Genomic DNA, 50,696 nt, shown 5'->3' on the forward strand with positions numbered 1-50,696 from the left:
CTATTAACTCAGTAGCCAATGCAGATTTTGTCACTAACCTCAGACAGTACAGAACTAAACTTTGCCAGCTGTCCTGAATCTGATCCCATGCCTATCCTCAGCTTCAGTGTCTGAGGAGCAGGCTTCTCATACAGGGGAGGCAATGCACTGATAATCCTCAATGTGATCAGATCTAGCTTAGTCCAGTGTAGACAGGGAAGAAAGTAAGTTCTTTGTCAGTAGAAGCTCTTTGAAAAATAAGGGTTCTATGTACTCCCACTGGATCTGAATTTGATTCTGATCAGCTCAGTGCACCAAAAAAAAAAGGCAAAAACATAAACCACACACACTTATGCAGGTGCATACAGCACTTTCTTTAATCAATCTTAGTAGGGCAGAGAATGTATCCAATGGCAGAATTCACTGTAGAATCACCACGAAACTCATCCAGACAAACCCTGTGGAACCTGATCCAACCTCAAAGGGGGTCCTGCTTTGGGCAGAAGACTGGACTAGATAAACCCCAGGGGTCCTTTCCAACCTAATTTTTCTTCATTCAAAGGAAAGGCTTTTCCTCTCCTGAATTAGAACACGGCACAGATTCCATACCAGGCCTGGATTTAGTGAGGATAAATGAGAGTTGTTTTTCTTTAAAACAGGGATTGGAAAATCTCTATATGCTTAAGCACATACAGAACTGCAGAACAGGGCATGCTTTGCTCTTTACTCTGGGCTGGAGAGTGTGAAATTCTCAACCATCTATCCATTTTAAGTCTACAGTGCTGAATTGATTAGCCAGTACCTCCAGAGGCTGCTTTCCTGTGTTAAGGCTCAAGCATCAGTTGTTAAGGAAAATACTAATTAGCTGACTACAAACTCATTTCCTGCCATGACTAAAATAAGTCTATAATAAGAGTTCATATGTTGCCACTAAGAGAACTTTTTATGCTGCAAAACAAACTAAAGGTTGCTTACAGTAGATACTGGCTGTGTTTCATCATTCTCATACTTGGAAAAAGAATATATCACCCAAATGGCAAATGTCTACGTAGATACACACTTCTTTCAGAAAGGGGGAGAAAAAAAGAATAGGAGTTGTCAAATAAGAAATTAACCTCTACAACAGTTGGTGTTTCCCCCTCAAAATGTATTTTTGCAACAGACAAAGGATGTTTTTAAGTCCCGCTCTTGAGTAGGAGGTACCAATTTAAAATCTTTCAGTGGTGCTGATATACATAATGTGACTAATATTTTACCACTTACGTGGCCGGGGGAGGAAGGACTTTTCACTGGCAAGACAAAGTAGTGATGTTTTTCATGACGAGCAGTGGGCTTTTAGTAATGTTTTATTGTGTTGACGTGTGAGTGTGTCTTAGCTACATTAGAATTTTATTTCCAATCTGAGAAAAAAAGCAAATGGGATATAGATTTAACTCAGCATTTCTAATAAGGAAAATATATTCTTTCACCAATAAATATGTTTTGGAAGCTAATTATTTGACTATTTGTAGAGCTGTTAATTGCTTAACTAATAAATAAATAAAGTAAATAAGCAATGGTTAAACTATATGCCCATGGCCTTTACTATACATTCCTATTTTGTTCAGAATTTCTTTTCCCTTCAAGTTTCAGGAAAGGCTGAACTTGCATTATTTAGTATACTGTAGCTTGCTAGCAGCACAGTAACCACACTGACCACTGAATTTTCAGGTCTAGCCAACACTTTAATGACTAATGGAGAAATTGTTGCAACCTTTCAGGTCAATACTGTAAATATTAGTAGCTGAAATTCTGAAACCAATTATGCATTGTACATTATGAATTTGTACCTCCATTGTACGCAGTATCTCACATGTAGATCTTACAAAGAAAACAACATCAGCTGCCATTATTTACCTTTACTATAAACAAACCTGCAGCTTATAAGGGGGAGAAACTAATTTCAAAGGATAATTGACAATATTGATTGTAATTCCTTTAAAATCTTTTCCTAATTCCTCTAAACTCTTTTGCTTACAAAAACTCAGACCACCACCACATGTTCATGTATACATGACAGAAATATAATTCAGATTCAGCAAAGTGATTTTCTATCCTCTCCTTGGATCATTCATTAGTGGACAAGCATAGATGTTAGAGTGGAACAAGGGTAAGCAAAATACTTATGCTGTGTCAAAAAGATTTCATTGCTGAGACCAAAGTGCTATACAACAAAGTGGGTATTCAGTGTGTATCTTTACTGCATCAAGCACTCTGGAACCCTCATTTAAGTTAAGTCCTTCATCTGCAGGTGACAACAGCAGCATGTCTTTGGAGGCTACACCCCAACTGGCACTCTGCAAAACACACTAGGTCATTCTTCTTGCATATTTCTTCTGCATTTTCAAGAAAAAAAAGTAAAGGCAGTAAATTCAACTACTGTTTGTCATAATTCATTTTAAGTAGTAGTCCATATGCATTTCAATAGGCTAGCACTGCTTAGTTTTAACATACAAAAGGTGCTCTTAGGGGTATCCACTTATGGAGTTTACTGAATGTTGGCTATATTTCACCTAAACCATTTCCCAATTTACTATCTTGTCATTATCACACAATCCTTATTTGCTATTTCCTCTCTTTTTTTCTGTCAATTTTGTGAAATTACTGTTACAAGAAATAGCAAAAATGCTGTTGTGTAGCAGTCAGGACCCTTCTTTTATATCACATCATTTTGAACCAGATTAGGATCCAGGAGCCATATTCTGCCTCCAATGTTCTCATCCCATCAGCAGAGGCTGATTTAAGGACAGCAGGGCATTATGGGGAGGAGGCTCTGCTCCACTCAGGTGTGCCTGAACTCTGATTAAGGTCAACAATAACAATATGGCAGAAGGCAGGGAGTCAATTCAGAGGGCAGCAGGATGGCCCTAGCTCCAATATGCTAGGTTCCAAGGGCTCTACATCCCAAAACCATAAAGGCTTTCTTAACAGGATGAAGAGAGTCTGGAAGAATAATGGAGCAGCTGGACACTGTGAGAAGAGCTAAAGAACAGAGAAGCTTTTTCCATAATTATCTTTGTTGTTCTCTATGACATTTTCTCTTTGAAAACAAATACTTCGCCCTTTTAAACTTAAAGCACATGGCTTCTTTGGCTGAATAGGGTGTTACGTATGAACCACGAGGCTGTTCTAAACCATGCTGTTTTCAACCAGTGCAGGTTATGATTTTTTGCTTTGGAGAGTTAGCAGATGTGATACAGTGATGACAGAATGAGGTTACTGCAGAAATGACTCATTGTTGAATAATCAAGTGTTTACTCCACCAAAACTGCATGTAACTGGACTGCCACAGTTTTTCTGCTTTATTGTAAGATGTAGCTTTTAAATGTCAGTGCACCAGGAAGAAAGGTAAACTCCTTGGGTGGCTCAGATCTCTATGCATGTGTTAAAAAACAGGCAGTGTTCTGGTTCTCAATGGAGAAAAAAAAGCTTCTAAACACATCAATGGAGACATAAATTAGTGAAATAGGGAAGGAAAATTTGCTGAAGAGCAGCACAAAATCATTTCTTGAAGTGGAATAGAGAAGTATTTCTGAAGGAGACCAGATGAAGAAAGAACAATTGATGTGAGGTTCTGATTTTATTGTTTCAAACATCAAAATTTAGTATCCCACCTGGAAATAATGCCACCATGTGAGAAATCTAGAGCCAATCATTTCCCCAGGTACAATTCATGTGTTTCCAAGCTGCATTCTTCAGCCTTTTTGGTTTTGCCTTTAAAGGTAATTTGAAGGTGCTTGCACCTTCTCTTGCATGAAGAAACACATGCTCAAATGCATCTCATCTAGCAAGAGGGGCCTAAATCAGGTGAGAGGAAGAACTGGCTGGAAGAACGTCTCACTCTTCTGACTACACATCAGGCCCAAAGGTTATGATCTGTTGTGGGTTGAAAGTTCAGATCAGGATACAAATCCTGCCAGAAGAGACTTTGGTCTCTTCGAGGCCTTTCTCCAACACTCAGTGTGCACATTGGGTGTAAGCCCAGTGCCTTATATGGCTACTGGTTTAGCCCTCTTCCCTGTTTAAAGGGCAGGAGGAACAGGGTTGATATCTAAATTCTGGATCACACTCAAACGCTCTCTAGTTTCTTTGCAAAGGTCTAGCACCAACATGTGTGATCGAGGAACTGTCATAAAAAAAGTAACAGATTATAGATACTTCTCTCTGGGTGTATAACCTCCCATAGAAAACATAAAAACCTCACTCTGTAATATTTGAGCTTCTGGAAGTTCCTGAAGTTTGAGTCTCCCATGATAGATGCACTTCTGAGAAGCAGATACCACCATTTAACAGGTATGCTCTAACACAGATGTCAACTTATAAACTTTCTCTTAAGAAGTAAAATCCACTGCATTCAGACAAGAATGGCTCAGCTGTTCTTAAGTTTAAAGTTTTGTGAAACCCTATTGAGAACAGTGATGGAAATAAGACATAGAAACAGAATTTCAAAAGGTTTTGCTACCCAGACAAAACATAGATTGTGGCTGTTCTAGTTAATTCCTTGCACAGTTCATGTCCTGTTCTTCTGTCATTTTAACTGTTTAAATCACTTATTGCAGATCATTGTTTTAAAAGAAAAAAGCCAAGTATTTTATTTGCCTGAAGTGTTCTGACTAATCTCATGCAGGTTCCAATAGAATTTAAGTGCCAGCTTTAAATAATCAATCTGACTACATTTCTAAACCACTTCTTGTCTTACAGATCCTAGGTTACATTCATAATCTTTATGAGATTCTCCCCTCCTCCTTCTAATAATATTGGATTATGTTGGACTATGTTGGATTAACTGTGCTATTACATAATGTTGTCAAGAGAAAAATCAGGTCAAGTGGCCTATTCGGGCTTCCACACTAACTCCTCCTACCAAGTTCTGTGTACCAATGTTTTTAGGCTTGAAGCCACATTTAGGATATTGCAAGGTGATCTAAATTAGAAAGAAGAAGGTCTAATGCCAGAGCAGGACCTTACTAGTCAGTGGATAGTGGATGCAAATAACACTTTTTCAACCTCAGAAGCACTCATTGGCAAGCCAAACAGCAGCTGTGGTACAAGCACAGACCAGCTCCTAACCATTCCATTTCAGCTATGCTGTTTCTGAATGACATCCTAGCGGTACAGCTGTAGCCTAGAAATCCCAGGAAGAGGCAGCACTTATAAGGATAGCATATGCAAGTCACAAACAATGTCTAACACTGGCTAAAGCTAGCAAGTCCCTGCTTCCAGTTGGAGAAGTCTTCAGTTCAGTACCCATGATGGCAGTCAGAAAGCAGTCAACCTCGCAGTCCCCTGAGGGTTTGCTGGGGAGTGGGTAAAAGGAAGTCCTTTGGTGCCTTTTTATCAGTCCAAGGTAAAAGCCTCTGCAGGAGATAGTGCTGAGGAATAGAGTTGAAATTCTACCCAGTGATTTAAATTCTAGTCAGTGCTCACAAAAAAAGAACAAGTTCGTATTTTCATGGGAAATTTACTATTACAAGTAGGCAGTAGTAACTGCATGGACATTTTAAATGGAGAGGCAGTGAGAGGAAAGCAATCAATCCTGGCTTCAACACAAATAAGATCTCCAACTGTGCTTATATAGATTGTGCTCTGTTCAAGTCTACATATATGTGATGGTGTTGCACAATCTATGACCCTGAACAGCCCTGTATTACCACGTTCTCCTTGCAGAAGAGCTAGGCCTCTGAAGGAGCAGTTCAATTTTGGGTCTGTGCATCAGGGAAGGACATAATTGTTCATTCTTCCTGGGCTGAACTGGAAATGGTATGTGGCTCATCTTACCTGATTGCAACCAACCAGCACAGCACAACTAGCAAACACTGAGCATTCACGAGTACACAATATACAAACAACTGAAGAGCTAGACACATTAATTTAGCATACTTCATTAGCACACAGAGGAACGTTTTACAACTCACTGAAGGCTAGGTTTCTTGACTAAACTCTTCCTTGCAAATTCTCACCAACATTTAGCAGTCATCGCCATTAGTTACTGTTTCGAGGGAGAATAATTACACATTCCACAACCAGCAGTTTTTCTTCTCCACTCTTCCCTAAAGCTACCACTTTGATTATTAACTTACTTGAGATAGGTTAGCAGGATGTAAGCTTTGCATCTTTATAGTTGTTTCATTTGGAAACTTTACATCTTTGTAGCTAGAGGATTCAAACTTTTTGATGTGCATCTGCAGCTGTAGCAGTTAAATAGTCAGTTCAGACTCCTAGGAGAAGCCACTGTCCTAAGGATCTGTGTCAACATATAACCTGACCAATTGTACCATCTCCAGTGAAAGCTATCTTCATCTCATGAGTCCTTTCAGCAGTCCCTCAGAAAACCCCTGTGAAGATCAAGCCATGCTCAACATGGGTATCAGTGGCAGGGTCTCACTCTTAGGAGTTAATTCTTTCCTGTCAACTAGCCAAAAGGAGCCTGAAGTTGCATGGCTAATTCCTTTGCTAGCAAAGATGCAATTAAAGATAGCATTCAGCTGTGGCACCTCATGGAGCCAAGCCTTTTGTGACAGCAGAGTTTTCTGTGTGGAATTCAAGATTTTAAAATTGTGTATGTACTCACTCAGCTGAAGGACTCCAGTGAACAGGGAGTCCAGTAGCACATTAGTAACTTTGAAAGTTAAGATTCGCTAAGCCTCTGGCCACTTACTACTTAATGATATGAAATTGCACATGTGAATATGAAGCAGTAAATATATAGGGAGAAAAGTGCTACTGGAACTTTTCAACTAATCCTTGCTTATTCTCTCAGTAAAATTCTACTTCAGCACAATTTGTATGCAAAGAACTGGTCTGGGTCTCTTGACTTCTTAATCTAAGACTATGTCAAGAGAGATTCTCCACAGTGGGAATATTTTCACTACTATTATCACCATTTATACTAAATAGACTCTTTCAAAGTTTCCTGGCTGAAAATTTCATAATTCATTTTTAGTTTGGTTAATTATGATTAAACTATTCAGTATTTAAAAAAGAAAAAAACAAGGAATTGAACATTTGAGAGAAAGCCTACAATAGCATACAAGAACCTTCTCTCAATATGTCATTTCTTTTAATTACATCAAATGTTACTTTAAACTGGGTACGAAAAACAGCTTAGCTGAGCACTTTATGAAGACAACACTCCAGTTTATGAACTACACACACAGACATACAAAATAAATTAGTTTTTTTAAAAGCCTGTTAACACCATCTTTGAACAGTGTTTCTCTGCCTTCCTTTTCACCAGGAAAGCTTTCCTAGGCACCCTTCCCTTTCCTGGCCTCTCTCTACTGTTCTCTCTAATCATACTTTCTCCTTCCTGGTTTTTTCATGGTCCTCACAGTGGGGACCATTTCTGCAAAATGGTCCAGAGGTGGCCTCCTACCATTGTGCTGGGAAGCCACAGACATCACCAAAAGTTGCTTATGTGCTTTCCAGTTAGGGCTGTAATTGTTGGGAATTGGCATTCAAGAGTCCCATGAAGTCTGACAAGCAGCACCTTCAGTTTTTAGCAGGAGTCTTTATCTTGATTATTTATGATGCCTCTATCTCCATTTTTTGCATTTTAATTCGATTTTTCAAGCTTGTGCTAGCTAATGCTTTCTTGGGTGTCATACAATTTTCCTTCTGGCTTTCATATTGAGGCCAACCTGGCTGCACAGAACATCCCATTAGGAAAATATTTAAATCCATAAAGGATGATCATCCAGTCCTATTCATTTTCTGCAGGCAATGTTTTTAGACTTGGATCATAAAATTAATCTCAACAACCTGTGGTTTGGTTTGCTAAGTTGAAATAAGACATCTTAAGTGAAAACTTGTAGGTACCACTCCCTTCAATGGGAGTAGCAGATACTACCTCAAAAAGTTACATCTGACTGTGGGCTTTGCTATCCAACTTTAGGTGCTCAGACTGAGAATTTTGGCCCTAACATTTGCTGTAACCTCAGGTTTGGGTCCAATTCACTTGACAGTGTCCCTTTAAGCAGGAGCTTCCCCATAGCTGCATTCCCTGATTCTGAGATGTTTAGGATGCTTTTTCATATACTACAGTTTCTGAAGGTCAGTGCGTACACATTTTAAGACACAGTGATAAGACAGTGTATGGAACTACTTGGCAGTATTTAGCTGGTACAGTTTCTTGTGGAAACAACAGAATTCCAAAACACACCACACTGAATGCTTATGGGTTATTACAAGCAAAAATCCCAAGACACCGGGAATTAAAAAGCTGATTTCAACAAAGGAATACTGATATCGTTGGTTGATATGAACAAAGTTGTGCCAAGTCTTCCTTCTCTGCTTTTTCAAGTGGAGAAATAAACTGGGAAAGGAAGCAGAAAGGAAAAAAACAAGACATAAACCAATAGTTATTACAGAGTTACTGTTGTGCTTTATCTCACAGAAGAGTGTGCTGTCACAGAATGGCAAACACCTTTAGCACATCTTTGCCATGAGCACATAGCATGCCTTCCTAGCTGGAATGGGGATATTCCTGTGACAAAAGAAATTCAGAGGGGGAACTGGAGTGGAAAGCAGGAGAGATTGCAGCTCAAACAAAGACTGAGGGTGATGACAGCTCCAACAATACCTACAATCCAACATGTTGTAACTCTTCCTTCAGCAGGGAGCTAGCCTGGTTTTTAAGGGCTACCACTACCAGGACGGTAGGAAGCCTGGCTTAGGCCATTTCACCACCCATGGTAGCTTGTTGCTGTGAGGAGCTACTCAATTTATTATTCTAGCCACCCCTAGAAAGTATAATCTTGTTCCCATTCCAGTGACTGGAGAAGTCATGCAAGCCTTGTCTGGGACAGCACTTAGATGCTTGGTGTCAACAGGATTTAAACATATGCTTGAGAGCTATTGTAAATAAATACATCATTGAGTTCAATACACAGGGTCCTTCCTGAAGCTGCAACCTTTAGGCACCACTACAGAAGGATCTGAAAAAAAATAGACTGAAAAAATAATTTAAGATCCAAATGCATTTAGATCTCACTAAACTTGCGCTAGATGTCACTGTGGTGAGTCATGACCTGGGTTTGATGATGTAACACTCAAGTTTGATACCCGGGTGACACTCAAGTTTGATAATCTGAACCCAGCCTAACCCGTGTCAATCCTGCTCTGCCTGTTTCTAAGCTTCCCAGGACAGGCATCCAACTTTTAAAACTAAGAAGGAGACAATGTTATTATTGATATATAATTTCAGTCTTAACTTCTAAAGAGAAATTCTGATCTATCTTGTTTGCTTTTTACTTTCTTGTTAAGATACACATAATGCTCAATGATGCATATGTACACAGCAGTCAGCTCAATAACTGCACATCTGTCTTCCCAGGCTGCTGCACTAGACTGCAGAACAAAGGCCCGTCTTTCCCTTGAAGCCAGCTGCCTTGAGTATCCAGTTAATATAGTTAATTAATATCTAGCCATTTCCCATTCTTGCTGTATCAGTGTTATGAAACCCTAGAATTATTCTGGGTCACTCTGGTGCCAGCGTTCATAAGACTAATAAACTGCCACATGTACCTCGATCCTTTTAGTCATGTTTACAGGTGATTCTGTAAGCCTTCTTTATAGAAGCAAAAGAGGAAAATGGAAACATGCTGACTACAAGGCATGTAATTTGAGAGCTGGGAATTAATTCACATCCACAGTTTAGCCTCCTGGTGAATCTCTTCTGGGTTACTACTAGCTGGATTGTCTAACTCAAGAAATCTCCCTTTTAGGAGTTAATGCTATATTACAGTTATGTCACATAACAGCTGTTGCTAACACAGAGGTTACATAAAGAAAATGTTCAGTTCCTGTCATTACAAGATCCCTGGGTCCCAACCAGCACGACTGCTATTATTCATTCATATGTTAACTTTCCTATAACCAACACGTGGAATGAGATTGTCTTTCAAGACAAGAAATCAGTAAGACTTTGCACCATCTTTTAGCAGTATTTAGGTATTCAAGGTGCAAAGGGATTTTCAGAAGCACCAACATCTCAAATTCCACCTGCATACTTCTAAAAAAATTCATCAGATTCCCATTTGCCTATGTGCCTTCACCCTCTTTTTATAGGCATGAGGTAACTCAAGCATTACTGTTCTCACTAGAAAACATCAGGACTGTGGCACTGATTGTAATGAAAGGAAGATATCTGAAACTGCATAAAAAGTTGTATTATTGTGAAAAGGGACAACCTTTAATCCTGGGGAAAGTTACGTAACGTGCTAATGTAAAATATATTAATTGTCAATAAATTCCACCCATACGTTTCCTAGAGAGTTTGCAGTAATTCTCGCTATAACAACATGACTCGCTATAACTAGAGGGGACTTTGATAAATCAATCACTTTAAATATTTTATATCAATTTTTTCTGTCTTTTTAAAATAAATCATCACATGTCACAGAGCTATTGAGATCATAAACAAAAGAGAAAATTAACTACTCACTTATAATTATAATGAGAATGACTGCGCATACTATACCAAGGATGATCATCATCTGTAAAAAGAAAGTTGCAAGAAAAAAGAGAAAGAGAGAAAGTCAGGTTTTCACATGAAAGACATTAACACCTCAAGTTTTTCACTTTTACCTAGTGGGTCATTCCTTGCACTTCTAATTCTTGCAAAGACTTGCTGGAACAGAATTGTTCAGGCCCCAAATTTAAGGTATATTTCAGGAACAGCTGACCACCAGCAATGCACATAGCCTCTTGTCCAAGCTTGTTCATCAGCTAAGATGCAGTGACCAACCTTGTCCATTTCAAAAGTAAACCTCTGAAGTCAAAGAACTTCAGAGGTGATTTCAGAGCCAGGTAAAGGACAAGGGGATTCTGTTTGTCAAGGTAAATCAGGAAGGGACAATGACAAAGGGAAAATGAGGGTACCTTTGAAAGTCTAGTGTAGTATAGGTCATTGTGGTGACTGTAGTCAGCATGGGTGAACCTAACTCAAAATCTGTCTGTAGCTCCCAAAAGTCCTGCTTCCTGCACTGTGAGACAAAGCAACCGGGTAACAGCTAGAAGAGGCCCAGAGGAACTGATCAGTTGAATTTCTAACCTACAGCCACTTATTTCTGACATGTTTGTGCATGTAGTTAACCCAGAATCCTTTGTCTTGATTTACATTTCATAGCACTGTGGGTTGAAGAGACAAAGCAGGCAACAGGCTGGTGAGGGATACCTGTGGGATTCTCCTTTGTGAACAGGTGGTTTTATTTGGGTAGACATGAATGGTCAACAGCAAAGTTGGTATTGAAGAGAAATGGAAATGAAGGTGAATTTTTTGCCTAGCATTCATGTTGGTGGTGCACAAGTAGACAGAAGCAAGAATATGGGGGTCTTATATGAGTAAAAGGAGCTGAAGTTTCCAGGTGTAGAAAATACAAATCCTGAGATCTGGAAAAGCAAAGGAGAATGAAGTTCCCTCTGCTAGTGGGAAAGATGAGACTTTGCAGAGGAGACATCTGGTTGATTAAAGTCCTGCTCTATTCCAAGCTGCCCCTTTTCAAAAGGGGCTGTCATTTCCCTAATTCTCACAGCAGTCTGTGAAAATAAATAATTTTTTTGTAGTTTACCATCTTAAAGAAAGATCAAGAGGCTGGTGATCCTCCCAGAAGGAAAAGGGCTTCTTTTCTCCCACTACCAGAATTCACTGTATCTATTCAGGTTTTGCAGTTCACACATAGAGCTGACATGAATTAACATAGACTGTTCTCCCCCTTCCTATCTGCAGGCACTGACTGAAACATCAGAATTTGTATCTACCTTTTATATATTGCAGAATTATTGAAATAATAAGTTCCAATAAAGATCAAAGTTGCTTGACTTATTATCCTAGAGCCTAAAGAGCAAGGCATCTCTTTCTGCCATGTACAGGAAGAGACCACTTAGAGATGGCATCCTGCAAGCAGAGTCCCATTAAATGCAAGTGGAAGAAATGTATGCCATTAAGTGATTTTAAACATGATTTTCTATTCCTTACCTTGCAATTTTTCCACCAGTATTTTCTCTTCAGTTTGGCTGCACTGGTTTCAAACTGTGAGGCACCTGCTTGCAATGCATCAGCTCGGTTGTCAAGCTCTGATAGCATCTGGTCTCTTTCTAGCACCTTGTCCACGTTCATTCTCATGATGTCTACCACCTGCAATGACACAGCCTCATGTTACATTACACACAATAAAGCTGAGGGTCACCCATATGTTCACACTCTGTAATGTCACATAACATACTGAAACCAGCCATTTGCCATTATGGCATGTGATGGCAGTTACCTGCACAGTGCCTCAAAAACCATACCTATGGAAACAGACACAGTGAGAACAAAATAAACACAGCTAGACTGTGCTCAGATGTTTTTAAAGGTAAAAAATTAAAGGGACATTATGAAATACTGTAATTAGTTTCATTAGAGCTTTAGATTTCTTTTAGCCTACAACCAGCCACTTCACCATAAACACAGAAAATTGGTGGAGACCGCTGCACTACGATATGGTTGACATCCAAATTGTCATTGCTAAGACCAAGCCATTATTTTCTCTATACTTTCAAGATAACTTCCTTATCTGAACTACAGAAATTGGCTAGATAAAGGCTATTCTGCAGGGAACTGTATGCATTTCCTGACCAAAGAATTTACTCATTCTGCAGTTCTTTCTCAGACAAGATGACTTCCCAGTCATAATTTGAAGTCCTGCTTCAAGGTGGAGGAGGAGAAAATATTACCTGAGAAAATTCAGCCTGAAGTGTGGTAGGGAGCTCATGCCTCCTCATTTCACAGCTTCAGCAGAAATGTGTGCACAGCCAGTACACAATAGGTAAGTCATTTTCATGCATATATCTTATATGTTGGGCCAAAAAGTCTCTTTCTAGCAAGGCAATAACTCTAAGTAGCATTCCTTTATAAATTCATCCCCAGTGTAAATGTTAGACAGTATACCAGTTAGGCAGCATACCAGACAGTATACCATACTTAGTAAAGTAGTGTCCACTTATTGTAGTGGTGAATACAATTGTGGGGCTGTTACTTCTCATACTCTGTAATAAGAAAGTCCATGTGGTTTGTATTTAATGTAATTTAACTATTGCCTGCAAACCCCCAGAGTTATTTAAAAAAATACATTATTTAAACACAGTGAGATGAAACTGGTAGTGAAAGAATCTTTGAAAGGACTGGCACAGGATTAAATGCTGTTCCAAACCCCAAAACGTGTTTCACTTGTCTACCAAACCTAGAACAAAATCAAATATTTTGGTCAACACAAATTTTCTTTCTTACTTTTCCAAATCAAAACTTTCAAAGCATTTAATTTCATATCAAATGAAAGAAACTTTTGTTTTCATTTCTTAGTGAGTATTGAGCTGAATGTCGTCTTGGTACTATGTTTCATAGTGAAATATTTAAACTATTTGAAAATGCTGAAACAAAATACTGTAACATTTCCTACCCATCCTGTCTTTTGGGGTTTTTTTTACACCCCGAACTATTTATTCATTTTAACCTGTCTGCCGTGAATGCTTGTTCAGATGGGACTGCATTTATTTTAAAGAAACAAATGTTTGTCTAGAGTAAAGCCAAGATCTGGGGCTTAGAAAATAAGGTTTAGGATGTCTAGAGAAATCAGAGGGGAAAACCAAACATGGAGATAGTTGAAATACTATGTCAGCACTGATATAACATTAAAAATTACAGTCATTTTACGAAGACCAAAGGTCTTCTGTTAATTAATGCCCTGATCGCGTTGTCGAGTTTTTGGTTTGGGTCTGAAGTGCTGTGCGCGACATCGCCTGGAGCGAGAGTATCCAGAGGGGTGCAGTGTTATGGTGTGTGGTGCCATCTACAGGTTATCTACCTACCTGACATGAAAGAAAACCAGGAAAGATCTAATTGGAAGGTCAAAGCTTAACAGATCAGATAAGTGCCATAAACCAGTTGATTGATTATCACAATTTATCCCCAAAGAAACCCACACATTACAGCATCTTCAACTGTACAATTCTCATGGCTTCAATCTATCTATGAGAAACTGATGGTCTGTCCCTGTGAAACAGTCTGTGAGATTAGCATCTAACCTTCAAGAATTCAGGAACATGTTAAAAGAGCTGGTTCCACTATTACTTTTCCTTCTAACTTGACCGACCTGGATGAATTTCTGAATTGGCACAATGCCCATGTTTATTATGCAGGAGTGTTACTGGTACAAGGATGCTCATATGCAGAATATCTCTTGTGCAGTCTGCCTCCTCATAAACGCCATCCTCATAAATACCATACCATCTTTTTTCCTAGATTCACTCCCTTCAAATGAGCAAGAATTACTGGATCGCTAGGGAGGAAAAGTATCTTATAGAAAAAAAACAGACACACACAAACCAAACCCACATCAGCACCCTTATAGTGAGCAAAAAATCACCTGGAGCCACTTACTTCATCCACCTGGGCTTGTGTCTGCTGCAGCCGTTTGGTAGCAGGAGGTGGTCCTCCAGCCCCAGCACTGGTGGGACCTTGGGTAGGAGCTGGAGCAGACCTAGATCAAAACCAGAGAACACAAAAAGTGACTGAAACCATCTTCATTTGTTCACCATCCCTTTTCTGGGATAAGTCAAAAGTACCTTTCTCTTAAAAGGAGTTTTCCATTGTCTCACAGCCCACTAGTGAGACATTTACATTCCTAGGGTCCCATTCCCTCCCATGCTGCAATTATTTTTCACACTGTTTTTTTGATAAGACCACATCAAGCACTTCCCCTCCCATGCTGCCTTTTAAACATCAAGCATTTCAGGTTATCTACCCTAAATGAGGCCAAAGGCCAAACTGATCCCTGGCCTGACTAGCAGAGAGCTTATGTCCCACTAAAGAAACAGACTCTCCTTTGGGTATTTTGTGTTATCTGTAGGGGCCAGGGCTGTGACCCTGCCTTCCTCCTCAGTGTGTGGAGTGATGCACTCCCCTGCTCCTCGTTGTTTGGCTGGGAACTAACCAAGTAAAGATGAACAAAAGGAGAGGAGAAAGAAATAGAGAAGGAAGTGAAGGTGAGAACTACAGAGCAGGGGGTAATCACCTCAGGCATCCAGCCAATGTTTAACCACCCCACCTGTGGTCACCAAAATGCCCTACCAGAGCAGCTGGCCAGTCACAAACGTCTGCCAGGGACCCTGGATGAATATTTGCAGCAATACTGTGAACAAAACCCTAATCAGCTCCACATCAGCCCTTTTCCTAAGCATCAACGCTGGCTTTCCCCAGCCTGCTCTTAAACAAAAGGCAAAACAAAAGTCCCTTAAAATCCAACAACAGATCTGAGCTGTCTCAGTGCATGAGCTTGTACAGACAACACACCCTGCAGCCAGAACAGGGTCCCTCAATCTTAGCCAGTCATTCTTCATACACACACTTTAACCTGTGAAACCTTACCTTTCCTTATAAGGGACCCCTATCATTACTTCCTGCAGCGAAATAAACCCCTTCCTGAAGCTGCAAAGGAAAACCCTAAGCATGTGAACTGAAAAGTATCACAAATCCCACTCATGGCATTACCAAAGCCTTCCCCCAGTGACAGACTGAAAGAACACAGCGTTTCTCTGTGAATCATTCCCTTTGACATCCTGGGGTCTGATTAATGCTGCTGGAAGTATGGCCTCATTCATACATTACCAAAGCACTATGGGGCACTAAATTTAGTTCCACAAAGGTACCTTAAGCTACAAAATTCATTTTGGCAGTATTGTCTGTGGGCCAAGATCTCTACAGATAATGCAGACCCTCATGGACTCCCATTAATATAGAATGGTTTGTGTTGGAAGAGACTTAAAGCTCATCCAATTCCAGAGGCAGGGACACCTTCCGCTAGAGCAGGTCGTTCCAAGCCCCATCCAACTTGGCCTTGAACACTGCCAGGGATGGGGCAGCCACAGCTTCTCTGGGCACCCTGTGCCAGCGCCTCAGCACCCTCACAGGGAAGAGCTTCTGCCTAAGAGCTCATGTCAGTCTCACCTCTGCCAGGTTAAAGCCATTCCCCCTTGTCCTGTCCCTGCAGCCCTTGTCAAAAGCCCCTCTCCAGGTTTCCTGTAGCCCCTTTAGACACTGGAGCTGCTCTAAGGTCTCCCCTTCAGGAGCCCTCTCTTCTCCAGGCTGACCCAGCCCAGCTCTCTCAGCCTGGCTCCAGAGCAGAGCTGCTCCAGCCCTCGCAGCACTTCCGTGGCCTCCTTTGGACTTGCTCCAACAGCTCCACATCCCTTTTGTGCTGTTGCCCCAGAGCTGGATCAGGACTGCAGGAGGGGATCTCACCAGTGTGCAGTAGAGGGGGAGAATCCCCTCCCTTGACCTGCTGCTGCTCACAGTCTGGGGATGCAACCCAGCACACGGGTGGTTTCTGGGCTCAAGTGCACACTGCTGGGTCATGGGGAGCTTCTCATCACCAAGTCCTTCTACTCAGAGCTGCTGTCCATCCAGCGTCTGCCCAGCCCGTGTTTGTGCTTGGAATTGCTCCGACCCATGTGCAGGACTTTGCACTGGGCCTTGTTGAACTCCATGAGGTTTGCACAGTCCCACCTCTCAAGCCTGTCCAGGTCTCTCTGGATACCATCCCTTCTCTCGAGCATGTCGATCACACTGCTCAGCTTTGTGTTGTTGGCAGACTTGCTGAGGGTCTCTGATGGAGCAGCTGTCTGCAGATACAGAGCAGTGCTAAATCTTACACTTCTTTTTTAACTGTAGGTAAGAATGTCATTATCAAGCTTCAGCTGAAATAAAAAAACCTGAGCTGTACACAGATTGCTCATCAGTTGAGGACCTCACAGCCCCTGTTAAAAACGTAAAAGACCAGATGCTGCTGCTGCCTGCAATGGAATTAGTCCATTGAAGGGCCATGGGCGAGGATCCCAACGGGTTTTTTCCTGAGTTTACACTGTTTTCACAAAGGATCAAAATCTGACTATAATATACATCAGACTCAAATAATGCTAAACAAGATGTCCCTGGAGCATTAACAAATCAAAGGGAGTTCTTGGTACAACGGCAGAGCAAAAATTGAAATTGTAAAATTTATTTGTAGTAAATAGGCTTTTCCCCATCCAACACAGCAGATTTTTTTCCTATGAAAACATTGTGTCACACTGTTCACCACTACATATGTTAACAGAGTTCACTTCTTGAGCGATGTGCTGTTAGCATCTCAGACTACAGAAGGGAAGCATGTGAGAAGTGTTTTCCCTGAGCACTAGTGTTTTTGCTCGTAAGCATAGCTTGTAAGTGCAGTGGGATTCTTGGTCACAGTTACATGATAAAAGTTCAGTGCTCTGCCATATCCCTTCCCTGCCCAGTAATTTTAATCCTTTATTTTTTGCACTTCCCAAGCTGTCCTTAAAATGATTTGGCACAAATTAGGCACTTTGCAGTTTGTTGTCCTTCAGTATCTTTGCTGCCACCTAATTTGGTTTCAGCTGTATTTCCTGGGGCTTCTCTGCTCCTTGTGTGATGGAGGAATGGATTGGAAAAATCAGTGTTTATACAGCTGCCCTGACCCTCCAGCAGGGTTACTGTAACTACCAAAGAGAAATGGCTATCTTAATGCTAAGGCACAGTAAGCTTGTGATTAACATACCCATCTGAATTAATTACATAAAATCTAATAGAAGAGAAACCAGAGCTGGGTGCTGACTGCAGTGCAGAGCTACTTTTGTCTCTGGAGTTGTGCTCTCCTTACACAGCAACAGCAGCTGCGAGCAAGGCAGCCTTGGGGATTCAGAGCAACGAAGAGTGCTCACCAGAGGAGATTCAAGACATGCTGCAGAGGGGACAGCACCAGTTCTAGGAAGTCAGGCCTTAAGCATGTGACTTTAATGCCACCAGCAGCTTTGCAGGTCAACAAGGAATGAGCCCTCTCTTCTCATGATATAGCCTATAATATCCAATGTAGACAAAACAAGCACAAAGACACCTGCATCACCACTTCTCCCAACTTCCTAAGGCACTTTAGATCAAAACAGAGGGGTATCTATGCTTCTGGCTCAGCCCTACAAGTGTTTGAGCTTTGTAGAAAGCATCCTGGCTGTCAGCAGCAGAAGGCAGCACCTCAGTGAGCTAATGGGGCTTTAGCCACACAAGCCATCTGTTAAGAGTTTGTCTTTGAACTGGAGTTTTCTAGTAAAGAAGGGAATTGAAGGCCTACATCCCTCGAAAACACCAATATTCCAGGGATATCTTAGTGCAAAAATGCTAGAATGAAAGTCTAAACTACATTTACTTCATTCTGTTATTGCCTCTGTATTGTGCTATCTCAGCTTACAATTTCTCAGAAGAATTACTGAAAGAAATTTATGCAGATCACTGGCACTATTTTAGAAAGGCTTGGTTTTGAAATCTTGAAGCATCTCAACTTTAAAGACCAATCTCTCATGGGCTGACACTATTTTGAGGAGCTACAAAAGAATGCAAAATCCATATAAAAGTTCCATTACTGGGCCCCTAGCCTTCAGGCCAACACACTTGTGCACTTTCATTTAGGGTTTGTTTTGTTTTGTTTTTAAGAAAAGGGAAAAGGTTACCACTGATGGTGAGAATCTTTACTCCCAAGAACAGGTCACATTTTTTTTGACAGGGAAGCAAAGCTCTATGACTGTTAAAGGGTATAAATCTCTAGCAAATATTCTTTGGGGGACCCTCTGGGAGAGTGACAAATACACCTACTTCAGGACAACTCCATGACACACTTAGAGCCTGGGCAGTTGGGTCACTCTCTATGTAACATGAGTTATATTCTCACTCCCCTCCATGCCAGATTTTGCTTCATTTCACACATGAGCAATGTGGCTGACTGACAGCAGGAGCTGGATCTGTGTATGTACGCAGCCACTTTGGAAGAAATCTTTGGGACTGTCCTAGCGATTCAGTAAAAGGGTCTCAGCTGACTCACACATCCTCAATTCTTCTGGTTACCTGCTGGGCCGGAAACTGGTGGGTCAAAATAATGACTAAGATTTCTTATCTCACCTGGATATTTTGGAAGCAATTTACTATTTCACTCTTAGTTAAAGGGAGCTGCAACTCTAAGAGATAACTGGAGATATCCAGTGTTAGTTTTCCATTTCAGCACTGGCTGAAAGAACATTAAAGATGACTGTGTATCTGATGTTTTAGGAAACTGCCTGATACATGCTTCCGGTTTTGTTCATGTGTGTGAGCTATGTAGGAGATTTTTTTGGTGTAAATCAGGCTAGGGAAAGGAAGTATACAACATGAATACCGGGAGGATGCCAGGCCACCACTGCAACTTTGGTACAGTTTACATTTGGACCTTGATAGCTGCTTTCAGCAATGTGTTTTATCCATCTTAAGTGCTTTTTAAAGCCTCCAGCTACAGGACCTAATCCTTTCAAAGTCTTTATCCTAAGAATACTGCAATAAGCTAAGGAAAAGCTATTATCCCTGCATATGACTGGGAAGCAGGTACAGGGTAATGAAGTGATTTGCTCAGTGACAGAGAAAGCCTGTGGCAAAGCAGCACAGGCCTCTTCATTTCCACCTCTGTGCCCCTCAATTCTTCAGCTACTGACCCCAAATCAAAGCTCAAAACCAATTTCTAATAGCAGGAGTTATTTTCTATCCCTCAGACTTAAATAATGAGAACCATACAGTTAAAGGTTACAGCATGAGGAATGTGAGAATTACATCAGACAGCTGTAGCTGGTCTCAACTGGCAAAGCTCAGGGGTGGGGGCAGTGCAAGTGCATCAAAGCAGCACAGGATTTGACTAATGATCCCTGTAAAAAGTGAAATGAGGGAGGCAGCTTTCTACAAATCCCAGTTTAATTCTTCTTTCCTCAAATCCTTTACCTTTTGTTTAAATAAAACATTAAATTGCACTCTTCCTCTCTCTCTCTTTTTTTTACTGTCCAGATTCCATCTTTATGTAGTAAATGTTTACTGTTGTAATCAAACTTATGGACTATATTTAAGACACTTTTTTTTTTCTGTTTGGACCTCTTCAAAAGACATCTACCCATCTGGGCTTCACTGCTTAAGCAGGGTTTGACACTCCGTGGTTCCAAAGGCATTAAAAAACCTAAACACCTCACACACACCCAAAAAAATAACACTTCCATAGCTCTGTACTCTTGAGATTTAACAGTAAGACAATTGTTCAAATTAGCTACAACTACAAATTCATACATGACTGTAATGACTACAGATGTCGCTGAAGATCATGTACCTAACAGAAACTGTAGAAACAAACCACTCTCACATCGTCCCTGGTGCAGAGAGTGTTCATCTGTGAATTTATATGCATGTGAAAACATTGAGGCAGGGAGGATCTCTAAGGAAATAAAGAAGCTGTATAGCAGTGGGGATTTCCTGTTAGTTTGCCATGGGGTACTTTTACTGATCATACTTAGTATTCTGCTTTCTGGAGGGATTTGCTAGTTCCCAGTTTTATGTTAAGTGGATCCTACCATGTACGATTTTATTGCTGCAGTAGGTCAACTTAGCCAACACTAACAAAAAAGCTTTCTCAACAATCAGTTTGTCTTTATGCAGTTTGGCACACTCCTAACAAAATCCAGCCTAACCAAAGAGTGCAGACTAACATTCTGTGGTAGCTTATCTACACGCCATTTCTCAAAGAAATCCAGACTTGTGTGCTTATCTGTACAGACTTATAGGACAGGCCTACCAGCTGTGTGCACACAATCGTGTTTCTGTTAGGGAATATATAGGTACATGTATGTGTCTAGAAATCAGGAGACATTAGTTACCGACCCCAACACCACCAACCCAAGCTTTTGCTTTTCCCATCATGAGATGGGATAGTGTCAAGTGGCAGGTCTCATTCCTCTTTCAAAACCACACACTAATTCTGTCAGGAGAGGTTTGGAGAAAAGATGGTTTACTTCTAACACCCCCATAAATAAGTGTCCTTCAGAACTCAGTTCTCAGGCTTCTTACAACTAGATAATCATGTTCTCTGCCTCTAAGATGAATAGCCTTCAAAAGAAAGCCCTGGCTAGAGAGCATGACCTACCCAGTTCCAAGATAGATGCACTCAGTTTGCTTTTCAGTTCTGCTGCCCACTGATTGTATGTATTTCTAGCACATCTTCCCCCCTTCAGTTATTAACTAACCTATGTAATAGACCAAGTTTATCCTTGGTTTCATTCTACTAATCTTGCTTTCACATGTCAAAAAGCTGCTCTGTGGGAGTAAAGAAAGTAATGATATAAAACTGGTTAGGGTGGAAAGGTTATTGACACAGGGGTATAACTGCTGGGTTAGTAGGTGTTTTCATACCTGGGGTGGCAGGATTTTCAGACCATGGAAAGACGTTTTCAGTCCTCTGGAATGTCACAGAGGGAGCAGAATTAACTCCCAACAAGAGCACATGGGCTTTCTTTCCTACCAGGGAACCGTCACTGCCCTAGCAAAAATGGTGACCTTAACTGTGCTTTTCGGTGTTCCATCTAATCCCTTCAGTATGCAGTGAAAACGTTACTACTGCCAATTAAATGCCTACAGACTTTAACTTAGATCCATTCCATTCTATGACTATCAATTTTAGAATGATTTCTCAGGCTATTTGTAATAATTGGGTAGTAATGACCAATAGTGAATTGGTGGTGAAAAAAAAACCACCACAGATAAACAGAATTAGCACTTGAGATGTCTTCATTTTGTGAAGAAAAGTTCTGCTTTGAACATATTTCTGTTCCCAAATGTGATTTTCATGTACTACCAGCAATATTCTACAAGGACTCCCCTATTAACAAAATATTTACTCTGATCATCAGCCAAAGAATAATACCCTACATTTAATGCCCCAGGAACACATTTAATTATATATTCCACCAATTTATTATGACCACATTAACCATCTGATGTGCTAAATATGCACACAGAGGAAAAAGAGAGGAACCTTAGGACATCATCTTTAATTTGATCATCATTTATTACGCTAGCAATGACTGACTGATTTATCTTCTCCAGTATCTTTCATTCAAGCCAAATGAGTATTACTTATAAGGCCCAAAGCACCTGAATTCTAAATCAAGCCAATTAATTTGGCCAAATGATTTTTGTGACAAACATAAGAATTTGCCAGGAAGAGTTGCATTGTTTCCATAATTCCTCTAAATTGTAGTTTTCACAACAAGCAGTCGCAGAGCCTCAGGTGGGATTTCTGTTAGTCAGAAACAGGCAGGATTCCTGTTCTGAAATATCAACACCACAGATTTTTTTAGATCCTTCTTTCCTCTTGCTGTCATCTTTTGCAAAGACTGTGGCTTAAGATAAAGTCAACACAATACAGGGCTATTGACTCATGTGTTAACTACTTACCACACTTTGCAGAGTAGTCTATGGATTTGCTTGAACAATGATTAAGCATTAGATGACTCAGCGTGTTGGTATACACGTTTCATGTTCACAAATTAAAACCACAGAACTACATTACAGAAGGCAACATATTTAACATATGCTCGTATTAAGGGATCAACTATCCAGAAAAGATTCTGCACATATAAACTAATACTACCATGTCTTCAGATCCCAGTTGACCAGTCTCATCTTCACATTTAACTGGACCGAAGAAAGGTTTAACAGAAATGCACGGAACTAATGAAGCAAATAGCCAAATAGACAGTGACTATTATAAACTCTCACCCACCTGATCCATTTAAAAGAGCACAGTCTGCTAACTGCAGTCAGGAATTATGTTGACCCAGACCAGAATAGCCAAATCTGGGCTCTAACACACTGACAGAGATTTTGATTTTTATGCCACAGCACTTGCCTCTCCAAAAGCAGTGGTAGTGCTGAGTGTTCCCCATCTCTTCCCAGAGCAGCAGAGCAGCAAATTAGGTGCCTCCTGCAGCAGCTCAAGAAGGAAGAATCCCAATATTACTGAGCATCCAAAAGTGCTCATTAGCCTATGGGACAGCCTCACTGCACCTTGATGCATGTACGACTTCTGCTAACCTGCTGCCAGCAAGGAGCTGCCCTTAAAGCAGGAGGACTTCACTGCCCTTCTCAGATCACCAGGGGGACATTGCCCCTAAGAAACCTCTACACGGGGCTAGCTCCAGATCTGGGTAATATCTGAACAAATGTCATCTATTTTTTCACAGCTGAAGGACTCCAAATAACAGGGTTTGGGCCCTTACAGTAATTTCTCTCCATTATCTGAGAGAATACAAGCTGCTTTTTTTCATTAGTTTACTTTCTGACATTTCTTCATCTGTTAACTTCAAGTGTCCAGGTTATGATGTGAGGTAAATTGGCACAAAGATCAGTTCTGTGATTTGATTTTGTCATAAAATGGTTACTATTTCAAGTTAGTTGAATATAGATTAAATCTCAGCATGGGTTGCCAATTGCAAATAGAGTCAAAGGTGTAGGTAAATGAAAATACTGTTACAAGAAATACCAGGATTTTGTTTACATAAAGTTTTTCATGCTCCATCAGTCCCATGGGGGGGGTTGCACTAGTAGCCATCTTTCCCCAGTTACTACAGCCCTGCCTTGCACGTTGGGTTACTTTACACACCTGGAAAAATAACACAAAGATCATCCATCAGAGGAAGAGTTGCATTTTTCTCCCTAGCAAACTTTGCTAAAGGAATTTTAGTTTATAAATAGGAGAGTGCTTTTACTGGGCATAAAAACAACAGAGAAATTCAGTAGAGAAATAAATCCTGGAATCCCGAACAGCACAAAGACTTTTTCTTGTGCTGTTACTGATCTGAAATTAGGGAAAGAGAAACCTGACTGCAAGCTGAAACAATGCTGGATTAAAGCAGAAAGTATACCAGGCTGTGGGAGAGAAGCAGCCTAACACAACAAAGCTTCACTCAGTGCCTTAGCGGAATATGTCTGAAACAACTCAAGAATAAAGCCATAAATACACTGAAAATGCAGTCAGAATCATTGCTGTCATTTTCCTTTCCATCTTGAAAGAAAAAGAAGAAACACAATCTGTTACTGGAACTATAGGGGAAAGATATAAATACCAAATACATTGCTAAAGAAATGTTTCAAAAAATCAGGACTCCGAAGCTAGAGTACATTTGGTGTTAAACATCCTGGTATACCACACAGTCCAGATTACAGACCTCTGTTTTCAACCTCCAGAGTAATCACTGAGGACACAGTTTAGTATAAATGGTCAGCTTTAAGCAAAGTCTCAAGTCCTGTTCCTGAACAGGAGCTAATGTACTTGACATTCATGCTGACATGGTACGTTGCGGTCAGACTTCACCTATGTTTCTCATGCAGAGGAGTAAAGACATCCACTATTTCTAACTGTGTCTGTAGGCTTCCAGGATCATGGGCTGTACCCAAAGGAGTAAACAGGCAGCAGCTGGGCAGGGAGTGGGAGGGAAGGATCAGGGCAGAGTTTGACTCAGCCATCCCTTACTCACTGACTCATGTGCAGAAGGAACTGCTGTAATTTGTTGCCGGTGGCAGTCAGTTAAAAGTTAACTCTGATACAGAAGAGCAAGCAAGACTTCCAAAGGAATTACAAGATTGATATGCTTTCCCTGCTTTTAAGTAGTATTTTTTTTGGATTAAGGATGTTTTTTGTGTCTGTCTTTCAAGAGACCCGAATTAAAACCGAGGGGGCTTGGGGACTCTGCATTTGTGTGTAGATTTCTTTCCAGCATTCTCGTTGCACTTTAGAAAGAAATATACGATTAACATGGTTTTTGCTTTTGTTTTTTTTCTTAATTAAAAAAGCCCCAGCAACAACAAAACAACTGTTCTTGTAGCCTTGCTATTTACATCTACGCAGTGGCAGTTTCATCACAACTGAACATTATAGGGTAATTACCATCCTTACTAATATTAAAGCTTAATTATCAGGAGGCTTATTAAGCTTAAATATTCTCTAACTACTTGGCCAAGACAACTACAGTGAAAATTTTATCCCACCTATTCATTATTAAACAGCAGTCACACAGTATGTGCAAGTGTTCAGAGAGAACAGCAGATATTTGTATAGAAAGCCAATCTTGTATCCTTATTTCTCACAACTCATATTCAGTTCTTGCAGCACTTCTATAAAACACAGGTACCATTTGCAAATTACCATAGCCTTATCACAGGTGCTCCACCTTCCCGCAGTTTTAGGACTCATACACAATATATTTTCTCCCCAGTTTCAACATCCATCAATTACTGAATCACATTCCAGTTAACCAATCAAATATATTGAGCAATAAAAGGGAACTTCTCATTTCAAACTTCATTGAATGGAAAAAACCAAAACAAAAAAAAAAGTCAGAACATTTTCAGTACAACAAACCCAGAGATTTAAAGACCCCTACTGTGATTTCAGAAGCTTACAAACATACTCCATGGATCAAGGCTGAGGCTGAGATATGGCATCTGATTTTCTAATTTAGTTGAGGTATTTAAATCAACATTGTGCACACTTGTATGTTCACAAATTGCTACAGTCCAGAAAATGAGTTTTGCTTCTCTCCCCCACAACATAAATCCATAAACTTCTACTAATTCCATAAATACCAGTTTATTTTGGTTCTATCTTCTAGTCTTGTTACACTCAACAGACTACCTTTCGCTATTTGTAAAATGCTTAGCCACTTTGGTGTAAATCATGTTGTGAGCTGCGTCATTATCAGCAGCCCTCAGGGTTCTGTAGATAAATAGAAACACTTCTCCATGTCTGCTGAGTGAGTATTGCTATTTTGCTTAGCATTCATCTGATACATACATCAGAGCTAACCACTTGTTGCTCATCTCCTTTTTGAAAACAAAGAAAAGTCATTAGGATTGAGGACAAATGGTTGAGATTTAAACCTGTTAAAAGTCAAAGACTTAATAAAAATTTGAACCGTCCATATGGTATTCAAGTGAGAAGAAATTGCGGAGAATTATAGTTGGGACAAAGCAATCTATTTACAATCAACCATTCAGATCACTGAAACATTCCCATAGCTAACATTTCCTGCCCTCAAACCTACTCTTCAATCTCTCTCAGTCTTTCCATCTGTGTTACATCCCTTGAAGGGCAAAGTATTACCTCCTGCTATTAGGACTTGGATGCATCATTTTAGAAGCAAATGTTGTTCATGCAGTTTATTTCCATTAAAAAGTTAAGTAACTTTCTACAGCTATCCCAACTAAATACTGGGAATTAAATCCACCTATCCACAAGAAATTCAGCCTACCTGTGGCAAGAGTCAATGCACTGACAAAGCTATTTTTTATTTTTTTTAATTATTATTCCTCATTTGCTCCTGCATCATCTTTTATTTGAGTCATCATGCTGGTGCCAGTGCTGTAATGCAGGCCTGGCACAACAGGCTGCAGACATACAGTTTCTCAGACACTATTGGTAACCTTGTGTATGGCATACGGGAGCATGATGACGCACCAAAAACAGAGGAGGAAATGTGCAGTGCTGTAACCAGTTCCCTAGGTAACAAAAAGAAACTATTAAAAGAGAAAGTGGTACCAAGGTGATAAATAAATAAATGCATACAGTAAAGGCCCACAGCATGACTAACTTTCCTAGATACTGCAGAGAATAGCGAGGGGCAGAACATGTAAATTCATGTGCCTTGTAGCTGTGAGGAAACAGAAAAATTCCTCACCAATTACAAGGTCAAATAATGCCTTCAATTCACAAGTTCCTTTTAGGCAGCCAGGAACACTCTGACTCCCAGCCCTTTTCCTCTTACCTCACCACTACTTTCCCAACTTTTTTCACATTACAAACAGCTACTAAGCAACAGGAGGTTTGCAGAGAATGAGTCATTCTCATTTGCCTGATAGGCTGAGTGCAGGATGGAGATTAGTGACCTGACAACGCACAGCCCCAGAATCACTGCGCTTCTAGATAAACCAACATGGTCACTGAACACAGCAAAACTTCATAAATTATAAGTGCTTTAAAAGGCTACAGTTATAAGTCATGCCTTATTCTTACAGAGAGATGTGTTAGCCTAGGAAGAAGACTGCTGTTAGATGCACAATTGACCATGGCATTAAGCATTTCATACCAATGAGGTATTATTCCCTGAATACCTTTTTAGCCATTAATAATAATTCATTAGCCAATAATGAAATTAGATTTTATTTAGCTAGCAGTATGAAATCCTTAGGCTTTGGACTGATTATAAAAATTTGGGGAACTAAGAAAAAGGGATGTAGGGTATAACAACACATGGTGTGTCAGTTCCCAATATGGCCAACAGATTTTTACATAACTGGGAGTGTTGTTGGCAGGAGACATGCTTTTGACTGAGGTTTTACTTTTTATGCTCCTGGCAGAATAGTGAAAAATGGAAAAATTATCAAGGCCTCAGGAGTTCATCTTGAGCATTCCCTTATCTCCAGGCAGGACTGACTTCTGCTTCAGATCTGAAACAGGTTTGTCTGCCTCAGCCTTGTCTGGCTTTTTCGCCAAACAATATTTGTACCAGACATTTTGATGGTTCATTTAGCACTTTTAACTCAAGCAAAGCTCCTAGGCCACTAGTCTAGAGCCATTAATACCTGCAAGTATGCTTTGTACTATTTAGTCTTAGGGTCCCTAAGAGGGGACTGGCCAACTTTATCTGTAGTATTGGTCCCTCAATCATGAATCAGCTGAGGGACCAGAATCTCTACAAAAGAAAGAGTTGTGAATATGAAGAATCCTGGAGCCATGAAAACCTTAGCAACAAGCTGTTTATCCAAGAAGTCCTAGAGTGACTGAACATCTACACAGCAATTCAGTACAGGAACAGAAGTAATTTTCCTTGCTAAGTTTGGTAGAAATTACACTGACTCTGCAGAAGTGTCTACAAAACCTTTTGCAAAGTACATTTTAACCTATGAAGGGAACTGTTCGGATCACAGCAGAGTTCTCTCATTGCTTGTTCTCTTTAAAACCAGGTTGATTCAGAATTTGCTAACTTCCTAAAAACATTTAATAATATACTTACAAAAACATTAAAATTTTTCTGTGACTATTGAAATGAGTTAACTGAGACAAATATTAGCAGAAAGATAAAATGCAGTGTTATTGGGAAAACAGATTTTGAATCCTGATTCCACTGTACAAACTGAAGAAAAAATGACAGAATTAATCCAGCCTAAATGAAGAGACCACATTTCATGTTTTCCATCAGATTTCAAGTAAAAACAGCTAACAGCTCGTGAGTAATCCACTGAATAACAATTCTCAGAGATGACTTTCAAATGCCTTTTCAAAAAAAAATAGTTAGATGCTCAGACTTCTCGTAGGCAATTGCAAATTGAAAAGTCAAAGATATAATAAACTGTGAAGTATTGATTCACTTGAAAATCATAAAAGTTACTAGTGCAAGACATCCTTATGCAGGCTTTAAAAGCAATTCCACATATAGGTATGCATGAAAATGTGTGTGTGTCTCAAAACCTCAAAACCAGTGACCACCAGAGCTCAGGGGGAAGATGCTAGACATTAGATCACTGTACAGTCTAGCTAAAAAAAACCAGGACGGCCTAAAATTAGTGGGCTTTAAATTCAAATGGTTAAATGAAGGCTAGATTGCAAATAAAAACCTGAACATCAACAAACCAATGTTTGATGTGATTCAAACAAACATATAATGACTTAAAAAAAGTGACCTGTGAAATGATAGAGCTACACAAGAAGTCAGAATTTAATGGCGTTTTGGCTTTAGTGTACCAAGCTGCAGTTCGTTTGAAACAAAGGAAAGAAACTCAACATCTATTTGATGTAATTCCAATTTTTATCAACAACTACCAAATCAAATTTATGATAACATATATGTCCAGTGATTATGCTAATCTCACCACACTGCTACATCCAAGTTATCCAAGTAAATGAAACTTAATCTGTAACTTGCAGAAAAAGCCAACTTTGTTGACAATCTCATCTTCTGGGGATTTGCTAATTTTAAAGGTTTTCTTTCTATTCATTGTGCTCATATACTCTTTACATAAAGTCACTAAACTTTAACAGAGATTCCTAAGTCTTTCATTACTCAAATGAACAGCATACTCTTTCCAGTAACTAACCATTCATTATCACCATCTCACCACCACTCATCCAACCATGCATAGTTAAAGCAAGTTTATTTTTTACTTCGTGCTTATATAGGGAAGGAAACACAACCAAAACCGATACTTTAAATTCCTTTCTCAAGGCAGCACCTTTCTAGTTTTTGACCCCACTGTTGCTTCCTACTATAATTTTCTCTGGATAAAGATGTACCAAACTCAAAGTTTCTCTCCAGTATGTTTCCTGCAGGACCTCACAAGCATCAAAACACTTGAGATAATGCATAGTACCACAGCTTTGTAAATTTAAATACAAGTTTTTACTAGTTGTGACAATTGTGTTGCATTCACATGATTACCAGCAGCCATCATATGTAATTTACTATCTGTGTGTATGTGGATTAATACCAATACTTCTGCAAGAATCTTGAACCTAGCACATGAAAACAATTTGTAACTGGTTATTGATACCTCGAGATCACATATAACTGTGTTTTGTGGCAATGTTCCAGAAAGCCTGCTGCATACTTCCATATACAATCTTTCTAAATGATGCTGCAACAATAAAGAACCTTCCAATACTCTTTACTAGGCATTTTTTCTTATTAAGATTTTAACTAACATTTAATGAGATAAAATTCAACTCAGCCTTCAAGCTTGCACATGCAGTTTTACTTCTTAAGGGAAAAGTGGCCAATCTGACACAGATATTTTACTTGTGAGTAATGCCTTGATGAAACGCATTTAATCTGAAGAACCTCCTAACCATGTAAACTCAGAGCATTCTGTCAAGAGAATATGCCTGAATCACATATATCTGGTTTAACTTAGACTGAAAAAGCTGACAGTGATTGCAACCCTCTCATCATCTTAAGGAAGCAATTACAGTAAAAATATAACTGTCACAACTCTACAATATATCTGGCAATGTCCAAGGGGCTTTTCATAGTAGGCTATAGCTCCATCTTACCATATGAGATGCCCTGTGGTACAATTGAGGACAATTGTCAATGTCCCAAAGGAAAGAACATTTTTGCTTGATTCAGTTATAAGAAGCAGTAAATAAAAGTAGGTATTAAACTATTCTGACTATATCCATTAAATAGGGACACTTTCCAGAATGTCTAATGATAAATGAATGTACTGAGTCAAATGAAAGAAAGAAGAGGTAGGTCTGAGTCTACAAATTCTTGCTTTCATGGCTTGTCAGTTACTACTTTGAAGATACCAATTGGACTCACAACTTTCCCTGTGTTACACACCACACAATGAAACAGATTTCAGTAAAGATGCCAAAAGAAGTGTTTTAGTAATGGCTTGCTTTGCTTTTATAATTTGTACATTAGCTGGCTTGGAAACAAAATGTATCAAAGCAAGACAAATATTGAATCCACTAGCTTATTTATTCATAGAACAAACACTCATGGTATATTATCCTACTTCTTAACTTTGTATATAATTTCTGCCTTTTCTGTGGTTAGGGCCCCAGTGAGGTTTTATTGACCCCAAGATTAGGTCTTGTCCCTTCTACTGGTCTAAAACATCAGCAATATTCAGAAATACTCCATTAGTCTTTGTTTTATAATTTCATTAACTAAAAAAGCAACTTGCAGACTGTATTATGAACTGTTCCATGAGGAACCAAAACGATAAAGCCAGGTTTCAGATCCTAAATTGCTCCATCATCAAAATACCTGCAGCTTACTCCTGTTACCAACTTCTAAGACTTGCTACTTTGTAATTCTTCCAGTTCCTGCCACATCCACCAGCTCTTCTCCAGCCTTTTGCCTTGTAGCAAACGTTAGGACATTTGCTGGTGTGGTGAGGTCTGAATCATCCTTGCACACAGCCAACCACAGTAACCGGTAGCTCATGAGCTTCTCTTACAACTTTTCCTCAGCTAGCAACAACCATTTGGGCCTCATTTCTCCCTAGCCACTGATTTCCCAACAGCTTTTAGGTGTTTGTATTTACAAGGTCTTTACGACTCCATCAAGTTCAGCAGACCAGCAGACAGGCAATCACACAGACTGCATGTCATTGGAAAGGCAGGCCAAAGCCAGTATCATTTAGAAGTCTTCCATGTAGAGACCTTTGGAGCTTCTGCTTTTGCTATTGTTATTGGAACATGTGTTATGCCTCAGTCATATCAGTGGCTCTCTGGCAGAGGAAGACACTGTTTATTTTACCCAGAAGTGGTATAACAAATGAGCAGCTATCATTCAGCTTTCAAAAGGTGTTGCTGCTTTTTTTTCTTTTCTTTGGCATTCAGTCACTCACCTGCCCTGAATGAAATAAGAACACAGAAATGTAAGGTGCTTTGAAAGTAGAAATAAAAGCATCTACCACAAATGTTTGTATTGATTTCAGTTCAGAATAAAATTTAAACTTTTTTTTTCCTCAAGTCCACATGCATAGCCAGTGAGTAAGAAGATCTAGTCCAAACAAAGTCCCATTAAGAAAAATCCTAATGGAAGAGTGTGATGAAAAAGTTCAATTCTAAATACCTGAAGTACTTTGAACCTTCTTATAAAAGTCAATTCCAAAGGGCTTCTGTTTTCACCACAGGCTCACATTGCAAAACAGTAGAATCATAGAATCATATAATAGTTAGGGTTGGAAAGGACCTGAAGATCATCTAGTTCAAACCCCCTGCCATGGGCAGGGACACCACACACTAAACCATGTCACCCAAGACTCCGTCCAAACTGGCCTTAAACAACGCCAGGGATGTAGTTGAAGAATGTCTTATTGTACTTGCCTACATTACTTATTAACTGATCTCATGATCAGTTTGATGATAAATTTTAAGGGTCATATGGGATTTATTTCCCACACCTCTTTCAAGAGTTTACACGTGGGTACACAGAGACATGCACATACACCTATATTTAGTTTCTATAACTTCCCATTTAACAAGCCATCAGTAACTTACTGCTTCCCAACCTTATGCGTATCACTCACTATACTACTTCCTTCCTTTTGTTTTAAAAATCTTTCAAGCATTTTAAAAACCCTAGGAAAAAAGGTGGATATCTCATATGCAATAGATCTTTAGCTGACAAGAAAGGGTTGTGTCTTCAGTTACTTCACTTTGTGAAGGTCTGCCTCAGAATTTATACAGCAAACATACCAATCTTCAAGTGCTATTATGAAGAGCTTTGTAATTTCTTAAGCCAGAGTAATTGGTGTGAGAAAAAATTAAGCTGACGGAATAGAAATAAACTGGGGAAAGAAAAGGAACCCTAAGGAATAAATTACTTGTAACATCATTTCTCCAGTTTCATCCCACACAGACTCTCAAGTGGAAAACAGAGATAACTCATTATGCTTCACTACATTACTATCTACAGACCCCAAAATCATCATTTCTGTAGGACAGTTCAAAGTTAACCCAGCCACAGGTCCACACTGACTCAACTGCACAACAGACTTATCAGCAAGGGAAACGTGGAAGCTACAGATGGATGGTTGTACTGCCTGCTATGTGCTGTGCAGTGAAATCTGGGCTCCTTAATGAAGAAACTTAAGCATAACTGAAATAAACAGCCTTTGCAGGTAAACCTGCACAAAAAAATCTTTAGTAGAAAAAACCTACATAGATATTTAAGAGATTCTGATTGGGTGAAAGACTCAATAACAGGCCACACACATCTTTTGTGACAGGTTAAGAGGTTTATAGAGAGTAAATGAGTTAAAAAAAATAAAAAAAGAAATCAAGATTTCCTGTGGATTTTCCCTGTTACAGCCTGCTGGAGACAATTTCCTAACCTGAACAAGTCTTTCCGAATTCTTTAGTACAAAGAGTATTGGCTATGAAATCTACATCTAGCGCTTGAGTACTTTACACACTGCATTTCTCCTGTTGAATTTATAGTACAGACAGTCCAAATTTATTTCAACCCATGGCTCATTTACTATGAGGGGCAAACCCTGATCCCGAGGCTTGACTGATATTTTTGTGACTTGACAATCTCTAACCAAAACCTCTTAAGACCAAGAGAGCAAATGTGCTTGTTCAAAAGCTAGTGCAGGATGAACAGTCCTTTACAGTGAGTTTCCTAGTGTTGCTTCTGTTTGTTGTCTTTCTGAGTATTTAAATCCCATCCAATAGGATGCACAACAAGACACCTTGATTCACAGCATCTGTAATGCAGGAAAGTCTCTTTCTTGTTTGTTAGCTTATAGGGACAATCTTGCAATATTTGTCCATGATCAAATAGAGCAGAGACTCTGAATTCTCCTGTAATATCAAACACTAACAGCTTTAATGTGGATCTGTTGTTCCTTTCAAGCAAATATGGAAATTAAGAACACCCAAAGCTCTGTCTCAGCCACAGTAATCCTGTGAAAGCAGTGACTCACCTTGTAATGGCTTTCCATAAATTAGGCAGCTAAAAATGGGTAGGAAGCGTGAAACCATTAACACTTCCTGTAGTGTAAATTCTCTCACTGCATGTGAAGAAAATCCATGACAGAAAAAATAAGAGAGATGAAGGTGTCAGCACCCATCATGGTTAGATATGTTGCAAGTAATTCAAATCTTCATCCTTTGGAGCGTATGGTTTTAGAATGAATCATTCACTATTTCCTTTTTCAAATGAAAACTGAGGTTTGTTGCTCCCTAATTCCATATGTTTTCTTCCAAGCTCTTGAGAAGAAATTGATATGGCTAGTTGACTGAGTTGCCAGCATCATAGAATCACAGAATATTTAGGGTTGGAAAGGACCTCAAGATCCTCTTGTTCCAACCCCTCTGCCATGGGCAGGGACACCTCACACTAGACCACGTCCCGCAGGGCTTTGTGCAACCTGGCCTTGAATACTCCCGAGGATGGAGCATTTACCACTTCCTTGGGCAACCTGTGCTAGGACCTCATCACCCTCACAGTAAAGAACATCTTGTTTATATCTAACCTGAGCTTCCCCTATTGAGGTTTGAACCCGCTGCCCCTTGTTCTGTAGTCCCTCATGAAGAGAGTCCCTCTCCAGCATCCTCGTAGATGGTCCAGGTAGAACTTCAGGTATTGGTAGACTGCTGTGAAGTCTTATAGTAGTACCATACTATAGCAAGCTTTTGTATGTTACCATCTTCTATACTTCAGTACTGAAACAGAAATGACTGGTGGTGAAATTGACAATATTTAAAAGAAAAGCTACACATAGCTTTGGGAAACTGTGATGGTCAAATCTGAGGTCCTCAGGACAGTGAGAAGAGCATGCAGCAAGCTCACTGCCCTGGACTTCAAGAGAGCAGATTTTGGCATCTTCAGGAACCTGCTTAGTAAGGTTCTATGGGATATAGCCCTAGAGGGCAGGGGGACCAAAGACTGTTGGTTAATATTCAAGGATCACCTGCTACAAGCTCAGGAGTGTTACATCCTGACTAGAAGGAAGTGCAGCAGGAGGGCCAGGAGACCTTGGATGGATAAGGAGCTGATGAGAAAAGAGGCTTATAAAAGGTGGAAGCAAGGACAGGTGGTCTGGGATGAATACAGGGATGTTGTCAGGGAAGCTAGGGACCAGGTTAGGAAAGCTAAGGCCTAGTTAGAATTAAACTTGGCTAGGGATGTTAAGGATAACAGGAAGGGATTCTGTAGGTACACTGCAAATAAAAGACAAACTAGTGACAATGTAGGCCCCCTCTGGAAGCTTTCGGGAGAACTGGCTACCCTGGATTTGGAGAAGGCTGAGGTTCTGAATGGCTTCTTTGCCTCGGTCTTCACTGGCAAAGGCTCTGACCACACCACCCAAGTCTTGGAAGGCAGACACGATTCTAAGAAAATAGACAACAGCAGTGTTTTGTGCTCATGTTGCTTTGCTTCTTCTGGACTATGCACCCACTAGAATATATTCCTTTCTGTAGTTCTTTCTGGTCATGGGGACAGACAAGACAGACTGCTGCTCTTGCAGCTGCTGTAAAAGAAGGCAAAGGAATTTCTAGTTTAAAGTGAAGCTGTTCAACAAAAATAAACACAATTACAAAGTTAAATATATTTGATTTGAAGTTGCCTTTGAGCTGGAAGGAGCGCAGTTCCTCCATCAGTTCAGCCACTTCTTGGAAGTTAAAGACAAGAAATCACATGGCAAAAAGGAGCACTCACAAAGCACAGGCAGTGCTGATGAGAGAGGTCTGGGAGACTAGGATTAACCAGAGCCTTCATCCTTCCCTCACTCCATCTGGTAACACCACCTCTATCATAGCATAGGGTCACAGGCACAGTACTGCACTCCAGTACTGATCAACTCTCAATCAGATCATCAATACAGGCATCCCAGATATGCCACCTTTTCATGTCTCCAGTCACTATACAAATCTACTGCCTTTTTCAAAGTAAACTGCTGTAGACAGGAAGACAAGAGAAGCTTGTTTATTAAGAACTTTGAAAAGGCAAATAAGAAACTGACCCAAGGCAGAGGCAAGTGCCTAAGAAGGGCAAGTAACAAAAATTCGATCTCACTCACTGTAGACATCACTTTCAATACAGGAAACAACCAGCAGTTTTATGGAGATGCAACTGCTCAAACACACAGAGAAACAAACCAGACTGACCAACAGCAACACCTATCGATAGATCTGGGTGGATGAGTACCTCTCAGTAGATCCAGCTCTTACTTTGTAATTTGTACAGGTGAACATCCTGGTGCATGGAAGCACTGGCACAAGTCCCCTGGCACTTCTGCTTTGTGGTGGGAATGGAGCAAGGATGGGTATCTAAATGGGACAAGTGAGGTGCTGCTTCTGCTCAGCCACACAAGCCCAGTGTAGCTTTGGACAAAGTAATCCAATTCCAGCTTCTTGAGAGGCATTTCAAATGCCTGATTCCCACATCCCGTACAGTGAGATGTGTATGCCACTGTGAGTGAAATCTTTGAGGATCTGTCTTTGTGCTTAGCTGTAGTTATCCGTTTCTATCTTGGTATGATTGTAAGGCATCCAACACGGCAGCAATGAAGAAGGCACACAGATACCTGGACCAGTACAGATGATCTTTGAGAACAATAACCTGAACATAAGCTTTCCAGAGTTCTTCACCCATGACCATTTCCTTGCTCACCAGAAGGATTTCTGCCTTTTTATTTTCTTTCATAAACCCCATATATTTTTCAGCCTAGCAGAACCTAACCAGGCTATTAAAGTGACTTCAAGAGTTATTACAATTACTAATAGTTATTAAGCTATATTATTTTATTAATCTATTATTAAATAAGAAAGATTTATTAATTTATTAGTAAGAGTTATTACAATCAGTCTTGCATCAGTCTGAGAGAGTCCGGTTTCACTACAGAGTGAATTAGGCTCTAGTCAGCAGCACGGAGTACTGCAATAGAAGAGGAATTCAGGACTGCAGCTCCAAGGCTGCTTCAACGCTGGCTGTGACAGACACAAGGAAAGAAATGCCTATTTCTGCTAATAGCCCTTTAGCCACATCATGTAATCTGAAGTACTTAGCTAGCCATCTAACTATCCTTTATCTCCAACAAAAAAACCCTCACTCTTTCCTATTTCTCTCTTTTATGTTCGAACCTAATATTTTCTCCAGGTATTTTTTTGACATAATCCATTAACTCCATGTGCTTTGATCTTTCCATTGGGAATTTATTTTTCTCTCTTCAAAGATCTTTTCTAGTGAACAGATATTTTCCCCAGCCCATAGCTTCTGTTCCCTTCATGTCACAGCATGACTGCTTTTTTTTTCTTCTTTTAATTTTTAAACATTAATTTCAAATTAGAAGCAAGCCAGAAAAATTTATTCTTGATGGAACAGGATGTGACCTCTGATGAAAAAAAATGTAAAAGACAGATATTGTGCACACACTGTTGGAGCAGATTCACTCCACAAAAGGTTTTGTGAAGCAGAGTAGTTACAGGAGAGCAAAGACAGTCAAAGATTGTCAGAGTTAGTCATAGATCAAAGGTGAGGAAAGAGCAAGGTAGAAATGGTTATGTATTACCCCAGTAACCCACTCTATGCTGGAGCAGAACATCTTTGCCTCTACCAACATCATGTTGTTACAACCTGTTGCTCCTCTATTTTGCTCACCATTTCACTGGTACTTCCAACTGTATGTATCACCCCAAAACCAGGCACACTTGCAGGGATTACAAAGAGCAATTAAATAGCAGAAGCCACCACCCTGAAGCCACCTTTTCAGCCTGTGAATAAAGGTTGTTGCAGGCTGGTTTATTTCCTAGTACTCTGAGAGCAGAAACTTTCCGGAAGAGGGCGGAAGCCTTAACTTCTTTTAAAACACCAATACCTGGAGCACTGTGATGGAGATGCAATCCCACACTAACTGAATCCTGTGAGAAAATTTGGAGGACATAAGCAAAGGGACAATCATTAAAGCTATGGGATAATCAAATGCACATAAGAGAACTACAATTTTTACTCACTTATGTGACCTCAGTGTAAAACAGGATTTTCTTTTAATTCCCATTAACATTTCCCAATTCTGAAGGGAAAAAAAACCAAAACATAAAATATATACAGTGGCTATATTTGTCTTAGTTTTTCAACAAGATTTTAATTTTTCTTTGGTTCATTTGTCAATGTTTGTATTGTGTAAATCTGTGAAGTGCTGAGGTTACCAAAACCACTGTCTTTAAAACACAGAGGCTTATTTTGATTGGTTCTAGCCTATTAAAACCATTATCCTTGGTTCAATTACTTGAAATTTCAAATCACTGCCTGTTTTCCTGATCCATGCTGTTTCTCTGGCCTGGTGTACCAGGATCTAGGGGGCATTTACACATTTCTCTTGATTTCAGCCAATTGTGTATGGCTGATAGAGGACTACTGTCATATTCCAACAATCAGTTTGCTTTATTTACACATATATTATAGACTGGGGATAAGAAGAAGCAAGAAAGATGCTGGATGCGTCCTTTTCTACCAAGTATGGTACTACACAGTCCATACCTGAGCTTTATGACCAGGGTTAGTTCCTGTACAGTCAATAGCCACACACTGCTCCTGTATGAAATGTATTCTCTACTCTGATGCTATAAACACATGACTTCAAATAGTTGTTACTGTTTTTTTGTCATTACATTTGCTATGGAGGATACCTCTGCATAGAGAAGATAAACACCAATAACACATCCTATGTAAAGCAAAGAACTGCTAGAAAGAATTGCGTACTCTTCAAAGCCAGATTTCCTGAACTGGGACAAGAGCCACCTCAGTGGACTGCAGATGAAGCCCCAGAAATGAGAGGCTGAATTTCAGCACTTTAATTTGTCAGACAACTTCTCCTTTTCAGATAGCCTGAAAAATAAACAAACCAAATTTCCCAAAACAATCCATTTAATGCATACATGGGCAGAACCCACCAGCCTCTCAGGACTATATTTCTAAAGACAGAGCAAAACAATGAGTTGTCAAATAGAACATGCCTTGTATTGTAATGCTCGTATGCAAAATAGCTCTTGCACAGCATCATGGAAACATGTAAATTGGGCATTCTCTATGCACATTTGCAGAAAGCAGCTGTCATTAAAAACACTGACAATTTGAACAAAATCTGCATGCTTCTAGGCAGAGGTGTTCTTTCCTGAGCTGAACCTGTTCTCACCTAGAAACCTCACACTTCTCACAGAGTATTAACATCTTCTCTCATAAGCTTTGTAAGGTCAACTTACTTGGTTTTTTTATCTCTGAGTTAAGCATCTTGAGTATTTATCTGAAAATGCCCCAAAGCAACTTCCATATAAAATCTGTGTTGTACTTAGAAATAGAAAGTTCTATTTTCTTTTTTTTTTTACTTCTTTTACTACATTCTGGAAAAGTAAAGGCTTCTCAAGAAAAAAATGGTTTGGTTATGGCAGTAACTATAAAGGATTCCCAGTTCCAAACACCCCCCATTACTTGGGCAGAGATCAAGTAATTAAAGATAACTCAAAGTCCTGGGGTCTTCATCTTTTTCTTCTTAAAGAAAAGGAGAGCCAACTACAGCATCTTCTTTGTTCCATTTTGAAGACAGGAGGACAGACACAGCACTAATTTCCTTCTCTGTGCAATAGTAAGGCAGTGTGATGTCTAAAGTTGCAGTGGGTTGTCCATCTCAGTCTATCCTTGCGCCCTCTTCGTTCAGCTTCTCTTTAAAAAGCAAGCTGAAACAATCTCTTCCATCCCAAACTCCTGACATATGCTTAATTAATTTTCTTCTGACCTCAGCCTACAACCAGTCTTCTCTGTTATGAAAGAATGAAGCCAAGTTTGCCTCGTTTATTCTCTCAAAAAGAGAGTGAAGAAGAACAAATAAAAGAAAACTGGAGCTCAGAGCAGAGGGATTCCCTTTGTTTATGTGAAAACCCAAAGAAATTACTGCAATCCTGTCTCCTGTCACCAGTGATAGCTTTTTTGGAATGGTTCTGCTACTAGAGTCCCAAAAAACATGCTGCCATCCAGTACAGATAGAAAAGCTATTTCCATGGGAAGTTAGGCTACAAGCTGTCTATCACTTGGAGCTATAATTGATGTCTGCTGGTTGGTGAATCTATCCTCAATCTGTAATCAAGCCACCTCAGGAAGGGAGAAATCTCAAATACAGGCAGCCAAGTCATATTAACCACTGGGAAGTGGCAGGGGAAAGTAGACTTTGAGATAGACCATCTGCATGTTAACAAGGGACCACAGTGAGAACAACAGACACTGGATGCAGCACATGAGTCATCGCTGAAGACAACTTGCTGGAGCCCATGATGTGACTGCTGTCAGGAGACAGCGCTGGCTCTGTGCAGCAGGCTCCAAGCATAAACACCTGTAATTGTCTCCTCTTCCCCACACTTCCCCTACCTGTTACTCACAATACTTCACTACCACCCTCCAAGTAGGAGTTTCTTATTTTGGAAAATTTTATCCTAAATCCTAGATGACATTTTTTTTTTTAAGATATGAAGAAATCTTTATCATGTACCTTCCTTTGCTACCTACATGCAGAATCATAGAATCATAGAACAGTTTGGGTTGGAAGGGACCTTCAAAGGCCATCTTTTCCAACCCCCTGCAGAGACATCTTCAGCTAGATGTGATTCAATCCAGAACCACATCCACCCTTGCCTTGAATGTCTCCAGGGGTGGTGCATCCACTACGTCTCTGGGGAGCCTGTGCCAGACTTTTACCACCTTAATTGTAAGAAATGTCTTCCTCACATCCAGCCTGAATATCCCCTTTTAGTTTAAAACTATCACCCCTCGTCCTGTCTCAATAGATCCTGCTAAAAAGTTTCTCCCCATCTTTCTTATAGGCCTCTTTTATTAACTGAAAGGCTGTAATAAGGTCTCCCCAGAGTCTTCTCTTCTCCAGGCTGAACAACCCCAACTCTCTCAGCCTTTCCTCATAGGCAAACTGCACAATCAGTTTCAACAAAGGTTATAAGAATAAACATAAGCCTTTGAGAAAAAAAAGAAACCTTTCAGCTAGGGGAGTTCGACAAATGGTTGTACATATCCAAACACTGAAGCACAACTGCTCTGGTCCAGGCTGGGGGAAGAGCTGCCTTCACTGTAAACCAGACCCAGTCCTACAGACAGGTACAAGCAATGCTAGAACAAATCCAGACACAAGCACCATCACCAAAATAACAGAAGAATAAGGTGCAGTTTTAAATTAAAGCAATATTTGGCTAGTCACTGGTTGTGTTTTGTTAAATGCTTTACAATATTTGGGTGTTTTTCAGGTTCATTCCAAGTATGTAATGCTTAATTCACCAGGAGTTACCTTCTGAATTACATTTTCTTCTACTTTTTAATATTTTCATTCACATTATTCAGTGCTATAGCAGCACTGCAGAGTGGAAGTGCCTTGAACAGAACAATTTAGCTTTGATTTGAGCCTCATCTAGAGCCAGTAGCCATGTTGCCTCTGAGGATTTTGGATTCAGGTTCCTAAACAGTTCTGACCTCTTGGACTCTTTTCCTCTTTGCTGAGTAGGACTTTCTTTTCTAAGAAACTTCAGTACTAGCAACTGTTCAGTTCAATCACCCAAAAGCTTTCTGGAGTTCTCTTACTTTCTACAAGAATTCCTCCAATTCCTTGCTACAGTTTCCTCCTAAATTAGAGCAAGTTGCTCAGGAATCCTGGTACTTCTTATTCATTGACAGTGCACAGGAATGAGGGTATTTCCAAGAGACAAACTCTGCTCTTCAATCTGGGTACAGTGCTCCTCTCCCCAAGAAGCAGGCTCTCTTTCAATTCATCCATACACACTGATTTCTTGAGCTTTTTCCTCCATCCAAATGCCTTTGATTCTGTATTTGTTATGTTTTAGTCTAAGCCAAAATGCCTTCTTTCTGCACAACAAGTTTGACCATACAGACTGCTCATGGAAAGGCTGGGAGAGGGGGCTCAGAACAGAAAACAGTCTTTATTTCTAAACCTATGGTGGTGAAGGATATCTTCAGCAAACACCTATCTGGAAGTCAGCAACAAGAAAAATACCAGCTTGCATAGTTCAGAACTAGCTTTTCCAGGTGGGGTTTAAACAAGAAAAGCAACTGTCAGCTATAGTTTCTGCTGAGAAACTATACATCCTGCTGCTAAAACATTTCAGTCTCTGCACAGAACTTCAAGCATTAAATCTGCTCATTTGTCCCCAGAGGTAACTGCATGAAACCAATTGTCACAACAAAGGCAATGAAGATGGGTCGTTACTTTAACATTGCTGCTGTAGCCACAGATCAGTTATGAAGATGAAATACAAAAGACCATGTTACTTGATGTATACAAGTCAGTTGAGACATGAAAAATGTGCAGATCAGTGTCCACATGCCAAGTCACATGGGGCGTATTCTGCCTTTCCATTCCCTTCTCCTAGCCTCCCTAAAATGCTCAATGCAAAGAGAAAAGCATCAAAGTGTTAAGTGACTTGAAATATTTCTATGTTTATATCATCTAGTAAACAAAGTTGCTGAAAAATGTCATGGTGTGAACTTTGTGTGTGTGTGTGAGACAGCATCACAGCTGTCAGGGAATGACTGTACAGCTCCTTGCTGGAAAGAAGTAGTCAAACATTTCAGCAGCAGACTTTTATATCCTGGTGGGATCTCTGCTAAACACTTGGGATACCTAGACCGTCAACTGCTTCCAGGAAGATATCTGCTGATTCATTGTGTCAGTACCTGCTCTCAAGCTGAGCCCTCCCCCGATCCCAGTCAGCAGAAAGGCTCTCAACCACGACACCAGCTCAGAGAATTCTGCCTTGAGATTCTCTGGTAAGGTGATGAGCTACAAGTCATCATCAAATCTCAGTCAGCTTCTGAAGTGTAGGAAGCAAACCAATCCCCAAAGCTTTCTGGAAGGACTGTTTTGTCACTCAGTGCACTCATGATGGTAAACTAAGCAAACTGTATTTGTTCACAGCTGTCCCCTGTAAATAGGAGTACTTCACCAGAACCAGCCCTAGCAAACCAGGCCTGCAGCATCCACCACTCTCGCCCTATACAAGGAATGCAAGATCATTCTGTTAGCTTTGCTTTTTGATGTTCAATCTGATGCCTGTTTATGAATCTTTGCATTTTTTTACCAACAGGCAAGCCCAATTATCTTGTGATAACTGCTTTGTAAGATTTGATTCCAGTCAGGATGTTTGGCAGCCCAAAGTGCCATGCCAGTCAGTGATGGCACAAAGTGCTCTATGCCTTTGAGGGTAGATTACAACTTTGGTTTTGCTGCTGTTGATTAAAGATTTTTGTTTCTTTGTTTCCTTTCCACTTCCCACATCTGAATTGTCACTATGGGTGACAATGGTTGTGTACAGCTATTCTCCCTGCATACACACTGGAAATGGATACTACTGGTGATGAAGGCAAAAGAAGGAGGACCCATTCTTTATCAGAGCTATTGGCAAACCTAGCAGGACTTCAGGTTTCCACAGACCAATCTAAAGAGTGTGTGTGTATGAGAAAGACCTAGAGGGAGAGGTTTTTATCTTTTATAGCCAGTGTTGTTCAGGATCACTGAGAGCAATAAGAAATATCCAGGCTTAAAATTCCTCTCTAAACTCCAAAATAACATACAAGACACTATCCCGTGCAATAGCCTGAGCCAACAGCTGGTGGATAACAGCAAATCAGGTTTATGCTTTCAAGCAGCAGTGCGCTTTGCCTTACTGCAGCACACTGTAATTAAGGCCCTGAGTAGGGCCCGATTCACTAGCATGATAAAGAGGAGCTATTTTTGTATGTGAATTCAAATGAACGAATGTAATTTCTAACCATTAACCTCCTGAAGCAGATAACAAGTGGGTTTAGGGATAATTAATGATTTTCATAGTTTCTAGGGAAGCTTTACCAGGACCCATATATTTCTGAAATGCTGGCACATTGCCTGACTCGGGCCCTCAGTGTCTAAAAGGGCAACTAGTGCCTTACAATATCCCCCCAGATCGCAGAGCCAGCACCCCTACCTTTATGTGGGTGCAGAGAAGATGCCTATGGAGCCAATTCCCAAGTGCTTTCCTTCACAGATCCACACACTCAATTATACAGGCAAGAGTGTTTCAGTAGAGCTGACTACTTTGGGTGCATTGCTCACTTTGAAGGTTCAGAGACTGATTCCAACAAGAACTGCAAATCACCAGGCTCACTGGGAAAGCTCGCTTCTCACTTTTTCTCCAGTGGTACATGAAATCTAGACTGGGAAAGGAGCTCTGGAGAGGCAGCAAAGATGCTGGGCTAAGGATCTGTCCTTCTGAAGTCCAAAACCAAGAGGTATCTGCTACCAGCATGGACATAAGGAGCACTCTCTGCCACACATGCCCATAGAGCTTTATTGTATGTCTCCACAGATGAAGGATCCACCTCCACAGCCATTCCTGAAGCATTACAGTCCTTGGTGCTAATACAGCAGCCACCATCTCGCTAGACAAACCAGGGAGTAAACCCACCTTTTCCAGAAGCCACAAACTGAGCTGTAAAAGCCATAACTCCATAGCAGTGGGTGACAACTCAAGTCTGAGCACACCACTCCTTGGTAACCTTGTCTACTACCAGCAACTCCTATCTCTTCCAGCCTGCTGCATGTGACAGTGAGATTTGCTTTTTAATTTTCCAGTCAGAATTTTTAAAGTTAAATGTATAAATTCCCATCTGGATCTGGTGTGAGCATCTTAAAGGAAAATCAGCATTTGTCCAGTATGAGGCAATAATGACAGTTCAATGCAACACTTACCATTGTATAATTCCTCCAACCCTTCTAGACCACGTAAGGAGTCTTATAAGCTCTGTGGATACTTCTTTTCCTTCTTAGACCTCCCGCATCAGGAAGCAGGACAAATCACAGCCTCTGGTATATTCCCACTGCCCATCAGTTTTTCTATTTCCATCTTTTTGCAAAGGCTGTCTCAATTCTCCATGGTATTGACATGTTTCATAATAAAAACTCCAGTGAAGTTCACAGCACTGACTCCTCACAAACCAAACTGTCAACAGTCTGATACTTAGAGAACACAGACAAACTACAGCCCTGATGTACAAATAGTCAGTGACAGCCCTTGATTCAAATACATTTACGGGTTTACATTTAGAGAGCACTATGGGAAATGAGAATGTACGTTACAAACAAAACACAATTCCTGAAACAATGTGGATTTTTATCTTCTAAAATGTCATAATGGGAGAATTCTATTTTCTAGAATAGAGTCCTCTTTGGACCCTGTGATACTGAGTCCATCAGCTGTGAGTTAACAGCTAATAAATTCAATTTCTTTCTAATTTACTCTGAAATTGAAATACATCCATTTATTTTTTTGCTGTTGTTCCTGCATATTCTTCTTTAAATTTAGCATCTGAAGACATCAAGGGACTTGGTCAGGTAATTCAGATCAATCTGTCATGAACTTACTTCACCCAGTACAGAAGCTACAATGTAACTGCAACTGACAAAAAAACTTGCAAATGTACAGACAGATATTTCAGTCAGTTACTTATTACACAGAAAAACATAAGGTTATCATGACTGAGCAGTTAGAAAAAAACAACCCACCTTGCAATCATTTGGTAGTTGTTCAGACCATAATGGAACAGAGTTTAGGGGACTCAAGTACAGACATGAGGGAACAAAGGAACTGCATCATTAAAAAACACCAGTCTAGTTAATTGCTGGCAATGGCTATGAATAATGACAGTAGAGTACTGAATGATGTAGGTGAGAGGATATTCTCTAAGTCATAATTGCTTAAAATTAGCAGTTCAGTCAATTTGACCTGATTTGGCACAGTCTATACTGTCCTTTCCAAGGCACCATAAACATCTGGCTAAAGCTGCCAGCGAGAATCATCCATGTGTTGTGCATCCTATAAATGGTGGCAGAAGGGGGGGAAGAACAGATTTAATACATTGCTCTCCTTTCCTCACACATGCTTGTCCACGCACATGCACACAAACACAGGTTTGCCTGGTATTCTACAACTATTAATTTTCATGAAGGCATTAATTATGTAAATACCATCTAAAAAGGTGAAATGCTCCTTTGGCAAATGAGTCACCTTCCACTGCAGCCACCTTAAGTGTCCTGTAAGTTACTCCACAGCTGGAACTGTCTACGCAAAATGCCTGGAAGTTAATAGGAACAAGCTACAGCTGACACATAGCAGAATGAATAAGTGCTAAGTCACAAGGAATGAGAACACCAAACTAAATAGATTTGGATTCCATCTACTACATATTAGCCTGTTTTGAAGACTGTTTATCAGGACACATATTCACTTGTCTGCACTTGGCACATGTAATTCCCAATTGCACCCATGCTGGGATTTTCTTATCTGAGGTCCTCCTGACACCATTCAGTTTGATTTCTACACTTTCAAATACTCTCAACCAAATATCCAAAAGATTTATGACCTAGTTGGGCCACCCTTATTTCAAGTGATGAGTGTATCAGGAATAACACTTAACGTGAACTAAAAGCATTTAATGTGAACTGAAAGCATTTATTTCTAATGCAATACATGAAGAAGATTCCCTCTTTGTGGCATCATCCCAGTATGATGCAGCTGGCCACCAGATGCGAAACCTGAAGAGCTCCAGTGGACTGAAATCTTCGTGCCACCATGGATTTCCAAAGCTCTTTGGAATATATTTATAATGGTACACAAACCCTTTACCATCCTGGAATACCTGCATCACTTAGAACACCCCTCCATTTCATGTTGGTTACACTTTGCTAGGACATGCACTGGCTGTGTGGACTTCTGTAAGACACTAAACTCCCTAAAAACAGTGGATCAGGACTGTGTAGAGAACTGTACTAAATCAGTTTGTCTCTGCTGTTCAGTACAAGGGAAGGACAGGGTAGGGAGATTCTGCAGAGTATCACAAAATTATGCCAGCAAAAGGAGGGCTAAGTACTATTCTACAAACAGCAGGAGGCCACAGCTATGCCACTCTTTTCAGAGAAACTGAATAGACATTCAACCAGAACAGCCTCATTACAACTGGTGCAACCACTTCAATCCCATTCAGCCCCTCCAGGATGTACTCCTTGCTGCTCTAAAATAGGCAGAAGGCTTGGGTTTTTTTAAGAAGGTCTAACTGCTACCCGAGGAATGAGACAGAGGGAGGACATCCTGCCCCAGGGAGAGCCAGGTGCTTTGCTTTGCTGCTTGTCTCACAAAAGTTGTACCCTGCAATAGAGCACAATTGTATTGGATTAATGTAATCAAAGGCACCCTGCTGTCTGGTCACTGACCTGTCTGTAAACAACAGATGACATGATGCCATGAGCTTCTATTATGTATAATTACCTATTGAGATGTGACCATTGTAAAAGAAACAAAACCATATACCTCACCTGCTGCTGTTAGTCTTTTTCCAGAGAGGAACAAAGCCTTTAAGTGCCTCAGCTTTGAGCACCATTTTTTTCTCATCTCCCTTCACTGCTCCTGATATCTCCTCCAAGTAAGTTTGTGGGCTCTCCCTTACAGCTGGAACAATCATAGAATCTTAGATTAGTTTGGGTTGGAAGGGACCTTTAAAGGTCATCTAGTCCAACCTCCTGCAATGAGCAAGGGCATCTTCCACTAGATCAGGTTGCTCAGAACCACATCCAGCCTGGCCTTGATTGTCTCCATCTTCCCAGCTGCACCGGCATGGCTCAACTCTTCTCTGTTCTTGCTTTAGGTCCCTCTTATACCCTTCTCCTTTCATTTGTATTTCTTCTGTCACAGCTTCCTTTTCTCTGCCTGAAGCAAGGCAGAAGATGTCTGTTACATGAACATATCTAATCTGCCCTGGATTTTACTCACTGCAATAGAGACCACAGGGACAGATTCCCACTTGATGTAAATCAGTGTAGGTCTGATGCGCAATCATGAATCACAGAGAAGGTGGTGAATAAGGAACACCGTTGTTTGATTCCCAGTACAAGAGTACGATCAGACAGAACCTGCTATCTGCCAGCTCAAATCCAACAGGAAGCAGCTTTCACAGCCTCCATGGTCCAGCTATGAAGCTCCTTGCCACAGGACAATGCAAATGGAACAACTGGGCACCTTCCTTGAAGAACAGTGGGAGTAATGAAATACAAAGAACTCTCCTCAGGTTTAGACACTCCCTGAGCTTTAAATCCCTGGAAACTGGAAAAGTATTCTGGCAATAACACTGCATACCCACTGTTTCCTTCTACTCTCTTTCCTGAGCATTCCCTGCAAGCTGCTGTAGGGGATAACACACCAGGATATATGGAGCTGCCATTTGACCCAGTGAAGGAGTTCTTTATTGACACTAGCTCACACCAGCTGAAGACACAGCATTGTGTCTCATATGCATGTCTGTGTACACGCATGAGTCCATGCTTGCAATACTTTATAGCAGAAGTAACCTCTACAGTGTCTTTGATGCTCACTAGCAAATAGCTTGTATATTTCAGTGAACTACAACTGTAGCTGCTGCTAAAAGTCAGTAACTAATACACATTTATCTCTGGTGCTCATCAGTAACTCAGAAGCTACTGGGACATGATATTCATGCAGATGTTAAAAAAAAAGTTTTCATTACAGTATCTGGCAATGAGACAGAAGCCAACTGACACTGCCAGTGACAAGCTGTTTATTTGTCTTGGCTTTGTTTCCATTATCAGACTGAAAGTCTATATTGCCAAAACAGACATAAAATGCCTTCCCTTTTGCTTCTGATTTTTGTCAGAAGTCTGATGCAAGTTCCCTACAGAAGTATGAATGACTTACACTAGCATCACCCTTTCTGCTTTATTTACAAATGCTCTCATGAACACCTATGTACACCAAGACTGAAATATACACAGGTTAAGTTAAACATTATCTGAGGTACTGTTTTGGGTCTGAACAGCTTAGATTGTGTAATACTGCAGCAGCAAACTCTCCTATTAATCACTGAAGAACAGCTCACATACAAATAAAAGTATTTGATGTCATCATCTGGCTCCTGATAGCAACAGAACTAGGCAACAGGAGCTTACAATGAACTAGCTTTTGCTAGATGGAGTTCAGTGTTTACATGAGGAATCTTCTTTTAGATAGCAATTTTTTTCACTTCCAAAGAGTTCCTTCCTTGGGAAGCATTTTAGGAAACATGGACAAAAGGTTTTTGCCCAAGATATTATATAGGAAGCAGCATTCAAGAACAAAAACAACGTTTCAGAATATGTGGTTGCGGGCTCTCCTCATGAAGACAAACAGTTACTGGAAATATTTTTAAAGTCATTTAATTGTAGACTGCCAGGACTGTTTCCACTCCTCATCTTGTCTGAATTAGCTAAGCTGCAGTCCTTCCAAGCCCATCCAATACCAGCAGGTATTTGGTCCCACACACCACAGAGGAGTGACTGGTTTAGACATATTCCTGACTGTTCCTTAGGAGTCACTGGGAACGCACAGCCAATTGAGACACTAGTAAAATGATGCATTTAGTGACCTCAATTCTTTTGTGAATGAACAGGGGGCACAACCAGTTCCTACTTACCTCCACACACTTCTAGTTTCAGAATGTCTTTGGGGGTTTCATCACTGCCTAGCAGAGAATGTTAATGCTGTCATTCATGCTGAATGTAAAGACTTGGAAGACGTATTTGAAGACATGCAAACAAGAAGAAGCAGACTATTATCAAGCGTTGCTGACAGGAAGCCATTGGCACTGGAGATGGTGAGGCTGAATGGATCAGACAGCTAGTATTTGAGAGAGAACATTGCATTAAACTGAAAATAAACAGCTGTGGATCAGCAGCACGGAGTGACTCAGGCCATGGAACAATCCTGACTCAAACCTGTTGAGGATCCTGGCCCAGCATTTCCTTTTGAGTATTAATCCGAGTTAGAAATGTGTCAGTAATCCTCTCCACTGCTGCCTGGCAGCCGGAGCAACAGTGGACCGAGCCCCAGGTTACCAGAGGGAGCAGATGGATTACACTTGGATGCTGCTAGCCACAGACTCCAGCCGGCTGAAGCCAAGCCCCACGCCCTGGAACTCCTTGTTCGGAGTCTGCAGCTGCACGGATGCCATCCACAAGGAACGGCAGCCTCAGACACTGGTATTCCCGTTTCCATCCCGTCACCCCACCCGCCGCACGTCTCACGGGCACCAAACCGACGCCGGATCCCAAAAGTTAATCCCCCCTCGGCTGCGCCAGCAACAGGGTAACGCCCGCTGCTGCACATCAACGCTCCTGTCCCCACGGCCGCCCTGAGCGTCCCGCCTGGGGCCGGGCCGTGGGGCAGGGCACCCCCGGTACTCACATGGTGGGCAGTGGAGCGGCTGCCTAGCGGCGCAGGGGCTGCTGCCTCCCTCCAGCAAAGATGGCTTTCCGGCTCCGCTCCTGCTGCCAGCAGTCTCCTAGTGTTGTAGGCACTGTTGCTGAGCTAGGAGGGGTAGGCACCGGCTACTGAGCATGCCTGTGCCTCACATCACAGGGTAGGAAGTAGAGGCAGGGCACGGGGGTACCCCCTCCCCAGCCTCACGCCAGGCAGGAGAAGGTCTTAGGGTGACTCAGGCAGACGGAGCCTCCCGCATCCACTCCTGCCCCTGTGGAGTAGGTACTGTCTCTCTGGGTGTGGTTACAGGAGCCGGGATCGTTTCAGCTGGGAGGCTTGAGGGTGGCTGTGGAGATAAAAACCTTTGTGTGTGTCTGTAACCACCTTCAGTCTCCCTCTCCTCTGCAGAAAATAAAAAAGGAAGAGAAATTAAAAAAGAGAAATAAAATCACAAGAGGTGTTGTTGCAGTTTAAGCTGTGCTGTCACACGTGGGTACCTGAGAATGACAAAAAGCGAATTGGCCGGATTGTAATTCCTTCCCATAATGTAGAGCAAATCCAATGGCAGACAAGCTACTAGATCAACCATTCTTTCTTGCATAATTCATAGAACCACAGAATGGTTTGGGTTGGAAGGAACCATAAATTTAGCTCATCCAGTTCCAGCTCCCTGCCATGAGCAGGGACACCTTCCACTAAACCAGGTTGCTCTAAACTCCGTTCAACCAAGCTAGGTCCAGTCATCCAATATCACCCCTGAATCGCTTTCATTAATGCTAGGTCCAGTCATCCAGTATCACCCTTGAATTGCTTTCATTAACATCAGCACTCTCTTTGTCCACCCCCTGTGTCCCTGTACAGATCAAAACTTCTTCTGAATCAGAACATTTCTTCTGTCTCATTTGGAAGAAGCTGTTCCAGAATCATGAACAAACGAGAAATGTTTTCATA

At 40.7% G+C, this 50,696-nt stretch overlaps 1 protein-coding gene across 1 annotated transcript; it reads right to left on the reverse strand.

The window, feature by feature from the left end:
- Positions 1–7,120: 7,120 nt before the first annotated feature.
- On the reverse strand, positions 7,121–49,976 carry LOC101880839 (vesicle-associated membrane protein 2). The gene is made up of 5 exons (XM_031053293.2): positions 49,731–49,976; positions 14,438–14,537; positions 11,996–12,154; positions 10,463–10,514; positions 7,121–8,332 (listed from the first exon to the last, which is right to left on the reverse strand). Coding segments are annotated over exons 1-5 (330 nt in total). The 5' UTR covers positions 49,733–49,976; the 3' UTR covers positions 7,121–8,315.
- Between the last annotated feature and the right edge of the window lie 720 nt (positions 49,977–50,696).

The sequence above is a fragment of the Melopsittacus undulatus genome, chromosome 6 (assembly GCF_012275295.1).
Source record: "Melopsittacus undulatus isolate bMelUnd1 chromosome 6, bMelUnd1.mat.Z, whole genome shotgun sequence".
In the NCBI taxonomy this organism is placed as follows: Eukaryota; Metazoa; Chordata; class Aves; order Psittaciformes; family Psittaculidae; genus Melopsittacus; species Melopsittacus undulatus.

Coding starts and splice junctions, on each gene's coding strand:
- LOC101880839 (XM_031053293.2), bottom strand. Junction 12,155..14,437: donor CACAAGCCCAGGTGGATGAA/GTAAGTGGCTCC, acceptor GTGTCATTGCAG/GTGGTAGACATCATGAGAAT. Junction 10,515..11,995: donor ACTGGTGGAAAAATTGCAAG/GTAAGGAATAGA, acceptor TTCTTTTTACAG/ATGATGATCATCCTTGGTAT.